At 42.1% G+C, this 68,893-nt stretch overlaps 3 protein-coding genes across 9 annotated transcripts in view; 1 reads left to right on the top strand and 2 right to left on the bottom strand.

Annotated features, from left to right (window-relative positions):
• Positions 1 to 3,043, top strand: part of LOC144892946 (lysosomal amino acid transporter 1 homolog) — a 3,958-nt gene extending 915 nt beyond the window's left edge. The window contains exons 5-6 of the mRNA XM_078781747.1: positions 2,013 to 2,195; positions 2,391 to 3,043. Of these exons, the coding sequence (XP_078637873.1) occupies positions 2,013 to 2,195; positions 2,391 to 2,453 (246 nt within the window). The 3' untranslated portion in view covers positions 2,454 to 3,043. The remainder of the gene's footprint in view (positions 1 to 2,012; positions 2,196 to 2,390) is intronic.
• Positions 1 to 13,174, bottom strand: part of APTX (aprataxin) — a 152,312-nt gene extending 139,138 nt beyond the window's left edge. For 2 of the 5 annotated variants that reach the window (XM_078781744.1, XM_078781740.1), the window contains exon 1: positions 13,086 to 13,174. The gene's annotated coding sequence lies outside the window, so the exon portion shown is untranslated. Of the gene's footprint in view, positions 1 to 3,760; positions 3,776 to 8,580; positions 8,727 to 12,044; positions 12,059 to 13,085 lie in introns of those variants that run through there. The other 3 variants (XM_078781743.1, XM_078781742.1, XM_078781741.1) reach the window with 3 other exon arrangements.
• Positions 13,175 to 24,372: 11,198 nt separating this feature from the next.
• Positions 24,373 to 60,180, bottom strand: LOC137431250 (hydroxylysine kinase-like). 3 transcript variants are annotated; one of them, XM_078781749.1, is made up of 5 exons: positions 60,084 to 60,180; positions 53,949 to 54,259; positions 47,472 to 47,611; positions 36,473 to 36,653; positions 24,373 to 26,001 (listed from the first exon to the last, which is right to left on the bottom strand). In XM_078781749.1, exons 2-5 carry the CDS (start codon positions 54,250 to 54,252, stop codon positions 25,445 to 25,447), a joined length of 1,182 nt encoding a protein of 393 aa, XP_078637875.1. In that variant the 5' UTR covers positions 54,253 to 54,259; positions 60,084 to 60,180; the 3' UTR covers positions 24,373 to 25,444. The 3 variants fall into 3 exon arrangements, with proteins under 3 accessions (XP_078637875.1, XP_067978456.2, XP_078637874.1); XM_068122355.2 differs by lacking the exon at positions 60,084 to 60,180 and adding an exon at positions 58,920 to 58,987; XM_078781748.1 differs by lacking the exon at positions 60,084 to 60,180 and adding an exon at positions 58,935 to 58,977.
• Between the last annotated feature and the right edge of the window lie 8,713 nt (positions 60,181 to 68,893).

Raw genomic sequence — 68,893 nt, forward strand, 5'->3', positions numbered from 1 at the left:
ATCTCCACCATACCTACCTCTTCCATCACCACCATACCTGTCTCTTCCATGTCCACCATACCTGTCTCTTCCATGTCCACCATACCTGCCTCTTCCATGTTCACCATACCTGCCTCTTCCATGTCCACCATTCCTGCCTCTTCCATCTCTGCCACACTTACCTCTAAATCCCCACCATTCCTGCCTCTACCATGTCCACCATTCCTGCCTCTTCCAAGTCCACCATTCCTGTCTCTTCCATGTCCACCATTCCTGCCTCTTCCATATCCACCATTCCTACCTCTTCTACAAATGATCAACACACTAAGGTCTTGTCTGCATTCTGATTGGTTGGTCAGTGGTGTTCAGCATGGTTAGCTTGCATCACCATCACATCATTCATTCCAAGTCAAACTCGATGGTATTCATAGAATACTTACCATGCGCAGTCATCTTGGTGAGAGCCAAATCTTCTGTTTTTGAACGTTTCTTTTTTTTTGATCCAATATGGCTGCCAGACCACGTGAGCAATGACATCATAAATTTATATTCTCTAAATAATTGTTGCATAGATCATGCTCAATAAATTTCAAACTGATCAGACTAAGCATTGTCCCTGTCGAATTATGACGTCATAAATATGGCACCAATGACGTCATCGTTAACAACACCTATTTCCCATATGGAGTTATTTATAATGAGCCACGTTTCAATTTTTTTCCATAGAGCGGTTTTGGAGATATAGAGGTGCAACGTTTTTCGGTTTTTCTAAGATGGCGCGTGTAACACATGACATATGACGATGATTAGCATTAAAATATTCTAAAGGAGGCGCTCCTATGGTGAAAATTTCGTGTCTATCAGACCAACAGTTGCTGAAATTTTTTTAAATAATGATCGGATGGCTAAGTGTTGTATTTGTCGAATTATGACGTCATAACAAAGGCACCGATGACATCATCATTAACATATATTATTCCCCATGGGGAGTCGGTGACAATGAGCAAGGTCTCAATTTTTTTCCATGGAGTGGTTTCAGAGATAGAGGTGCGAAGTTTTTCCAAGATGGCGCCTGTACCACGTGACCTATGACGTCATAATAATCATTAAAATATTCTACAGGAGGAGGCCCTCCTATGGTGAAAATTTCGTGTCAATCGGACCAAGAATTGCAGAGAAAAAAATCCATACTGATCGAATCAAGCATTGTGCTTGTCGAATTATGATGTCATAATTAAAGCACCGATGACATCAGCATTAACATATCTTATTCCCCAAGCGGAGTACTTGACAATGAGCTATGTTTCAGTTTTTTTCCCCATGGAGCGGTTTCGGAGAAATAGAGGTGCAACCTTTTTTCGAATTTTCCAAGATGGCGCCTGTACCACGTGACATATGACGTCATAATTATCATTTTAAACATTCCACAGAAGGAGCCGCTCATATTCTGAAAATTCTGTGCAAATCGGACTAACAGTTGCAGAGGAATTTGTTTTTCATACTGATCAGATCAAGCGTTGTACTTGGTGAATTATGACGTCATAATTAAGGCACCGATGACAACATCATCAATATATCTTATTCCCCACGGTGAGTAGTGAGTACTTGACAATGAGCCATGTTTCTATTTTTCCCATTGGGCGGTTTGGGAGATATGGAGGTGTAACGTTTTTCCAAGATGGCGCCTGTAACACGTGACCTATGACGTCATAATATTTATTAAAGTATTCTGCAGGAGGAGGCCCTCCTATGGTGAAAATTTCATGTCAATCGGACCAACGGTTGCCAAGAAAATGCATTTTTAAAATGCAGAAACGGCGTACGTAACTCAATGCTTAACCCCACTTTTCGCTTCGCGAGCGCAGGGTAAAAATGCACCGATATCTGATTTGAATATTCCTTGGTGTGGCTTCTGCTCTTGGAGTAGAGGGAGAGGTTGTGCATAAGAAATACTGTTTTTAAATCTCGTCCAAAAGAGGAGACTAAATGAACGTGATGGCCTTGTAATCCTCCATTTTGTTTTTCTGTTTCAGTTCGATAGAAAGTCCACGGAGGGAGTATCCCTGATATTGTTCGTCTGCCTTATCCTGGGGAATCTCACTTACACTCTTCATATCTTGTTTAAAGAACCAGCGAATGAAAGCAACGGATGTCACATTCTACGTCACTTCCCTTGGCTCCTGTGGAACCTCGGAGCAATTTGCCTGGACTTCGGTGTATCCATCTTGTTCCGCTTGTGTGATCAGTTTCCGATCCCGGTCGGACGTCGTGATTCGACATGGAGTTTTTCTTTTTTTATTTGTTTAAATGTTTCTTGTGTCTTCCGTTGGAATTTGGAAAAGTTTTTCGTCCGTGCCTTTTTCTCTCCAACTTCCCAGAATTTATTCCTTATCTGATGATAAAACCTACAGATGATTATCCAGTTCTTCCTGTACAAGAAGCCAGGCCAACATTACCTGCATATGGAGATATGAGCCACGTGATGAAGACGGGACCCCTCCACGAACCAGGGTCTTCCTCGTTCTTTACCCTCACCAAGCACAGCTCGTGCACGTACACACACAAATTGTGCACACGCACCCACACACACACACACACACACTGTGACGTCATACCATCGGGTTATAAATAAGGTCAGCACCATCACAAATTCCCCACTTGCACAAGGAAGCACAGGTGTCTCGTTGTGGAGTGTTCTGGGAACCTCATTCGGAGTCCATTATGATCAGTGGTGAAGCTTATTGGGTGAATATGAAGCAAATAAAGGAAATTATTGATCATTTTGCCTTTTGCACTTCTTGATTTGGGTGTTCTTGATGTTGTTATTGGTGTCCATGTGAACGCGGGCTTGTTTTCACATCTGGCTTAATAATTTATGTCAGTGGGTCCACGATATTTTTCCACGGCGTCAGTCAGTCAGTGAGTACACACTATTTTTTAGTCAGAACACAAGAAGAAGAAGAAAAAAGGGAAAAAAAAGAAGAAGAAGAGCACATAAGCAGATTGTTTCTCTGTTTCTCTGTAATGTTTTCCGAGTTTGAATAAAAAGTTTATCTTTGAGTTTGAAATTCACTGCTCGAACCAACATGCTGGAACTCCAACACGAGGTTATTAGCCCCTATTGAACTTGGTCTGAAACGTGGGCTTTTGGATTGGATCTCGTCCATCCGTCTGTCCGCAACCATATCTCGGAGATGTGTGGACCGATTTTGTTCATACTTGGCAGAAAGACAATGTATTAGAAATAGAAAGACTATATTTTGTTATGTCGTTATGTGGAAGTGAAGGGTCGTATATTATGAAAGCAGATCGCACAAAAAGTGAGAAAATAAATAGCACAACAAAGGTGAGGCACCGCCTGAGACACCGTGGGTGGGGGAAGGGAGCTGCCTCCGTTTATCGATGTATGTCCTTTTTACTTTTTTAAGGTAGGAAATAAATAAAATACTCAATCTGAGGAGGGAGCAAAGGTGTTCCATCTAACGGGGAGTTACATTACCAAGCTGCTTGTAGAGCTTCGCCGAGCAGCTTAAGCACTCCAACGATACTGTGGAGATGCCTGGAGCGTCCCACAATGTCCGAATTAGACAAATGAACACTTTTTTTAATAGTCAGACCTGCTGCTGTCAATTCCGGGGTTAACAAATTTCTAACTCTGTTCGGGTGAAGAGATTGTCGATGTTTGCGGGACTTAAATAAAGGCATGAACATTGGCGTTTATCAGCATTGTGATGTACACAGGAATACAGCGATCCGTAGATATGAAGATGAGCTATATTACCTTTCGTAGATATGATGCTTTCTTTTACAGAAACCGCCCTGTTCTGAGGCAAGGCATACTTGAGTTGAGCGGACAAAATTGTGGAATTACGATCCCTAAGCAGAGCGACCCGAATGCAGGATAACCAAAGGTAAGGCTGTGAGCTTAAATGATCTTCAAAAAACACGCCCAAACACCCATTTAAATTCATGCAAAACTATGGAGGTCGAGATGTGCGCATGCAAAGTTTGGGGTCACTGGGTTTCATGGTTTGGGGATTACGGAGGAGACACACACACACAAACATACACACATACTGCCCTTTATTATTATAGATTATCATCATTACCCTCGCCTGAGGAGAGGGTATTGCATTTGAGTCTGTTTATTACTTGGCCAAAAAAAAAATATATTTTTTGCAAGTATGATGCAAGTATGCAAGTTTTTGCAAAGTTGATCACTGGTTTGTGTGTTTGTGTGTGTGTTTGTCTGTCCGCTCACTTATACTTGCCTACAGGTCACAATTTTAAACCGATCTTCACGAAACGTTACCAAATGTTACAGTTTATGTTCCGACAAAAACCTATATATTTTTGAGGTCAAAAGGTCAACATAGGCCAAAGGTCAACCACTTTTTTCTAATTTCTAAAATCCTCAATTTAAATCCGATTGACTTGAAATTTGAATGGGATTTTCATATCAGCTAACTGAATTCAACCATAAACGATTTTTAAGATCAGCATAGGCCATAGGTCAACAACCATTTCAAATTTCTAAAATCCTCAATTTAAATCCGATTGACTTGAAAATTGAATGGGATTTACAAATCATGTAACTGAATTCAACCAATTATTTATTTTTGAGGTCAACGTAAGTCACAAGGTCAACATAGGCCAAAGGTCAACTACTTTTTTCAAATTTCTAAAATCCTCAATTTTTATCCGATTTACTTGAAATTTGAAGGGAATTTACATATCAGTTAACTGAATTCAACCAACAACTATTTTTGAGGTCAGCATAGGTCACAAGGTCAACATATGCCAAAGGTCAACCACTTTTTTCAAATTTCTAAAATCCTCAATTTTCATAAGATTTGCTTGAAATTTGAAAAGTATTTTCATATCAGCTAACTGAAACCAGCCACCAATTATTTTTGAGGTCAACATAGGCCAGATTTAAAAAATTGTCAATTTTCATCCGATTGACTTAAACTTTGAAGACGATTTGCATGTCAGGTCACTGAATTCAACCACAAATTATTTTTGAGGTCAAAAGGATGCTCTACTTTGTTCTGTTTTGCCAAGTGTTGCCAAAATCTGATTGATTTTTTTATTTGTCTGTGCTCTACTTTTCTGTTTGTCTGTTTGTCTGTGCTTGTTGCCAAGTGCTCTACTTTGTTTGCCAAGTGTTCTGTTTTGCCAAGTTTTGCCAAAATCTGATTGATTTTTTTATTTGTCTGTGCTCTACTTTTCTGTTTGTCTGTTTGTCTGTGCTTGTTGCCAAGTGCTCTACTTTGTTTGCCAAGTGTTCTGTTTTGCCAAGTTTTGCCAAGTTTTGCCAAAATCTGATTGATTTTTTTATTTGTCTGTCTGGCTGTTTGTTCGTTTGTCCGCACAGAATAAATATGATTTTCTCTGCAACCGTTGGTCCGATCGACAGGAAATTTTCACCACAGGTGCACCTCCACCTGTAAAAAAATTTTAATGATAATTATGACGTTATAGGTCACGTGGTACGGGCGCCATATTGGGCAAACCGAAAAAATTGCACCTCTATATCTCCGAAAGCGTTGCATATAAAAAATTGAGACATGGCTCATTGTAAAGAACTCTCCATGTGGATTAACATATGTTACTGAAGATGTCATAGGAGCCTTCATTATGACGTCATAATTCGACAAGTACAAAACTAAATCCGATCAAGATGAAATTTCTTGAACATCATCTAGGGAGAAATTGGTGGATAAAAAGATGACGTCATCGGTCACGTGTTCGGCCGCCATATTTGTTTTGCTTCAAAAGCCTTAAAAACCACTGAAAACACGTCCTGGCGAGGGTCTGCAATCTCTGATTGCTCTGTCTTGTTTTAACTGTCGCCGCCCCTTTCAAGATATTGCTGTTGAACCATCTTACCGACGCGATTGATCATTTGGCCTTTGTAAAAGGTTCCCTTGGACCCAATGGCGATTGGTGCAGCTGTGATGGTGCCTTAGTCATGTTGGCGACCCAACCCTTCCAGTAGGCCTTCAAATAATCCAGTATGCCTTCAAAAGATTCCAGATTGTCTGTCACTATGTTGTGATTCTGCCCATATACGTTCAAAACAATGTTTTTTCTCCACCGACGACCTATTTTTTGACTTCCGCAATCTGTCGCTTCAGAGAAGGATACCTCAACTGGTGAGTAATAGAGCTAGGATTCTGTACCATAATAGGCCTACTGAAATAACATGAGAGCTTGCGGTGTGCCAATTCTCCCGGTTCATTGTGCAAGATTATATAGATTTTCATTGAAGTTTTCAGGAATAACAGGATAGCCGAGAGGTATTCACACTCGACTCCATGTTGTCTAACCCGGTTTTGAATTCCGACTCCGCTATAAACGATCATCCCGGTGTTTCACAGATAATGTGATTCATCAATGCGTGTGCCATCCTTCAGACGTCTTCAGATGTTAAATGGGCGTCTGCCAACATTTGTTGGTGGACATTAAAGATCCATGGTGTCCTTTGCAAAGAGTAGGCGAGCTATTGCCGGCACCATGGCCAAACTCCAAATTCCTGCCATAACCAGCAGAGGTCGTTGCATCAGCAACACAGCCGCATCCTCAGCCAATGATGCTACTCCACAGCCTTGTGCTGCGTAAGAACGAAGAAGATTGTACCCTTAATGGTGCTAACCAGGGGTCCATGAGACTGTTGATGAGCACATCCATCTCATCTACTTGTTCAGGTTGGACTTCAATGAGAAAAACAGTGCATGGCCTGAATTTCGGCAGACCCCTTACACGCATAGTTACCTCTCCCACCGAAGGGAGATGGAGGTTATAGTTTCACCTTTGTCTGTCTGTGAGCAAGATTTCTCAAAAAGGTATGGATGCGCATTTGGATGAAATTTGGCAGAGATGTAGCGTATGTGACAAGGATGAAATGTTTCGATTTTGGTGAAGATCCGGATTCGGATCCGGCTAGTAGAATTTTTAAAGTGATTCTTCACCATTGCGAGATAGGGCCAAAAACGATACATAGCAGGATATCTAAAGTTGTGGACGGACTTGGACGAAACTTGGTGGACCGGTTGAATGTGTCACAACGACACGTAGATTCTATTTTGGTGAAGATCTGAATATGGATTCGGATATGAGAATTATTAAATTTATTAATTGATTCTTCACCATTGGGAGATGGGGCCAAAAACGATACACAGCATGATGTCTAAAAAAGTTGGTGACAAGAACATGCCGATTTGATTTTGTCTCAGGTCTAGATGTAGATTTGGCCGATAATCGTTGGATATAAAATGTAAAACTGTTCAGCCTGATGGAGGTGTGGAATTGAATTTTATTCAAATACTTTATGCCCCCCTCCCCCCATAATGGCATTGCAGGTTGTATATCAGAATGGACTGGAATCACCTAATAAATCTAACAGTCTTTCGAAATCCATCCATACAGAATGCCTGAACCATGCTCCTAAAAATCCCTACATTCCTCCTTTTCGTATCGGTATTCTCGCTTGGATTAGATATGTAAGCTCAGTTAAATACTTATCATCAATTATATGCATTTAAATAACTATCAAATATTAACAAAGCAATGGTATCAAATATATACTCTCGGCGGGCAAGCTTCAATGCCACGTAGTGAGCTGGCTTTGAAAATGAATTAACTAATGCTCTTTACCCCAGTAAGGAGAAAAACAACAAGCTGACTTGCCTTGCTTACATACTGTAATCTGGGAACTGGCTTGTTACTACCTGCGCCAGCAAAGGTGGATGGAGGTTATGTTTTCACCCTTGTCTGTCCGTTTGTCTGTCTGTTTGTTTGTCTGTTTGTTTGTGAACAAAATATCTCAAAAAGTTGTGGACGGATTCGGACGAAATTTGGCAGAAATGTAGCGTATGTGACGAGGACGAAATGATTAGATTTTGGTGAAGATCCCGATCCGGCTAGTAGAATTTTTAAGTGATTGGGAGATAGGGCCAAAAACGACACAGCAGGATATCTCAAAAAGTTGTGGACGGAACTTGGTAGACCGGTTGGGTGTCTGATAAGGGCGATTCGAATTTGGTGAAGATCTGAGTCTTGTCTTCTTCTTCTTCACATCCGTGTCGCCTTTGTCTTTTCCCTATTGACTAGCTGCGGTGCGATCCGGCCAACGTCTGGGTGAATCGGGTGAGTCGGGGATCCTGTTAGGTCGCGGTAATACACCACCGCTCGGTCGATATAACATCTGTCCGCGACCCGTAACAATTGGGGGGTGGTGGATGTTATTGTTATTGTTACAGACGCGGCTTAGAGATGTTATTTTACCGAGCGGTTGGTATTACCGCGTCCGCACAGTTACTCCCCAATTAGAACCCGATCCCGCCCAAACGTTGGCCGGATCGCACCGCAGCTGCTCAATGAGGGAAAAGACGAAAACGACGCAATGCAAAGAGGAAAAGGAATAAAACGGGAAGACGTACAGACGAGTAATGGGATTTATTATTTACACAAGCAAAAAGGAGCAATCAAGGTTTATTTACAACACATAAGACGCAGGTGACACAGTGCAAATACTAGCTTATAGTTATACAGACTTAACTTATTCCCAGGACAGAACAAACAAAGACACTGACTCACGCGGGGAATTGCAGAGTGGATTGCTGGAAGGAGGTGTGTGGCTGGAGGGGGGGGGGGGGGGGGACGGCACGGAGCTGGCTGGAGCTTGATCCCGCACGGGACGTCGGGCTGGACCTCGACGGCCGCTGATGCCACCGGGCCTGTCGTGTGCGCGGGATCACGGGTCGGAGCTGCTTGGTGGAGCCGATGCGCTGGTGGGGGGGTCTGGCGTGACGGGTTCTCTCCTCCTTACGCGCTCTTTCTCTGATGACCCAGCTCTTTTTCGTCCCTCCTTGTCTCAACTCAAAAGCGCATCCATTCGGATATGAGAATTATTTAATTTTTAAGTGATTCTTCACCATTGGGAGATAGGGCCAAAAATGATACATAGCAGGATATCTCAAATGTTATGGGTGAATTTGGCCGAAACTTGGTGGACAGGTTGTGTGTGTGACAAGGACACATCGATTCGATTTTGGTGAAGATCCGGATTCGGATCCGGATAGTAGAATTTTAAAAGTGATTCTTCACCATTGAGTGATATGGCCAACCAGACATCGGTATGCTCTCTACTGAGTGCCGTTCTAGTTAAGAAATGTAACTAGTTCAGGACTCCTCATTGGCTAAGCATTGAGACACACTGACATCAATTCTCTATTCCCATGACCTCAATATTTTCCAAGGCTCCCTCCCACCATCAAAATCCCTCCCTCATCTCAAACCAAGAATGTATAAGAGAGCACGAACTGTACCCTTGGGCAAGAGATTTTCTGGACTGCCTGTTGTGTTGTGTGCTGTACTGTATAATCTCTTCCATGTGCATGTTTGATTCAATGATTTAAGCTCACGAACCTGAAAAACTGATTTCTTTCTTCTCCAGAGGTCTTTACCATTACCGTCCATTGAACAAATCTCGAACTCGAATGGCAATCGGTAGAGGTATGCACTCTACCGATTGCCATTCTAGTTCTACATTTGTTCAATGGACGGTAATGGTAAAGACGATCAATTTGAAAGACGTTCTCAGTTCTAGAACTTCACAAAATCCGTGAACATTCATCAGTCTCTTTCGTCTTCAAAATGGCCGCCAAATATCTCAGACATGGTTGGTGCGGCGGAGGCACCAATTAGGCACGCAGGGAACTAAAAACAACAAAAAAACAGCCTGTTCCCGATTGATAACGGTAAAGACATAGATAGCAGTCACCAAACTCGGTACCTGACTATTATCAGGTATCAAGAGTGAACTATTCGTCGTGGATGATTATTCCATAAACAATCCATTGATTCAAGGGGAAATGAACATATCTCGGGAGTCCGAGGCTACAGAACCGCAAAAGAACATAACCTTTCCCCAGCTTCAAAGAACGACTTGGTTTTTGTCCGGGAATGGACATTTCGGACATAAAGATTATTTTTTATTGTCTCAGCAATTACACTGTAGACTCCAAACAATTTTCCCAGCCATGACACACAGGCAGGCTAAAGGTTTCTGGCAACAAACATCTAGCAGCAGAATTCTAAACGAGGTAAATAAGGTCAGATAATCTTTACAATTATTTGTGCCCCGATCATGAAAATGTCGCATTCAAATAAACATACCTGGCATCATCACGCCGGTTTGTCCTCAGGCATGCCAGTCTTTAACTTAACACATTTCACTATACCATACCATATGGTACGTTTCTTTCATCTGAAATTATTTTTGTATCTATATAATAATAGCGTAAGGACTCGACTTTGTTATCCCTTTTACGCAGCACCCAGTGACCCGATGCCCACGGCACGAATGGATTTACGATCTACGAACCGCGCTCTTTGTTTATCACATACAGCCATACTCGAAAAATCTGAATTAGCCGACGGTGGGGCCCAAAAGCATCCGATTAACTGCCGATACGACGCCATCTTATTGGCGTCTGCTGGGTGAAGGCGAAGCAAGCCGTCCGCTGATTGGACAGTCGAAGGCGACAGCAAGCCGTCCACTGAGTGGACAATCCTGAGCATGCATTTGTGCCGGTGTCGTCGATCGTGGTGTACGCTAACCTCATCAGGTGGGTTTACCATAATTTCTTCCAACCACGCTCTTTGTTTATCACGTACAGCCATACTCGAAAAATCTGAATTAGTCGACTTTGGGGCCCAAAAGCATCCGATTAACTGCCGATACGACGCCATCGTATTGGCGTCTGCTGGGTGAAGGCGAAGCAAGCCATCTGGTGCTATGCCGATTCCTATTACGAATCCATTCATTTTTCAAAAGTATATCGTAGCGTTGTCATTTAAGTAGATTGCAATAAATACGTTGTTCATATATGCACTCTTCATTCTCATCTTTCTTCCTAACTCTTACTCGGACAAGCAAATCCCCTATGCCATCCATAATGGTACACTCTATCCATACACCACATCCTCCCTTCCGTGGATGTTCCACGGGTTTCGGCTAGTTTACAAATAAATAGCCCCGAGTGGGCTGGCGCCTGGCAGTCATCTCTTAAGGTTGTAGTTCAGACCTCTGCTTATCTGGGGGGATGTCCTGGGAGCCCCTCTAACCCCCAGGAGGATCCTTGATACAAAATTGAAAATGCTAAGGTTGAGCGATTCTATGGACCATCGAGTAGAAGCTGTATCGGGTTTCAGAGCAATCGGTTGGTAAAATGTCTGGGAATTTGAATTTAGCATTTGAATTGCACGAGGTACAAATGACTTTTTGAAAATGTTCTTCTTCATCCTCCTTACACGAAAGCGTCTCCCTGATGGCAGTTTTTCCAAAAGTCCGTTCAAGAAATGATTTTCATCGGTACACACCTGCACCGCCTTCCTTTTCAATGCTCGCAAGTACAGAGACTCCAGACTGGTTGAAGATCCACACACTTTAAATACCAGAGTCATGACCTTTCTCAATCGTGACTTATTCCGCACATTAAGATAACTGGACCAGGAAATCAAATTAAATGACAAAGCACTAATCAGTTAGAAATTGGTCAACATCAGCATCACACGTTGCTAACACCAAATGAATTCAACTGCCTGAGAAGATACAATCTTTGCATCGATGTATTGTACAAAAATACAGAATCAGTATTTCCATCAAAAGTTAACTTGTTGTTAATTATGGTGTCCAGGTATTTAAATTTGTTAACAATTTCCACCTTACCACCATTTATGGTTACAGGGTCATGATTGTGACGTTTCCAAAAGTCCAAAATAATCTCTTTAGTTTGACACACATTCAGAGTAAGACAAAAGTCCCCACACCACTTGTTCAATGTGTCAATCTCATCGAGGTACAATACAAAGGATGATTGATTGGAAAGACAGCCAACGATGGCGGCATCGTCTGCATACTTAATAAAGTTACAAACTTCTTTAAGAGCCACGCATCCATTGGTGTACAAACTGAACAGTGGAGGTGACAATACACAGCCTTGTGGAGCACCAGTATTCAAGATTGATAACTTTGATAAACTACCGTTCACCCTCACCTGCTGAAGACGGCCTCGTAAAAAAAGCTTTCCACCCAAAGTATGATATGGGGGTTCAAGCACAGGTCACTCAAAACTTTCAGAAGGTAAATAGTTGGATAGTGTTAAAGTCTGATGGGAAAATCAATAAATAACACACGGACATAGGTTCCATTCCGGTCAAGGTGACTTGTGATTAGATGAAGTAAACTGAGCCAGGTATCTTCAACACCTCGTCTTGCTTTGTATGCAAATTGTAAAGGATCCAGTTTAGGATTTACTGATGTTATAAACTTCACCATCAATTTCTGCATACATTTACGCAAGATGAAGGTAAGGGCAACAGGTCTATAAATCATTGAGCTGTCTTGGGTGAACCTTTTGTGGCGTGGGAATAATGATGGACTTTTTCCAACAAATTGGAACAGTATGACTTGTTAAAAGTAAATAACTACTCACATATAGCACGATATCTCAAAAAGCTGTAGACGGATACGGACAAAACTTTGTGGGCAGGTTGGGTATGTGACAGGGAAGAAGTGATGAGATGTTGGTGAAGATTTGAATACGGATCCGGACACGAGAGTGTAATAAGTGTTTCTTCACCATTGAGGGATGGGATGGTACCAAAAACGATATACAGCACGACAACTCAAAAGGTTTCGGACGAGTTATGACAAAACTTGGTGGATGAGTTGGTTGGGTGACAAGAACAAGCCGATTCGATTTTGGTTCAGGTGCGAATCCAGATCCGGCCTATCAGTGGGATGTAAACTGTTCACCAGGTGGAGGTATGCGTTCTACCGAGTGCCGGTCTAGTTAAAATCTGAAAGACTGCCATTCATAAGTCAAAAAAATGGGAAAACTTTCACAGTATTTATGAGAAAGTAGAATTAAAAGTTTCGTTTGGAAACACCAAAAATTATACAAAACACTGGCAAGAGATTGAGCTTGGAACTTGCAGAGTGTTGCAGCACTATTAATAGTGAGCGTAGTCAGAGGGTCATATAACCTGAAAGTTCACTGTATATTTACTTTCACAATAGCAAGAAGATGTCTTACCTTCCTCTGCGACCTATTGCTTGATGTTTTCAACTTCTGGGCCGAGTTTTATCATCCACTGATAACAATGGAGGGTAAAGGCTTACTGTGGGGTGGGGCAATCTAGACCAATCGAGTTCACCCTTGGTTTTACCCATCCTTTGCGAGCTATTGCTGGCACCCTGGCCAAATTCCAAAGTCCGATTCCAAACCTACGGGGTTCCTACAAGGGGGTATAAATACCAACATCCTGTTCTAACCAACAGGTGGCATTCCTTCAACAGCACATCCGTGCCACCAGCAGGTGATGCCCCCGCAGCCATTTGCTGCATACAAAAGCAGAAGAAGACGAGGAAGAAGAAATGAGTGCACATTCTTCTTCGTCTTCTTTTGGGTTTTATGGCGTTTTCAGAGCCGTGAGGCTCTATACACGCCACGTGCCTGAACATCACTGTGTTACAAAAATAAATAAATAAATAAATAATACTAGTACCCGACTGCAAAGCCGCAATGAGCCGGCGAATCCAAAGCCTCTTGCCACTATTTTACCCATCACTATGGCATCAGTAGCTTAGGTAGTTGGTAGTAGGTAGGTGTAGTAGGTACCGTACCTAGTTCAAAATGACACCATTTGCATTCTGGATGAGATTAAAATTTATAAAATGTCCTTCTTGATTAATTCGGTGAATTTCGTCTCAACTTCGGATATTTCCGGCCGTGAAAAACTATCCCCTACGGCCGCGAGATTTCTAAAAAATAATTCTTCGTCAATTTTAGAATATTTGACGCCGTTTTCAGCGTCCGAAATGTGGTAAAAAGCTTTTTTGAAATATTTTTTCAAATGCTCGAATCTCATTGGTTCCAGTGTTTGGTGACGATTTTCGCTGAAGATAACCAGGGCCTGTGCGGGCCCGGGGAACGAGGTTGGTCTTAAAGTATTTTAATTACAAATTAGGGGTGCATAAGATTGTGCATCAAACAAAGACGGGTGAAACAAACTCCTATTGAACTTTTTCGCAATTTTTTAATGCATACTTCCGCATCCGGAAGATGGCGGCCTCCATTGAGTGATTTGGTTTTTGAAATATTTTTTCAAATGCTCGAATCTCATTGGTTCCGGTGTTTGGTGACGATTTTCGTTGAAGATAACCAGGCCCGTGCGGGCTGAGGTTGGTCTTAAAGTATTTCAATTACAAATTAGAGGTGCATAAGATTGTGAATCAAAAAAAGACGGGTGAAACAAACTCATATTGAACTTTTTTCAATTTGTTATGCATACTTCCGCATCCGCAAGATGGCGGCCTCCATGGAGTGATTTGGTGCGTCAAAGCTTCGAAATTCTCAAGGGATCCAGCAAAATCTGGCTTTTCAACATAATACGTACGCGTTCATTCACAACACCGGCTTCACCGGCTAATAATAATAAAGTATTGAAAAGGAGGGCTATGGGACATCCATAGAAATATATAGGTCTCCCACACGCTTTCAAAACGTTTAGGACCGCCTTGCGCAAACGAGGATGCTTCTGGTTTAAATGACCAAAAATGATGGGCAGGTCAGACCCACCGACCCCCTCCTCTCTAACGATTTTAAATAGGAGCAACCTCGGTCCGTCGTTTTGCCAGCATCCCATAAATAAGTGGGATAAATCTTCGGGTTCCCTACAGGCGTCTCAAGTCCCGGAAGGGTGACACCCTATCACGTGAAGGTATGCATTAAGGTGACAGTGCCCAGGTCTAAGCCTGGAGAAAGCCACCTATGGGTCTCTGCGGGGCAGCTGAGGTAGCCGAACAGGGAGGGGGGGGGGGGTCACGTCTGGATTCACCCTGTCACAAAACCTCCCCTTCGTGGTGGTGTCCCACTGGGATTGCCATTTTTTGACGATCATGTCCCTGACCACATTCACAATTTCAGACGGTCCCAAAGGGATTTGGGTGACGCATTCGGATGTGATCGCACACTTGGCTGCAAGGTCACAGGCCTCGTTCCCTCCGATGCCCACATGAGCGGGGATCCAGTACAGATTGACCACAGATCCTCTCCAACTAGCTATGTTGATCAGGTGCAATACTTCGAGCACCAGGTCAAATCTGCATCCCTCCTGTAGAGACTCTAGTGCCTTCAGTGCAGAGAGGGAATCAGAAAAGATCATGGAACTGAGAGGGTTGAACTCGATTATCCATTCCAGTGCCAATACGATAGCAAAGAGTTCCGCTGCGAAGACTGAGAGATGGTCAGATAACCTCTTAGCCTTTGTCATCTTAACATCAGGGATACATATTGCTGCTGCAGTTCTCCCTAGGGAAGGGACTTTGGAACCATCCATGTAAACGTGGAGAGATTGACTCCAAACCGAATGGATGAACTCAATCGCCTGGATGCAGGAAGCAGAGGGGTTATCCTTGTCAACTCTCCCCCATAGATCCAGGTGGATTTGAGGCATAGTAAGAGTCCAGGGGGGGGCCAGATTGGAACTTTATTGACGGACTCAATGGGCAAGGAGTCCAGACCCATTTCACCTGCTACCCGCCTCCAGGCCATCCCAAAGGGAGCGGAATTTAGATTTTTGCCCCATGCCTCATACTCCCAACAGTCTGCAAAAACAGCTTGGACTGGGTGATTGGTCCCAGAGGATATAGATTTGGCCCAGAATTTTAACCTGGACACCTCCCAGCCGAGGGATAGAGGCATATCCCCGGCCTCCACCAAAAGGGCGGAGATGGGTGTACGCACTAAAGCGCCCAGACAGACACGTGGGGCTTTAGCCTGAATGACTTCAAGTTTGCTGCGGTTGGTCTTTGACATGTCTGAAAAAACCTGGCTACCATAATCCAGATGAGGGTGGATAAGGGCTTTGTACAGGAGAAAAAGACTTCCCTGGTGGGCTCCCCAGGAAGTGCCAGTGAGGCATCGAATTAGATTTAGGCCCTTGGCGCATTTAACTGCGACCTTCTTAACGTGGGAGCTCCACGTTATCCCCTTGTCGAAAACAACCCCCAGGAATGACACCTCAGAAGATGCTCTGAGGATGGTTCCACCAATTAATATTGATGTGTCCTGGACCATCCTCTTGTGGGAAAAGATTACAAACTTGGATTTGGGCCCAGAGAACTGGAACCCCCAATTTTGGGACCACAGCTCCACCAAGCCGATATCCGCCTGAAGTTTCCTTAATGCAAAAGTTAAGTTTTTACTCTGGACCCACAGGGCTATGTCGTCTGCAAACAGCAGCATCTTGCCGTGGATCCCTGAGAGGGAGGTTACATCATTGATCATAATGTTGAAAAGTGTAGGGCTTAAGCAGCTGCCCTGGGGGATTCCTTCTTTCAGATGGAAGTAGGAAGAGAGGGTTTGCTCCACTCTCACTTGAAAAGATCTTGTGGCCAGAAAATCCCGGATCCACCAAAACATTTTGCTTCTGACGCCGAGATGGTACAGCTTGAAGAGCAGGCCTTCCTGCCAGACTGTATCGTAGGCTTTGTGGATGTCCAGGAAAACACAAAGAAGTGCCCCCTGACTATTGAGGGATTTTCTTGCCTCGTTAGCCAATAACACAATGTTGTCAATAGCTGAACGCCCCCTTCGGGATCCGCTCTGGGATTCATTCAACAGGTTGTTCCGTTCAAGGAAGAAAACCAGGCGACTGTTCACCATCTTCTCCATTAACTTGCTTACCACCGAGATAAGGGAGATAGGGCAGTATGACAACAGGTTCTGAGGATTTTTCCCCGCTTTAAGGATCGGGACGACTATTGAGTGTTTCCACTCTTGAGGAAATTCTCCTAAAGTCCAAACTCTATTAAATAGGCCGAGAAACACACCCACCACCTTGTCTTCCATATTCTTGAACATATGAAAAGTCAATAGGTCAGGGCCAGGGACACTGTTCCTGGATTAATGGACTGCTTGCCTAAGTTCCCAGAGGGAGAAGTCCAGATTTAGAGGGAAATTTTTGGGACACCAGTCATTGAGGATTTCTCTGTGCTGGGTCTGGAACTGGAACCTGGACACCTTGGACTCCTTGTCGGTGTTGTTTTCTCTACTCAATTCGGAGAAATGTTTGCTCAAGGCCTCGGCCTTGTCCTTATTCGAGGAGGAGGTTCCATCAGGGGAAATGAGTACCGTGATAACCCTTCCCCCATCTTTAATACCGCTCATGGATTTCACCTTCCTCCAAACGGATTGCAGAGAGGAGTCCGGGCTAATAGATGAACAGAAGCACCGCCAATAAGCAGTCTTGGCCCGTTTTATGACCCGCTGGGCCTGGGCTCTTTTCATCTTGTACTCTATTACATCATCCACACTGAAGGATTTTCTCACTTTCTTCAGAGCCTTCCTCCTTTCCCGGATGGCATTCCCACACTCGACATTCCACCAAGGCACTTTGATTTTCCTGCCTGGTGAGCTTCTGCAGGTAGGGATTGTTCCCTGGGCGATGGCTTTCACATTCTGAACTAAAGAACAGTTGAAGTCCGCAATGGTCCCACTCGCGAGATCTTCCCGCACTCCCTCGGAGCACTGACGAGAAAAGGAAGCCCTGTCGGCCTTGGAGAAATTCCAGGGGGAAGTGCCACCGGCGGCCTCGATGTCTCTTTCAAATAAAAGATTTGTAAACACCGGAAAGTGGTCGCTCCCCAGATTATCCCCGTGCACCCACCACTTGCATCTATCTTGCTGCTGCAGACGAAGAGATGAGGTGAGATCAAGGGGGGAGGTTTTCCCCGAGGATGGATTTAAGCAGGTCCCACTACCATCATTTAACGGCACCAAGTCAAACTCCTCAATGATACCTTCGATGCACTCACCATTTTTATCCGTGATATTGGAGCCCCAAAGAGAGTTATGGCTATTGAAGTCTCCACACCAGATTATGACCCCTTCACACTTCCTGAGCACCTCCTGAAGCAGTCCGAGATTTAATGGTTTGCAGGGGTTGTGTAGGTTTATGATCGATAGACCTTCCCTTGAGCAGGAAACCCTGATTGCAATCGATTCCAGTTCAGCATCGCAATTCATTTCCTCGAAGGAAATACCGAGCTCCACAAAAACCCCACAACCTCCTCCACTCCCCCTCACTCTATCCTTGCGGATGAAGGTATAACCAGGGATCCTGAATTGCTTGGGACTTTTGAGCCAGGTTTCTTGAATACATATGATGTCAGGTCTGGGTGTTAGGTCAGTAACAAACTTTTTAAATTCGTCACCATGGGCCGCTAGACTTCTTGCATTCCACTGAATTATTCTCATTACTCCATGGATGAATCCTGCGACTGCTTAGAGTTGCTTCTTGTATCGCCGGCCTTCAATAACTTATTGATCTCCTTGGAGGAAATCCCCTCCCAACCCAGATGCTTCTGGGCTGTGGCAGAAATTATGCCTATTTTCTCTGCTCTTCTTTTGGCTTGGGCTACACAATTAACAACTTCCGTGATGAAGCCAATAAACCCCAGTCTTGAAAAGTTCATGCCCATACTGGTTCTTGGCCCCTCGGTTTGGCATCCTTGATCACTCGTCTCGGTCTGGACTCTCATCTTGTTAGAGTTGGGGCCTTGGCTGCAATTCTAGGTGCCGGGATGATGCCTTCTGCAGGGGCCGGGATGATGCCTTCTGCAGGGGCCGGGATTATGCCTTCTGCAGGGGCCTTGGGGACCTTGCGGACGGCCTCTGCGTAGGACAGCTTCCCTGATGTGTTTTTACTTGTTGGATCTGGATGGCCCTCTGGAATTCAGGGCACCCTCTATAGGCTGCGCTATGCTCTCCACCACAGTTGGCGCAGAACATCTTGGAAACAATACAATCCCTACGCTCGTGGTGTCCATAGCATCTGCTGCAATGCTGCTTACTCCTACAAGCCAGAGCAGTGTGGCCAAACTTCTGACATTTGTAGCATCTTAGTGGGGGGTGGGGGGAATATATTCCTGGACGGAAAAAGCCTGATACCCCAGGAACACTTTGGGGGGAAGAGCCGGGCTGGCGAAGGTTAAAACCACTGATGATGTTTCCACTTTCACCCCTTCCCTTATATTGCAGTGAGCCGGCAGGCATCCACAACTCCCATATCACCTAAGTGGGTCTTAATGTCATCTATCTCGACCGATGGGACAATACCATAAATCACACCACAACTTTCCCGCAGCGATTTAGGGGTGAAGCAGGAGACTCGACTGCCACCAAAAAGAGAGGCTCTCAAGGCCTTGTCGCACTGGGAAGCGGATTTACAAATAATTAGCAAATCCCCAGATCTGAGTTTTTTTAGCACTGATGACGTCACCCAATTCACTCTTGATCAGGGAAGCTATTTGGATTGGATTCTCGGAGCACAGGGGTCTAGACCCCTCTAAAGTCGAAATTATAATGGGAAATCCCCCATTCGGATCATCCTGACCAACTACGGCCTTGCCCGCAGCAGGAGCCTCGGACTCCTCACTGCTATCCTGCCGGGACCTTAACCTCTTCACCTCAAAGGCGTCTCGCATTCAACAACGATCAATAATAATTATCAACCTCCAAAGTGACATGGAATGTTTAGTATGTTAAGAATGTAATATGGTAAACGGCCTGAAACAGTTGAAAACAGATGAGATGTGGCCAAACAATCTTCTGCGCGCGTAAACACACGTCATGTCAAGATGCACAGAGCTGGCCAAATTGGTCTCTCCCCGGAATGGCATTCAAATTACAACATAAACTGGAATGGCACTCAGTCTAGCACAAGCCTCCGCCAAGGTGAACAGTTTCTGTTTTTTTGTATATCACTGAAGGGTCTGATCTGGATTCGGACCTGAACCAAAATCGAATTGGCTTGTTCTTGTCGCCTAACAAACTCATCCAGCAAGTTTTGTCATAATCCGCCCATAACTTTTTTAGATATTGTGCTATATGTCATTTTGGGCCCCACCTCTCAATGGTGCAGAATCTTTAAAAAAATATTCTCTGAGCGGATTTGAATCTTCAAAAAATAATCAATTTGTCCTTGTTGCCCCACTCACCCCCCCAGATTTTCATGCAGATTGATTCATAAACGTGTGTGCCGTCCCTTGCTTGGATGGACGTCAAACTGCGTGTCCCGTTTGCCGACATTAAGGATTCCATCATCTTCTTCACGAAGAGTAGGAGAGCATTCTCTGGCACCATGAGCAAATTACAAATTCCTGCTTAACTCCTGCTGGGAGAGCGATGGCAAACCACCCAGCACGATCCCTCGCCAAGGAACTGCTTCGGCAGCACTGACGCTCTCTGGTACATCAGAATGGTGAGAGTGTCTACCCTGAGTCTGGGAGATCGGTCGTTTAAACTCCAGTCGAGTCATACCAAAGACTTGCCGCTTCCTCACTTGATGCTTATGTCGGGGTTCACCCCCCCCGCCCCCCCCCCCCCCCAATCGGAATGACCACCTGACGAAACTCGGACAATTACAGGAGAATTTATTAAAAACAGGACATGTACATGGAAGATAAGCAGGTGCATAAGCCAGTAACATGCAGCTTGTCCAACACAGCCCTCTCTTAATGTACACACAACCAGTCACAGTTTATATAGTATGCTCAAAGATTTATGACAGGAATCAGATAAGGCACCTGGCTTTTAGCTCATGAGAAAACGATGTCCCTCACCTACGCAGGTGCTCTTTGTTTTCACACTTTTCCCAAATGGGCCAACAGTTTCCATAGCAATGGACCAGTGCTGCCTGGTATCATAACTTTTCTCAGGATATATGAAATCCCTCACACTTAAACAACCATAGGTTGGCAACTATTGCACAGGTTTGATGGGCCTAATGGCTTCTTTTTTATTGGAGGTATCTGGGTCAAATATGCAACAGCTTGGTCCATCAAAAAAGAGGACTTTGCTGTGAGGAACTGCCATCCGATCCTCTCGAAGCAATGAGTATTGTCATATATAATTATGGTTTTCAGATGTTGATCCAGAACCAGAGTACATTGCACAATCACTTTTATTTGATGTGAGAGAGAGAGAGAGAGAGAGAGAGAGAGAGAGAGAGAGAGAGAGAGAGAGAGAGAGAGAGAGAGAGAGAGAGAGAGAGAAAGAGAAAGAGAAAGAGAAAGAAAGAGTATGAGTATATCCATTGGTCTGCACCAATCTGTACAGCAGTTTCATTCCGGTCCCCAACTTTTTCTTAGCAAGTTCAAGGGACTCAAAAAGTGACAACAAGTGTCATCATGCAACACACTGGGGAGATTATTCAGAACAACGAATCAAAGAAGAGCTTACCACATCAACAGGAAACACTATCCAATCACAAGGGAGGGAAGGTAAGGGGTCTCCATTTTCTTAGTTTGCAGTACTTCAGTTTTCCATAGGAGGGTGCTGTCATCTCAGCCTCGATGCATCAAAAACAATCAAATGGGGAAATAGAAATACTGTGCATAGTTTATATTTCTTGCATATACATGTATAAACATAGTTCATAGTTTTCATTCAAAATAGACAACACTTGATAATTCTCCGTGGTCTTCCTACGATATTTAACAATTTGCTTTGGTTTACCTGCAGTAATGGCAAGGTATTTCACTGGCACCAACTTCCAAAGGAATGAACGTTGTCTCTCTATCCTTTGTCATCATTGTTTTCAATCAATCCAGGAAAAGAAATATCATCCACATATTTTACCATAAAACATGATGATAAGCCAGTACTTATACATCCAAAATCACTTACAGTATGTATAGGGTAAACAAGGTCCACGATAAAACACATCCTTGCGGCGTACCAATATTGCATGTGATAAAAACAAAAACCACCGTTTAGAGGCCATTTTTCCCCGCAAAGCGGGGGTTGGCCTTTTCGGGGACCGTGGTTGTTGTTGTTTTTTGGTCCCCTTTTTGAAGCAATGTTTATACGGCCGGATGCCCTTCCTGCCGCCAACCCTGTTTGTTGCCTTTTACGACAAGCAGGGAATTACCAGTGAACTGGTACTCAATTAGCCGACCTCGGAAGGATGAACAGGCTGAGTCAACCCCCCTAGCGTTAATTCAGCCGGGATTCGACCGGGATTCGAACCCAGGATCCTTGGTTATGTTTTTGATTTTTATGTTATCCTAAGCTGGCACCCTAGCCGCTAGCCCAACACCAGGGATCATTGCACGTGATAGTCAGCAAATGTATTACCGAAACGAACTTTTTGTTGTCTATCTGTCAAAACATTATCCATCACATACTAAAATATGCAATTTGGTGTTTGTCTGTCTGTGTATTTTTGACCACGATAAATTTGTTCGTTACTAATCAAATCTCAACCAAACTTAAGAGGAGGACGAAGGGTCACACGATGGAGGTTGTGGGGAATTAATTTGCCCACCTCCCCAAGTAGGTTTTCTTTCTGTCTTTGGCGAAGTCCATGTTAAGATGTGTATCCGTGTTAAGATAGATAGTTGTGGCATTTTTCGAGGCTACTTCTAATTACAAAAGTAACAAGAAAGAGCAATCAGAGAATGCAAACCCTCGTCAGGATGTATTTTCAGTAGTTTTTTTAAAGGCTTTTGTGTTAAAACAAATATGGCGGCCGAACCACGTGACCGATGACGTCATCATTATTTTTTTTCTAAACTAATTTATTCCGAGATTATGCTCAAGAAATTTCATCTTGATCAGATGAAGTTTTGTACTTGTCGAATTATCACGTCATAATGGAGGCACCTATGACATCATCATTAACAAATTTTATTCCCCATGGAGAGTTCTTTACAATGAGCCATTTCTGAATTTTTTCTATTCAGCGCTTTCGGAGATATAGAGGTGCAACGTTTTTTGGCTTTTCCAAGATGGCGGCCGAACCACGTGACCTATGACGTCATAATTATCATTAGAAAATTATACAGGTGGAGTTGCACCTATGGTGAAAATTTCCTGTCAATCGGACCAACGGTTGCAGAGAAAATCATATTTATTCTGTGCGGACAAACAAACAAACAGACAGACAGACAAACAAACAGACAAACAAACAGTCAAACAAATAAACAGACAAACAGACAGACAAACAAACAAACAGACGGACAGACAAACAAACAGACAGACAAACAAACAAACAAATAGACAGACAGACAAACAAACAAAAACAAATAGACAGACAAAAAAAAAAAAACAGACAGACAAACAAACAAAGACAGACAGACAAACAAATAGACAGACAAATAAACAAATAGACAGACAAACAAACAGACAAACAGACAGACAGACAGACAGACAGACAAACAAACAAATAGACAGACAAACAAACAAACAAACAGACAGACAGATGAAAAATCACTCATCGAGCGACACTTGTCAAAACAGAACAAAGTAGAATGGCACTCGGGAGAGCATCCTTTTGACCTCAAAAATAATTAGTGGTTGAATTCAGTGACCTGATGTGCAAATCATCTTCAATGTTTAAGTTAATCGGATGAAAATTGACAATTTTAGAAATTTGGTCTATGTTGACCTCAAAAATAGTTGGTGGTTGGATTCAGTTCGCTGATATGACAATCCTTTTCAAATTTCAAGTCAATCGGATGAAACTTGAGGATTTTAGAAATTTGAAAAAGTGGTTGACCTTTGGCCTATGTTGACCTTATGACCGACGTTGATCTCAAAAATAGTTGATGGTTGGATTCAGTTAGCTGATATGACAATCCTTTTCAAATTTCAAGTCAATCGGATCAAACTTGAGGATTTTAGAAATTTGAAAAAGTGGTTGACCTTTGGCCTATGTTGACCTTATGACCGACGTTGATCTCAAAAATAGTTGGTGGTTGGATTCAGTTAGCTGATATGACAATCCTTTTCAAATTTCAAGTCAATCGGATGAAACTTGAGGATTTTAGAAATTTGAAAAAGTGGTTGACCTTTGGCCTATGTTGACCTTATGACCGACGTTGATCTCAAAAATAGTTGGTGGTTGGATTCAGTTAGCTGATATGACAATCCTTTTCAAATTTCAAGTAAATCGGATGAAAATTGAGGATTTTAAAAATTTGAAAAAGGTGGTTGACCTTTGGCCTATGTTGACCTTTTGGCCTATGCTGATCTCAAAAATAGTTGGTGGTTGAATTCAGTTTGCCGATATGTAAATCCTTTTCAAATTTCAAGTCAATCAGATTAAAATTGAGGATTTTAGAAATTTGAAAAAAGTGGTTGACCTTTAGACCTCAAAAATATATAGGATTTTGTCGGACCACGAACTCTACCATTTGGTGAAGTTTCGTGAAGTTCGGTTTATAATTGTGACCTGTGGGCAAGTATAAGTGAGCGGACAGACAAACACACACAAACACAAACAAACACACAAACCGGAGTGATGAACATACTCGCAAAAAATTTTTTTAATTTACAAAGTAACAAACAAACAAACGGACTCAAATGCAATACCCTCTCCTCCGGCGAGGGTAACGAGAACGGCACTCAGTGGAGAGCAAACCTCCGCCAGCTTGAACAGTTTACGTTTTGTATCCCACTGATACGTCATATCTGGATTCAGACCTGAAACAAAATCTAATCGACTTGTTATCATCATCTAACCAACTTATCCAACAAGTTTCGTCAAAATCCGTCCACAACTTTTTGAGATATCCTGTTCACAAACAAACAGACAGATAGGGGTTGAAAATATAACCTCCCTCCATCTTTGGTGGTGGAGGTAACTCGATGGTATTCATAGAGTACTTATCCTGCGCAGTCGACTTCGTGCGAACCAACTCTTCTGTTTTTTTCCCTTTGTTCCAACATGGCTGCCAGACGACATGACTGATGATGTCATTAATTTACATTCTCCAATTTAATTGTTGCGTCGATCACGCTCATGAAATTTCAAACTGATCCGACTAAGCGTTGTGCTTGTCGAATAATTACGTCATAATGAAGGCACCAATGATGTCATCGTAAACAGCACTTATTCCCCCACGCCACGTTTCAATTTCTTCCATGGAGCAGTTTCGGTGATATCGAGGTCCAAAGTTTTTCGGTTTTTCCAAGATGACGCCCGCACCACATGACCTATGACCTCATCTTACTAAAATTCACCAAATGTCTGTCTGTTCCCAGGTACCGCCTAAACGGCTCATCCGATCGCAACGAAATTTTGGGTGGGTAATCCTGGGAGCCCATGGAGTAAAATAGGCTATATTGTTTTTTCAATTTTTTCCCCAATTTTCCAATTTCCAATATTTCCAATTTTCCATTTTTCCAAACACGATGGAATAATATTTACCGATATGAACAGTGATGTGGCTTTGATTGAAATTCTACAAATACTGTTTAGATTTTGATGATTTTCGTGTGATATGATTTAACGGATGTTTATATGAATCGTTTAAAAAAAAAAGAAGCCTTCAATTTCTGATATTTTGCCTTTTCATTTGGGCCTCCCAATTGAAGCCCCGCCCTTAGGGCAGGTACCGTTGCTCGTGGTTATAATTGTACAACCTAGTTGAACTGGCCTGACGTGTTGTAGAGTACAAATCAGCCACATCAAACCACAGTTTTTCTACTTTTTCTTTTCCAGCTTCCCAGAGCTCCTTAAGAATGCTCGAAAGGGCCCCATCGTGTCTGAGCAGAAACTTTGCATTCTCTGGTGACATTTTTGCTTCGTGTTGGCATAATACAATAGATATCACTATTCTTGAGATAACAGCGAAGAAGAGGGAATCTTTCTCCTCACCTGTTAGGGGCATCACGCTCTCATAGCCTGCCATAACATGTCCACCCACCACAATCTTCTCTGGATGATTCAACATCATGTAAACCATAAGTATGGCTAACTCTGACACGTAAAAGCCAGGGAAGATGTCAGCAAAATCGATGATGCCTGAGATGTTGTAATTCTTGCTTGTGGGACAAATCTTGGGACTGTGAACGAGGCTCATATGTGTTGTTTGGTTTACGTCTTCTGTACATTCTTCCACTAGAATGTTGTCATCATTGAGGTCGCCATGAATAGGTCCTGCAAAAAAAAAAATTGATAGATTGTAGCCTTCCTTTTCTTTGCGTCTGCATAATGCTTACAACAAAATTATATCACCCTATTTAATTGCATTTGAGGCCATCTATACATTATGGAGCCATTGGAGGCCATATATTTATTATGGACGCCATCTATTTATTATGGAGGCCATCCAGTTTATTATGGAGCCATTGGAGGCCATCTATTTATTATGGAGGCCATCTATTTATGATAGAGGTCATCCAGTTTATTATGGAGCCATTGGAGGCCATCTATTTATTATAGAGGCCATCCAGTTTATTATGGAGCCATTGGAGGCCATCTATTTATTATGGAGGCCATCTATTTATGATAGAGGTCATCCAGTTTATTATGGAGCCATTGGAGGCCATCTATTTATTATAGAGGCCATCCAGTTTATTATTGAGCCATTGGAGGCCATCTATTTATTATGGAGGCCATCTATTTATTACAGAGGCCATCTATTTATTATGGAGGCCATCTATTTATTATGGAGGCCATCTATTTATTATGGAGGCCATCTATTTATTACAGAGGCCATCCAGTTTATTATGGAGCCATTGGAGGCCATCTATTTATTATGGAGGCCATCTATTTATTATAGAGGCCATCCAGTTTATTATGGAGCCATTGGAGGCCATCTATTTATTATGGAGGCCATCTATTTATTACAGAGGCCATCTATTTATTATGGAGGCCATCTATTTATTATGGAGGCCATCTATTTATTATGGAGGCCATCTACAAATTATGGAGGCCATCTACAAATTATGGAGGCCATCTACAACTCGCGAGGGAGTTGTAGATCTCTCGTTATGGGAGATCTCGCGAGATCTTGGAGACGGTGGCAGGGGTTTTCGACGGTCCACACGGTCTCCACGTTTTTCAAAGTAAAGTCTGTTCACAATTGTATTTTGTCGAAACTGTATTTATCGTTCGGTGTGTGAACTTATAGTGTGCCCCTTGGAAGTTCCTCGGTGTTTATCTTTCATAAATCAATCGTTTGTTTGCCGTGTCGCGAGCAAGGCCTTGCAGCCTCAGGCTTCCCCCGTCGAAGGTTGTTCCTTCCTTCGCTGTTTTGCTAGGTTTTTTGATTTCCCCTTCTCCACCAAGCTTCACCAAACATCACCCCCCCCCCCCCCCAAAACAAACAAAAAAAACAAACAAAAAAAACTTTTATTTCCCTTTCTCCTCGTGTGCTTTTGCTTCTGCCCACGTGCGCTGTCTCGCCCCGCCCCCATTTTCCCCTTGCCTTCCACCTTTTGCCCTGTTCAAGTGACTCGTGGTCGTCGCTCTAGGCTTCCTCTCCCCATTGGTATTTTTGTGAATATAAGATTGTTCTTCACAGTTCTGTTTAAATATGTTTCAACTATCCCCTTCAGTGTTTTGTTCAGTGGTTTATTACAACACGCTGTTTTTCTTCTTATTTAAAAGGCTCCTTTCAATTTCCTCTTCAACTCATTCCATTTCAAAAAAATATTCAATCTCTTATGATTCCAAATCACTCCATGCTCTAAATTCTCATTCATTCCATCCCTCCATCGTTCTTAAACGAATCGCTAACTTGAAAATCACAACAAACCAAATTTGTTATATATGTTCATCTTTCATTAATCATCCACTTTCTAAACTCCCCCCTTGCCCCTCCCCTTCAAATCTCCCCCCCAACCATCCCTCCCAAATTCTCCCTCCTCCCATCTCCTTCTCAAAGCTTCCTCCTCCCCACTTCCTCTCCCTCCTATGTCATACCTCCACCTCCCCCAACCTTCTAATTTCCTCTGCCCCCCCCTCAAACAAACTCTCACTGTGCCTCATTCCATCACCATCAAACCTTTCGTCCTCCTCATCCTTCCCTTTCTTGTAACTCTTCTGTAATCTCTGACACACTATCAACTGCTCTTCCTACATCCCCCTCTCACCCTTCATCTGACCCTACCCCTCCCCTCCCCTGTCCTGCACCCGATGCTCCCCATCTCTCCTCACTAACGGTATGGACCTCAAACATCCGGGGCCTTCGCTCAAACCTGATTGATCTCTCCATTCAGGTTGCTTCTGAAAATCCAGACTTGATCTGCTTAACAGAAACTTTCCTCCTTCAAGATGTCTCTGATTCCTTAATATCTCTTCCTGGTTACTCCCTCCTCCGGTATGATAGACCTGATCCTCGTCCTGGTGGTGGGGTGGCTATCTTTATCAAAAACTCTCTTCCTCACTCTCCCTGCACTGCCCTCTCTCCACCCCACCCACAGGAGTACCTCTGGCTACGGCTTCCTCTCCGCTTCCACCTTTTGTTCATATGTGTTCTGTACCGTCCTCCAAACAGTGATGTCTCCATTTACATTTCTCTGTCGGACAACATGGACCAACTTCTATCAACTCATCCAAACTCTCTCTTTCTCATATGCGGCGACTTCAACTGTCATCATGCCAGCTGGCTGGGTGTGGGTTCATCTTTCACCAGCCATGGCACCTCAGCAAAGGACTTCTGCGACTCATTGGGACTGACACAATCTGTAAATTTCCCGACCCGGGTCTCGGTCAATGGAGTATCTTCTCTTCTGGACTTGGTTATGATGAACTTCCCAGCAAATGTCTGCTGCTCTTCTTCTGCTCCAATCGGTTCTTTTGATCATGTGCTTGTTAAAGTGGACATCTCACTGGCCATTCTCAGAGAGCCTCCTCAGCGCCGACGAGTCTGGCATTTCACTCAGGCCGACTGGCACGGTCTGCAAGCAGCCATCAATCAACTGGACTGGTCTCCCATCTCTAATGCCTCTGACATCAATTCTTCCTGGGAATTCTTCCAAAGCAAACTGTTCTCTCTCATGCACAGATTTATCCCATCTTGTCTTCAGTTGTCTTACCCTTCCTCCCATCCATGGTACACTGAATCTTGTGGTGAGGCAGTTGCCCTGAAACAACTTGCCTTTGCGTCTTGGAAGGCAAATCCAACTGAAGGCAATCTCAGTTCCTTCCACCAAGCTCGAAACAAGTGTGTTTCTACCCTCAGGAGTGCCAGGAAGCACTATCTCTCCACACTCAAGATTGAACTCTCAAACCTGTCTCCTTCCTCCAAATCCTGGTGGCGTCTGGTCAAATCCGTTTCTGGTGTTTGTTCCCCCTCCATCCCCTCCCTTACCTCAAATGGCTACACAGTTGACACCGCACGTGACAAAGCCGAATGCCTCAACTCTGTGTTTGCCTCAAAATCTTGTGTCCCAAACCCATCTCTCTCTGTTCCCACCTTTCCCAGTCGAACCCAACTGCTCCTGGACTCTGTGTCCTTCTCTCCTGACAAGGTCGAGAAGTTTTTATCAAACCTCGACTCTGATTCTGCAACTGGACCAGATGGCATCAGCCCTCGGGTCCTAAAATCCTGCTCTGCCGCTCTATCTCACCCTCTCTCTGTTCTTTTCACCCTCTCTTTTGCTCAAGGTCATCTGCCAGCATCTTGGAAATCAGCAAACATTACCGCTTTACACAAAAAAGGTGCAAAAACAGATCCTTGCAACTACAGACCAATCAGCCTGCTCCCAATTATCAGCAAAGTCATGGAATCCATCATTGCTTCAGATATCAAATCCTTCCTCTTCTCCAATGGCTTGATCTCTGATCATCAATTTGGATTCAGACCAGGTCATTCTACTCTGGACATGTTGCTTCTGCTGTCTCAACAATGGATGGAGGTCCTCAATGCCAAACAGGAAATCAGAGCTGTCTCTGACATATCACGTGCCTTCGATACGGTCTGGCACCCAGCTCTGCTCACCAAACTCACCTCCTATGGTATTCAGGGAAATCTCCACTCATGGCTTGCGGATTTCCTCTCTGGTCGTAGGCAACGTGTGGCCCTGAATGGATTTCTCTCATCTTCCCTTCCTGTTCTGGCTGGAGTTCCCCAAGGTAGTGTTCTGGGCCCTGTGCTATTTCTGGTCTTCATCAATGACCTCTCCGACTCTCTGGAAAATCCTCTCTATCTCTTTGCTGATGACTCCACTATCTGCCGCTCCATTCCTCATCCCTCAGATCGACAGTCTGCAGCCTCCTCACTCTCTGCAGACCTGGACAAAATCACAGACTGGTCAAACAAGTGGAACATGTCTTTCAATCCTGACAAATCTCACACTCTTACAATGTCTCTCCGAAAGGACCGACTGGACAACGCTCCCATCTACTTTCTCAACAATCCTCTCCAAGAAGTTCTGTCGCTCAAGCTTTTGGGTCTCACTATCTGCCATGATCTTTCTTGGGAAAACCACATTTCCAAGCTGGCCTCCAAAGCCAGTCGCCGACTGGGCATCCTCCGTCGTGTGAAGTCCTTCCTTGGCACACCTGAGCTCCTCACCACATACAAGGCTTTCATCCGCAGCTCAATGGAATACTGTTCCCCCCTCTGGGCTGGTGCTCCTGCCTCACACCTTGCTCGGCTTCACGCTGTTGAGGCCAAAGCTTTCAGAATCATTGGAATCTCCTGCGATGTAGTCAACTCCAAGGGCCTTTCACTCACTCACCGCAGGCAGGTTGGTGGTCTTTCTGTCTTCTACCGACTCCTCTCCGGCCTTGCTCCCCCAGCTCTCTCTGTGCTCTGTCCCCCCAATATTCCTTCAGGTCGCACAAGATCTGCCTGCAACCCTCTTATGGTTAAACTGCCAAAGTCTAGGCTCTCTGCTCACCTTCACTCTTTCATTCCCCTTTTCTCCCGCCTCTGGAACAAACTTCCCCACTCCCTTCAATCCCACTCCTCCCTCCAGGTCTTTAAAACAGCTGTTCACCACCATCTCTTATCTTCCCCCATCGAAAACCTTGATCTTTTCTACCCCCGGTAATTCACCCCAGAGTCCTTGCAGTGTTCATATGTTTTATTCCTCTCCCACCTCCCCCCAAGTCCTCCCGATGTCCCTGCTCTCAAATGTTGTGTTTGTGTCCTTCGCCCTCTCTCCCCATCTTGTCTGCCGCTCCCCTTGTTTTTTGTGTTTTGTGTGTCGGTTTGTCTTTTTGTGTGATTAATGTTAGCTCTTTCACGAGCCTCGATCTTGTATACAAAAAAAAAAAAAAATCTATTTATTACAGAGGCCATCCAGTTTATTATGGAGCCATTGGAGGCCATCGAGAGCAAAGATTTGTTGTTCAAATAAAAACATTTCATTGCGGCCAGGTGGATTGACAGGATGGCCGAGAGGTACGCATACTCGCCGCTAAGCTGTCTAGCCTGAGTTTTAATCTCGACCCAGCTGTAAACTGTCATCCTGGTGTTTCACAGGCCTGATGATTCATCAATATGTGTGCCATCCCTCAGATGGACAATAAATAGACATTCCATCTGCCTGTATTAGTTGGTGGATGTTAGAGATGTCATGCTGTCCTTCGTGAAGATTAGACGAGCTATCGCCGACACCATGGTCAAATTCCAAATTCCAGCCCTAACCAGTAAGAGGGCACTGCATGAGCTGCACAGCCATGCCCTCAGCCAATGATGCTTTCCGGCAGCCTTGTGCTGCATATTAATGAATAAGAGGAATTGTGGCCAGGTGGTAGTTCACAAACTAGATGACGTCACAGAAAGGAGTGGTGTTGGACCATGTGTTTGTATTTAAATGGTTCCTCATCTGGTCCCTAATTAATGTCTCCAACAACTGAAGTCACAACTTCCTCAAACATGTGCCTCAATTCTTCTGTCGATCCTTTCTTAAATAACGGAGTGACATTTTCTGCTCTCCAATCCTCCAGGTACCTATCCTGACTCCAGTAAGCTATTACATATATACATTTAAATCTCACTTACCTGCTCAGCCACCTCCCTCAATACTCTCAGGTGTATATTATCTGGTCCTGCAGCTTTATCTGCTCTTAGATTTCCTAGTTGTTTCTTTACTTCCTCCACTGTGACCTGGATCTTCTTCAAAAGTCCTTCCTCATCTCCGTCATAGATACTCTCAACTATTGGCAATTTTCCTGACTGTTCTTGTGTAAATGTTGAAGCAAAATACCTGTTTAATACCCTGCAATCTCGCTTTCCTCATAAACGCTCTCGCTATGCTATTCCTTAATGGACCCACACTTGTCCTAAACTGTTCTTTATCCTATTGTATACGTAAATAATGCCTTGCTATTATGATTAATATTCTTAGCCATGTCCTTCTCATACTCTCTCTTTTGGCTTAACAAGTTATTTTAGTAACTTGCCTCTGCTTACACCTGTACTGATATAAAATCTACCTCTAGTCCTGTTACTTTATACCGAATAAATTCCTTCTGATTCTCCTAAATATCATTCCTTATCTCACTATTCAACCACCATGGTCTCTTCCTTATCTCACTATTCAACCACCATGGTCTCTTCCTTATCTCACTATTCAACCACCATGGTCTCTTCCTTATCTCACTATTCAACCACCATGGTCTCTTCCTTATCTCACCACTCAACAACCCTGGTCCCTTCCTTATCTCACTATTCAACCACCATGGTCTCTTCCTTATCTCACTATTCAACCACCATGGTCTCTTCCTTATCTCACTATTCAACCACCATGGTCTCTTCCTTATCTCACCACTCAACAACCCTGGTCCCTTCCTTATCTCACTATTCAACTACCATGGTCTCTTCCTTATCTCACTATTCAACCACCATGGTCTCTTCCTTATCTCACTATTCAACCACCATGGTCTCTTCCTTATCTCACTATTCAACCACCATGGTCTCTTCCTTATCTCACCACTCAACAACCCTGGTCCCTTCCTTATCTCACTATTCAACCACCATGGTCTCTTCCTTATCTCACTATTCAACCACCATGGTCTCTTCCTTATCTCACTATACAACCACCATGGTCTCTTCCTTATCTCACTATTCAACCACCATGGTCTCTTCCTTATCTCACCACTCAACAACCCTGGTCCCTTCCTTATCTCACTATTCAACCACCATGGTCTCTTCCTTATCTCACTATTCAACCACCATGGTCTCTTCCTTATCTCACCACTCAATAACCCTGGTCCCTTCCTTATCTCACTATTCAACCACCATGGTTTCTTCCTTATCTCACTATTCAACTACCATGGTCTCTTCCTTATCTCACTATTCAACCACCATGGTCTCTTCCTTATCTCACCACTCAACAACCCTGGTCCCTTCCTTATCTCACTATTCAACCACCATGGTCTCTTCCTTATCTCACTATTCAACTACCATGGTCTCTTCCTTATCTCACTATTCAACTGCTATAGTCTCTTCCTTATCTCACTATTCAACCACCATGGTCTCTTCCTTATCTCACTATTCAACTACTAGAGTCTCTTCCTTATCTCACTATTCAACCACCATGGTCTCTTCCTTATCTCACTATTCAACTACCATAGTCTCTTCCTTATCTCACTATTCAACCACCATGGTCTCTTCCTTATCTCACTATTCAACGACCATAGTCACTTCCTTATCTCACTATTCAACCACCATGGTCTCTTCCTTATCTCACTATTCAACTACCATGGTCCCTTCCTTATCTCACTATTCAACTACTACAGTCTCTTCCTTATCTCACTATTCAACCACCATGGTCTCTTCCTTATCTCACGATTCAACTACTATAGTCTCTTCCTTATCTCACTATTCAACCACCATGGTCTCTTCCTTATCTCACTATTAAACTACCATAGTCTCTTCCTTATCTCACTATTCAACCACCATGGTCTCTTCCTTATCTCACCACTCAACAACCCTGGTCCCTTCCTTATCTCACTACTCAACTACTATAGTCTCTTGCTTATCTCACTATTCAACCACCATGGTCTCTTCCTTATCTCACCACTCAACGACCCTGGTCTCTTCCTTATCTCACCACTCAACAACCCTGGTCCCTTCTTTATCTCACTACTCAACTACTATAGTCTCTTCCTTATCTCACTACTCAACAACCCTGGTCTCTTCCTTATCTCCCTATTCAACTACCATAGTCTCTTCCTTATCTCACTATTCAACCACCATGGTCTCTTCCTTATCTCCCTATTCAACTACCATAGTCTCTTCCTTATCTCACTATTCAACCACCATGGTCTCTTCCTTATCTCACCACTCAACAACCCTGGTCCCTTCCTTATCTCACTACTCAACCACAATGGTCTCTTCCTTATCTCACTACTCAACCACCATGGTCTCTTCCTTATCTCACTATTCAACCACCATGGTCTCTTCCTTATCTCCCAATTCAACTACCATAGTCTCTTCCTTATCTCACGATTCAACCACCATGGTCTCTTCCTTATCTCACCACTGAACAACCCTGGTCCCTTCCTTAACTCACTACTCAACTAATATAGTCTCTTCCTTATCTCACTACTCAACCACCATGGTCTCTTCCTTATCTCACCACTCAACAACCCTGGTCCCTTCCTTATCTCACCACTCAACTACTGTAGTCTCTTCCTTATCTCACTACTCAACGACTATAGTCTCTTCCTTATCTCACTATTCAACCACCATGGTCTCTTCCTTATCTCACTGCTCAACTACTATAGTCTCTTCCTTATCTGACCACTCAACTACCGTAGTCTCTCCTTATCTCACGACTCAACTACTATAGTCTCTTCCTTATCTTACCACTCAACTACCATAGTCACTTCCTTATCTCACTACTCAACTACTATAGTCTCTTCCTTATCTCACTATTCAACCACCATGGTCCCTTCCTTATCTCACTATTCAACCACCATGGTCTCTCCCTTATCTCACTACTCAACTACTATAGTCTCTTCCTTATCTCACTATTCAACCACCATCGTCTCTTCCTTATCTCACCACTCAACTACCGAAGTCTCTTCCTTTTCTCACTATTCAACCACCATAGTCTCTTCCTTATCTCACCACTCAACTACCGTAGTCTCTTCCTTATCTCACTACTCAACTACTATAGTCTCTTCCTTATCTCACTATTCAACCACCATGGTCCCTTCCTTATCTCACTATTCAACTACCACAGTCTCTTCCTTATCTCACTATTCAACCACCATGGTCTCTTCCTTATCTCACTGTTCAACCACCATGGTCTCTTCCTTATCTCACTACTCAACTACTATCGTCTCTTCCTTATCTCACGACTCAACTACTATCGTCGCTTCCTTATCTCATGACTCATCTACTATAGTCTCTTCCTTATCTCACTATTCAACTACTATAGTCTCTTCCTTATCTCACGACTCAACTGCTATAGTCTCTTCCTTATCTCACTATTCAACCACCATGGTCTCTTCCTTATATCACTACTCAACCACTATAGTCTCTTCCTTATCTCACGACTCAACTACTATAGTCTCTTTCTTATCTCACTATTCAACCACCATGGTCTCTTCCTTATATCACTACTCAACTACTATAGTCTCTTCCTTATCTCACGACTCAACTACTATAGTCTCTTCCTTATCTCACTATTCAACCACCATGGTCTCTTCCTTATCTCACTATTAAACTACCATAGTCTCTTCCTTATCTCACTATTCAACCACCATGGTCTCTTCCTTATCTCACCACTCAACAACCCTGGTCCCTTCCTTATCTCACTACTCAACTACTATAGTCTCTTCCTTATCTCACTATTCAACCACCATGGTCGCTTCCTTATATCACTACTCAACTACTATAGTCTCTTCCTTATCTCACTATTCAACTACCGTAGTCTCTTCCTTATCTCACTATTCAATCACCATGGTCTCTTCCTTATCTCACTATTCAACCACCATGGTCTCTTCCTTATCTCACTACTCAACTACTAGAGTCTCTTCCTTATCTCACCACTCAACTACCATAGTCGCTTCCTTATCTCACTACTCAACTACAATAGTCCCTTCCTTATCTCACTATTTAACCACCATGGTCTCTTCCTTATCTCACCACTCAACAACCCTGTTCCCTTCCTTATCTCACTACTCAACTACCATAGTCTCTTCCTTATCTCACCACTCAACGACCATAGTCCCTTCCTTATCTCACCACTCAACAACCCCAGTCTCTTCCTTATCTCACTACTCAATGACCCTGGTCTCTTCCTTATCTCACCATTCCACAACCCTGGTCTCTTTCTTATCTCACCACTCAACAAGCCCGGTCCCTTCCTTATCTCACTACTCAACTACCATAGTCACTTCCTTATCTCACTACTCAACTAGCATAGTCTCCTCCTTATCTCACTACTCAACTACCGTAGTCTCTTCCTTATCTCACTACTCAACTACCATAGTCACTTCCCTATCTCACCACTCAACTACCATAGTCTCTTCCTTATCTCACCACTCAACAACCCTGGTCTCTTCCACATCCCATTTTACTCCTTTGAATTTTGCAATTATACTCAGTATCAATGTTAAGCACTTGCTTGAATGTTGTATATTCATACGAGCTTGGGATTCACAAGGACAAATTGTGTAATTATAGGATTGGCTTAACACTACAGGAAGCTTATACCTGAACGGAAGTATGGAAGCTGGGGCAGCATGCTGGACGCACAAACCTGTAGCACATCATGCACCAGTTTCTGTATTGAATTCCCATCTAGAGACTTCACGAGTGGTATTAGCTTGAGTAGGTTAGACATGTTCCACAAGGAATTGGGATCAAAATAGTTTTCAGAGGATGGCTTGAAGTCCTGTGCACCAGAAGGAAAGGGAATTAACCTGCGAATCTAAATGTGCAGTGACATCTCAAAGCAATCTGCAATCTATTAAATTAAAGTTATGAGTCGTGTGTGTGTGTGTGTGTGTGTGTGTGTGTGTGTGTGTGTGTGTGTGTGTGTGTGTGTGTTTGTTTTATGAGGAAGACAGCACATTATTTTCACACACCAAAGGTCAATGTCACAATAAAAACTTTCAATTTTTAAACAAATCAAGGTTAAACAAGAATGACAGCACTGTGGTCACAATCTGAGACAAAATCCGGTAACATTCCAAATGGGAAACACACATTTAAAGCACCATTAAAAGATGAACAGCATGATTGGGAAATACACAATTAATGCACTATTAAAAGTGAACATCATGATTGGGAAATAAACAATTAAAGCACTGATGAAAGATGAACAGTGAGATTGGGAAACACACAATTAAAGCACTATTAAAAGTGAACATCGTGATTGGGAAATAAACAATTAAAGCACTGATGAAAGATGAACAGTGAGATTGGGAAACACACAATTAAAGCACTATTAAAAGATGAACAGCGTGATTGGGAAACACACAATTAAAACACTATTAAAAGATTAACAGCGTGATTGGGAAATACAGAATTAGAGCACTATTAAAAGATGAACAGCGTGATTGGGAAACACACAATTAAAGCACTATTAAAAGATGAACAGCGTGATTGGGAAGCACACAATTAAAGCACAATTAAAAGATGAACAGCGAGATTGGGAAATACACAATCAAAGCACTATTAAAAGATGAACAGCGTGATTGGGAAGCACACAATTAAAGAACTATTAAAAGATGAACAGCGAGATTGGAAAACACACAATCAAAGCACTATTAAAAGATGAACAGCGAGATTGGGAAACACACAATTAAAGCACTATTAAAAGATGAACATCGTGATTGGGAAACACACAATCAAAGCACTATTAAAAGATGAACAGCGTGATTGGGAAACACACAATTAAAGAACTATTAAAAGATGAACAGCGAGATTGGGAAACACACAATCAAAGCACTATTAAAAGATGAACAGCGAGATTGGGAAACACACAATTAAAGCACAATTAAAAGATGAACAGCGAGATTGGGAAGCACACAATTAAAGCACAATTAAAAGATGAACAGCAAGATTGGGAAACACACAATCAAAGCACTATTAAAAGATGAACAGCGACATTGGGAAACACACAATTAAAGCACAATTAAAAGATGAACATCATGATTGGGAAATACACAATTAAAGCACAATTAAAAGATGAACAACGAGATTGGGAAACACACAATCAAAGCACTATTAAAAGATGAACAGCGAGATTGGGAAGCACACAATTAAAGCACAATTAAAAGATGAACAGCGAGATTGGGAAACACACAATCAAAGCACTATTAAAAGATGAACAGTGTGATTGGGAAACACACAATTAAAGAACTATTAAAAGATGAACAGCGAGATTGGGAAACACACAATCAAAGCACTATTAAAAGATGAACAGTGAGATTGGGAAACACACAATTAAAGCACTATTAAAAGATGAACATCGTGATTGGGGAAAACACAATTAAAGCACTATTAAAAGATGAACAGTAAGATTGGGAAACACACAATTAAAGCACTATTTAAAGATGAACAGCGTGATTGGGAAGCACACAATTAAAGCACTATTTAAAGATGAACAGTGAGATTGGGAAACACACAATTAAAGCACTATTAAAAGATGAACAGCGAGATTGGGAAACACACAATCAAAGCACTATTAAAAGATGAACAGCGAGATTGGGAAGCACACAATTAAAGCACAATTAAAAGATGAACAGCGAGATTGGGAAATACACAATCAAAGCACTATTAAAAGATGAACAGTGTGATTGGGAAACACACAATTAAAGAACTATTAAAAGATGAACAGCGAGATTGGGAAACACACAATCAAAGCACTATTAAAAGATGAATAGTGAGATTGGGAAACACACAATTAAAGCACTATTAAAAGATGAACAGCGTGATTGGGAAACACACAATTAAAGCACTACTAAAAGATGAACAGCGTGATTGGGAAACACACAATTAAAGCACTATTAAAAGATGAACAGCGAGATTGGGAAACAGACAATCAAAGCACTATTAAAAGATGAACATCATGATTGGGAAATACAGAATTAAAGCACTAATAAAAATGACAGTGAGATTGGGAAACACACAATTAAAGCACTATTAAAAGAAGAACAGCGCCTTTGGGAAGCACACAATTAAAGCACCATTAAAAGAAGAACAGCAAGATTGGCAAACATATTTAATGTGCTATTTAAAGATGAACAGCAAGATTGGCAAACATATTTAATGTGCTATTTAAAGATGAACAGCGAGATTGGGAAACATATTTAATGTGCTATTAAAAGATGAACAGCGAGATTGGGAAACATATTTAATGTGCTATTAAAAGATGAACAGCGAGATTGGGAAACATATTTAATGTGCTATTAAAAGACGAACAGCGTGATTGCAATCGCCGGCAAAAGCCAAGCCACCGGCAAAAGATAATAACATGGTAACAACCACCGGCAAAAGCCAAGGAGGAGTCGGCTGAACTAAGCCTGCCCCCATGGACCTAATAAGGCAAAAGACCCGCCCAGAGGAGGCGGAGAATCAATGGGCAGAGAAGAAGGTCAGCAGGCCACGCCCTGAGGGACGCGATTGGCTCTCGCGGGGGAGGAAACTTGTGCATTTTCTGCTTGCTTGGACATTTTCCAAGTTTGGAGGAAGTGTGCATTTTCTGCTTGCTTGGACAGGAAGCTGGCCATTTTGTGTGCTGAGATTTTTTTGTGCATGCTTTTGGGGAGCGAGGAGCTTTTGTTGCGTCGGCAGCATTTTGAAAGAGGTCTTGGCTGTGGTGCTCTTCGGGGGAGCTGGAGGCCGCGTTGTGCTTCCCCACAGAGTGGTGGAAGCTAAAAGAAGGCCAGTCTTCACTACTCACCCCACGACTCTGGACGCCTTCGAAGCGCAGGCTTTCGTCGTCCGTCGTCACTTTGTGCGTCGAGTGTTGCATTGCCACACTCTCTAAAAAGGACCCATTTTGGGCTGCAGATAAGTGCCGGCAAAAAGGGAACATTTTATTTTATTTTAATTTCCCCTGTGTGTGTGTTTGAGTCAGTAGGTGTAGGGTCCCTCAAAATAGGATTTAGTTTTACCTCAGTCTTTTTTCGACATTTCTGTCTGTGCTTTATTTTTGCATCATAATTGTTTTGTATTTTATTTGTCGCCCGCCCACCCCACCTCCTGCCCCCTTCATCCCCCCCCCCCCCTCCTGAGTTAGACCAAGTGGTTTGGCCCATGGGTATAAAGCCTATGATTGGCTGTGGGGCAGGGGAGGGACCAGGAAGTTGATTCAGGTGAGAGAGAGAGAGAGAGAGAGAGTGGCCATTTTGGAGGAGGCAGAGTGACTCATGGCAGAGTGACTTTTCGTGTGTTTGTAGAGTTTCCAGCTGCAATCTCTCCACCTGAAAGTTGTGCCTGATAAACCCCTGCGGCCACCTCTCTACCTGAATAGTCAGGTTCACTATGTCAATAAATTATATTTCGTTCAAAATCATGGTAGATTAGCAAACCTATACATTTTTGGAAAGGTTATAACATAAGGAAACTAAAAATCAATGTTTACATTTGGAGAGATACCTGTATGGCGGCCATTTTGGATTTTCAAAATGGCCACTGTAAAATACATATTTTGTTCTATTTCTGCCTCTAATTACCCTAAAAACTTTTTAAAATATACTAAACCTATATTTTCAGGGACAAGGAATCCAATGAAAGTATCAAATTAGTGCTATGGGGAATGGTAAGACACGAATCAAAGGTTTTGAATTGCAAAATACTGTCTTTATATTCGCGATAAGTTGCATAATCAAATACATGTTATCATTTTGTACAGGCAGTTAATAACATCAAAATGTGTCACAATAATTCATATCACCAAACATACACAGGCAGTCAGCAAAATCATACATACACATGCAGTCAGTATAACTTCACATCTACACAGGCAGTCAATGACAAAATATACACAGGCAGTCAATGGCATCAAACATACACGATTACAGAATATGCCATTTAGAGTTCGTCATCACTGTCCTGTGTGTCGTATCCGACAATATAGTCCGCATCGTTTTCACAGTCCGTTCCACACAAGCAAAGGTCGGTCAAATTGATTGGCAAATCGAATTGGTCGAATGGTCGATCGAATCGAATTCGATGAATCGAATCGAATCGAATCGATCGAATTGGTCGAATGGTCGAATGGTCGATCGAAGCGATTGGTCGAATGGTCGAATTGGTCGAATGGAATTGGTCGATTGGTCGAATTAGTCGAATTGGTCGAATCGAATTGGTCGGAATTGGCAAATGTAAACATTGATTTTCAGATTTTCCATGTGATAACGTTTCCAAAAATGTATAGGTTTGCTAATCTACCATGATTTTGAACGAAAAAACATAGTGAACCTGACTAGAAGGTTGACTTTGATTAAACTCTTGCTACCGCTGGGCCTGCATTGGGGCCTACCGCTGTGCCTGCATTGGGGCCTACGGCTGTGTCTGCATTGGGGCCTATGGCTGTGCCTGCATTGGGGCCTACGGCTGTGCCTGCATTGGGGCCTACGGCTGTGCCTGCATTGGGGCCTACCGCTGTGCCTGCATTGGGGCCTACGGCTGTGCCTGCATTGGGGCCTATGGCTGTGCCTGCAATGGGGCCTCCGGCTGTGCCTGCATTGGGGCCTATGGCTGTGCCTGCATTGGGGCCTACGGCTGTGCCTGCATTGGGGCCTACGGCTGTGCCTACATTGGGGCCTACGGCTGTGCCTGCATTGGGGCCTATGGCTGTGCCTGCATTGGGGCCTATGGCTGTGCCTGCATTGGGGCCTACCGCTGGGCCTGCATTGGGGCCTACCACTGGGCCTGCATTGGGGCCTACTCCTGGGCCTGCCTGGGGCCAATTGTGGGGCCTGCCTTGAATGCAGTGCTTATTAGAACTCTCGCGTGCAGCTCCTCCAGTTCGGATCCCCAACCTGGCCATAAGTTGATACGGGAGGATACAGTACCGCTCACATCCGCATCGTCTGGGTCTCTCCTCTTCTGACATCTTCAGGACCACTGGACTGTAGGTCCTCCCTTGGGGACTGACTGGAGTCCGAGGGGTTCCCTCAGGTCACCCCGGTCCTTTACACGAGCAGCACCCTCCAGCCCTGGCTGCCTACTCCTTCCCTCTCGTGCTGGCCTAATCTGTTTTTTCCCTCTCTTCTTCCTTCTTTGTTTGCTCTTTCTTTATGTGTAGGAATAGATTTTGATTGTTATAACCTATAAATAAAGCCGGTTTGATTGAATGATTGGCCTGGTGTGCTTCAGGCCGTAACAAAACATATTACGTAAGAACTCTGCCATAAATAGAAAATACAAGACTTTGATTGGGATGATGATGATGGCTGTTGGATCATCGTTGGCATGACAATGCCGCCTGCTGCATTGCCATATAAAAAAGGGTAAAACGATCGTTAGCCACCTTGAACTCCAGAGCAGATCTTTCCTCCTTCGACAGGAAGGTACGACATGGCATTCTCTTCCAGAATAATCCAGTCTCTTTGGCATTAAAAACCTGCTCTGGCATAAATACCTTCGCCTTGATTCGTTTGTTGAGCTGAGGTGGGTAGTTTTGCTCAGCGTCATGGTTGAATTGCCGAAATGGCCATGGTTGAACTCGAGCCTTCAGCCCTGGGTACCTCGTGGAAACGTTGGTAAATCCGCAATGGTTTCTCCCATACCACTGGTTCACTCAACCTCAAAGGTGGGTAACTTCGCAATGGTTTCTCCCACATCACTGGTCCATTCAAGCTCAAAGGGGGTAAATTCGTAATGGTTTCTCCCACATCACTGGTCCATTCAAGCTCAAAGGGGCTAAATCCACAATGGTTTCTCCCACATCACTGGTCCATTCAAGCTCAAAGGGGGTAAATCCACAATGGTTTCTCCCGTATCACTGGTTCACTTTACCTCAAAGTTGGGTAAATTCGCAATGGTTTCTCCCATATCACTGGTTCGCTTTACCTCAAAGGGGGTAAATCCGCAATGGTTTCTCCCGTATCACTGGTCCACTCAGACACTTTTTCTGTGTTTGGTCCTCGATCCAAACATTAAGTGCCTTTTTTCATCCTTTCAATAACCCTGGTGTTGGGCTAGCGGCTAGGGTGCCGGCTTAGGATCCTAGGATCCTGGGTTCGAATCCTGGTCGATCGCTGAATTAACGCCAGGGGCCAATTAACGAATTAACGCCAATTAACGCCAGTTGACTCAGCCTGTCATCCTTCCGAGGTCGGCTAATTGAGTACCAGCTCACTGGTAATTCCCTGTTTGTCGTTAAAGGTGGCAAAAAGGGTTGGCGTCAGGAAGGGCATCCGGCCGTAAAACATTGCTTCAAAAAGGGGACCGAAAAACAACAACAACCACGGCTCCCGAAAAAGGCCAACCCCCGCTTTGCGGGGAAAAATGGCCTCTAAAGGTGGTTTTTTTTTTGGTTTTTTTTCATCCTTTCAATATGGGAATCACGGGACTGGAACGAGACTTTTTCTGGTGAGCTGGCATGTTGGGAATGAGTTCTGACGGGAACACTTGCTGTAAGAATTGATCCCGTAATGGCGGCCCACAGATGCCGTTCTTTGACCTCTTGTCAACGTATCTAACAACTCCATTTTTATTTTTTTTGCACAATATCATAACCTTTCTCTGCTTTTTGGCACAACTAATTTTGTCCATTGTTTTACGTTTGGGCGCCATTATTAACTGTTGTGTGACTACTACATCTTGGAGATCTAGTAATACAAGATATCCGTATGTCATTCCCTGTTCAATGACGATTCATTATTTCCCTCGCCAGAAAAGAGGATATTGCATTTGAGTCCATTTGTTTGTTTGTTTGTTTGTCAGCACAGAATAAATATGATTTTCTCTGCAATCGTTGGTCCGGTTGACAGGAAACTTTCACCATAGGTGCACATCCTCCTGTAGAATTTTTTTAAATGATAATTATGCCGTCATAGGTCACGAGGAATGGGCGCCATCTTGGAAAAACAGAAAAACGTTGCACCTCTATATCTCCAAAAGTGCTGCATAGAAAGAATTGAGACATGGCTCATTGTAAAGAACTCTCCATGGGGAATAACATGTTAATGATGATGACATAGGTGCCTCCATTATGACGTCATAATTCGACAAGTACAAAACTTCATCCGGTCAAGATGAAATTTTTTGAGCGTCATCTAGGGATAAATTGGTGGAGAAAAAAATGACGTCATCGGTCACGTGGTTCGGTCGCCATATTTGTTTTAACACAAAAGCCTTAAAAACCACCAAAAACACGTCCTGGCGAGGACCTGCAATCTCTGATTACTCTTTCTTGTTGAACTTGCCTTCGTTACCGTATGTTGGTCAGATTACTACAATCAGCGGTGTGCAAGAAACAACGAAAGGCTTGTAATGTAAGGTAATCATACACACAGATGGACGCAAACAATTCCTCATCTCAGCTCAAAAACCTTTCATTTCTCCCCACATGTTGGCCTTTCGGAAAGACTGTTTCAAATTTGCTCCGAATACCTCATGTCACCTCTGAAGACTTAAAGGTGCATCAGTTGCACGTTCAGAACGTTATTGCATCACCCCTGCATATCATGTACCATGGATGGCCTATGGATAGGTACGGTATGTGACCTAATTTTTCAATAGAGATCAATATAACTGCAATAGTTATCATTGAAAAGGGCTTCAAAAATACATTAAAATTATATATAAATCATTGTTGTAGAGTTAGTTAGTATTAAGGAAATTATCAATATTTTTTTTTTTAAAGGGAAAACAGCTGATTTTAGGGTTTAGGCCTTTGTGTAACATGGAGTTAAATGGGAAGGCTTGTGACCCAAATTCAGGTGTTTAGTCTTTCAGTGTAATAACTTCCTCCATACTTGACATATTTAATATAATATTTTAATAATATCTAACCCTAACCCTAACAACTTTAATTAATTAAATTAATTTTAATTATGAGCTTTAATTAATTAACTTTAATTAATTAACATGAATTAATTAATTCAATTTATTTTATTTTTATTTATTTTATTTTTCTTTAAAATAAAAATTATAATTTTTATTTTAATAATTTATTTTATTTTAGTTATTTAATATTAAAATTAATTTTACTTATTTATTTAATTAATAAATAAATAAAACTTTTAGTGAACAAAGCCCATGGGATATACTTTTTAATGACTTAATTTATACTTCATAATCATGCAATTAACATATTAATTAGTGTTACTAATTACTTTAATTTGTGATATTAATTACTTTAATAAATCAACCTTATGAACTCATAAAAGCATCTCCTATGCAAAACTTAGTTCACATATTTTGTACTGAAGGAAGAAAGCCCATCTAGACGAATTAAATCATGTTTAATTATTATATGATTTATGTAAGAGCTTGCAATGGTCGAGTGGATAAAACATGCAAATAAAATCCTCCATCCACATAATAAATGCATCACTTTAATAAAATACCAATGAATAACAATTAAAACTTTTTAAACTTACATTCTAATGCCATACTTCAGAAAAAGTGATTATTATGGTGTTTTTAGAAGGCAGATTGTAACACGTAATATGGGGTGCAATTTTAAATTAATCAGATGCGCTATTACCAGATGTGATTTTTACGGCGTAGCCCGTAGGGCAATGCCATCGAGAACAGCGTTTGTCTGTTCGTTTGTCCCCACAAACGTACACCAATCAGAGCTGAGGATCTGGTCACATGACAGGGGGACACGTTTAATAACCATTACAGTTGCATATTTTCGTGAAAGGAAATATTCCACCCTCTGTGGAACGTTTTGGGGTCCCAGCGGGTGTTGTAATGTTGGTAGGAGGTTTCAGAAATTCCTCAATACAATTATGATTTTGAAATGCGATCGACACGGACCTTGCTCCCGAATCCGGAAGTGAACAGTTGACAACGGTCCACTGGTTTGATAAATCTCAATACAATCATGATTTAACATTGTATTTTGATATATGAACAATATAGTATTAATTAGTGATTGGAATGATGAATGATGGATGCTGTTTGGAATGAAAATATAGAGATATTGAGTTTAAAACAGAATTAGGAAATGACGTAAGGTTTTCCATCTGTGACATTTGCGGATTCTCCATTTGCAGTTTTGCCATTGACTGGATGTAGTAACATTCAGACTGGGTACGTTTTTGTCTAAGTCTTCACAAATGTGCTGTCAATGCCTGACATTCGACTAAAGGTGGCACAGGAATGTGGAATTTATTGGTTTATCGTTTGCCATTCGCTGTTTTTTTTTACCCAAGTCATTCTCGAACGGGCTGTCTATGCCTGAAGTCAAAAAATATTCATACTTACATGATTTGGTAACTGCTAATGGGTATCCACACCCAGGTTATACTATCCTATTCAACTAAAGTATCATCAAACCCGACTACACCGTTGTTAGACTATCGGTCTCCTTTTTTCATTACTGGCTGCAACTTTCCATTTTGTGGATCATATAAAAAATATGCAAATCAATCAATTATCACCAGATTCGACAGAGATGGAGAAAAATATATAAATTTCAATTTCTATAAGTTTTAAAACAACTTAGTCACCTTTGTGTAAATTGATGTTGACTTTGACAACACCAAACTTTAAACGAATTTTTTTCAACTTCCTGCTATCGTTTGTGTTTTTATTGTTTGTTACAACTTCCTTGTGTTTTATACTTCTCCCACCCCCCCCCCTTCCCACGCCTCCTCCCCCCTCCCACGCCTCCTCCCCCAAGCCCTCTCCCTCCCACACATCTCCCGATGTCCCTGCTCTCAAATGTTGTGTTTGTGTGCTTCCCCACCGCTCCCTCTTTTTATATATATTTTGTTTGTCTGTTTGATTTGTTTGTGTCATAATTGGTAGCTCTTTCACGAGCCTCGATTCTTTATACAAAAAAAAAAAAATCGTGCAGATATTTATTAAAACGCGGATGAAGGGGTGAATGTCCTCTTCATAATTGATAGTGCTTTCCCTAGATTACGCAATTATCACAAGCTTAGGGGGGCTCAAAGCCGGATTATTGAAAATGACCGAAGCAGGTGCATGTAATTTACATTGACTACTATAGTACGTCACATACGTACTATGGAGATCGTTGGTGCAGCCAAAGCAGTTACTTGGCTACAATCCTGGTCTGGTCGCCATTTTGGCTCAGGAAGAATTATTGCATGAGGCAATTACGTTATGTGGAAGCTTGCAATCAGGTGTTCTGCACATCCCTCGTACCAAAAAGGCATTTGGAATGAATATGAGAACAGTCCCTCAACAATTATATTGCCATTTATACATGTTCGGTTTTTCTTATGGTGGGGGTATAGCTTTTGGACATTAAACCAACAAAAGGTTAACGGAATTTATTGAGAGAGAGAGAGAGAGAGAGAGAGAGAGAGAGAGAGAGACAGAGAGAGAGAGAGAGAGAGAGAGAGAGAGAGAGAGAGAGAGAGAGAGAGAGAGAGAAAGAGAAAGAGAAAGAGAAAAGGAGGAGAAGGAGAAGGAGAAGATTTATGCCCTAATGTACTTGGAGAAAAGCATTCATACCTTGGAAATCCTTAAAGCAAGAGTTATTGCACGACTCATTGCACTCTCGATGTGAAAATGTATTTGTAGCTGCAGTAATTCAGAATGGTACCTGCAAGGTGAGGTTCATGAATGCTATCAGACTTCCCAGCTTGTAGAACATGTCCAATTCAACAGCAACCCTTGCTAAGGGTACTCCAGGCATGTATTCCAGAAGCCGAACGATGTACCTTTTAGGCCCATTCTCGCTTTCTAGGAAAACACAATGTTAATCCAGTATGAGTAGTGAAATAAACATTTTGCTCCAAATCATGGCTCCGCATGCACTTGCGCTTTCCTAACTAGCGTTTCACATTTTTACTCACCCAGCTACATAATAATGTTCATGCAATTTGTTTTTTGTTTTATTGTGCTCTATAAACATAAATAGCATGCACCTTAAAGTATTATCGGTACACTGTATTATTTTAGTGATATTGTGACGTAATGAAAGCAAGGGGAAATGAACAAAAACATTAATAGCTTCAAATCAATTGTTAGAACGACCCTTTAGTCACATTACAAAATGAAACTTCAAATGGTTTCCACAGTGGAAGTTACAATTCTGTTCTTTAAGGCGTAGCCCGTAGGGCAATGCCATCGAGACAGCGTTTGTCTGTCTGTATGTCCTCACAAACGTCCACCAATCAGAGCTGAGGATCTGGTCACATGACAGGGGGGTTTGTTTTGTAACCATTACAGTTGCATATTATACTTAAAGGAAATATAATAACCTTCTGTGGAACGCTTAGGGGTCCCAGCTGGTGTCGTATGATAGGTAGGTGGTTTCATAAATTCCTCAATACAATTATGATTTTGAAATGTGATCGACACGGACCCTGCTCCCGAATCCGGAAGTGAACAGCTGATGACGGTTCAGTGGTTTGATATCTTGATTTAACATTTATGAAAAGTGTATGATGGAACATACAATCGTGATTTAACACATTAATACCAAACTATTAATTTGTTATTGGAATCATGAATGATGCTGTTTGGAATGAAAATATAGAGAATGTGCTGTCAATGCCTGACGTTTGACTGGGGGTGGCACAGAAATGTGGAATCTATTGGTTTATCGTTTGCCATTCAACGTTTTTTTTACCCAACTCATTCACGAACCAGCTGTCCATGCCTGAAGTCAAAAACATTTAATACTTATATTTTTGGTAACTGGTATCCCCACCCAGGTCATACTATCCGCTTCAACTGAAGTATCAAACTAGAACGGCCCCTAAGAAGAGAGCATACCTCCGCCAGGTGAACAATCTACGTTTTGTATCCCAGATTAGACCAGAAAATCACAATACAGAATCACATTTAATCAAAATCATCCGTCCACAACTTTTTGAGATATGCTTTATATCGTTTTTGGCCCCATCTCCCAATTGTGAAGAATCGCTTAAAAAATTCTACTATCCGGATCCGGAATTTCACCAACATTGAATCGATTCTTCCTTGTACCACACACAACCTGTCCACAACGTTTCGTCCAAATCCGTCCATAACTTTTTGAGATATCCTGTTATATGTTGGTTTTAGCCCTATTCATTCAATCATTCATTCACTCAATGGATGAAGAATCGCTTAAAAATTAAATAATTCTAGTATCCGAATCCATATTCAGATCTTCACCAAAATCGAATCGATTCTTCCTTGTCACACACACAACCTGTCCACCAAGTTTCGTCCAAATCCGTCCATAACTTTTTGAGATATCCCGCAATGTATAGTTTTTGGCCCTATCTCGCAATGGTGAAGAATCACTTAATAAATTCTCGTAGCCGGATCCGGATCTTCACCAAAATATCATCATTTCGTCCTTGTCACATACGCTAGCTCTCTGCCAAATTTTGTCCGAATCCGTCCACAACCTTTTGAGATATTTTGTTCACAAACAAACGATGAAACAAAGAGACAGAAACAAACAGAAATAGACCATCGGTCTAGTTTTTAAATGCCAGCACAAGAAGATCGAAGAGATCGTGTATTCTTTCCTGCTGGTTGTATGTAATTTCCATTTGCTGGTTTCAGGAGGTGAAATGGAATTCTCCTAAGAGTCGCATGTTTCAAGGATTAAGTTGTGGCACATTGCTGTTCTCACATCAGGAACCCCAGATAGCTGCAATACGGGATCTTCAAAATGACCTAATCTGCCTCCAGAATGCTCGACATGCATGCTAAGATCCCCTGAGCAGCAATGTTGATCGGGTCATGTTAACGTATATTGTGTGTGCGAGATATGGATTGTTACCCAAAATGACTCAAAAAACCTTTTAAAAGAAGCTGAAAATACTTGGAAAAGTACCTGAGATAAAGCAGTGTGCCATTGGATAACTTTCTCAGCCTGCCGAAAGGGCTGAGATCTTGCAGCTGCGCCTATTGCAAAAACTCCCAGCCATGTGGGCCAGTGCAAGGCCCGAAGCATCATAGACAGGCGCGTTCTACCCAAACCTCCAATCATCCCTGCTTGCAGTGAGTCGACTTTGAACCTTGCGGCACTGCCTCGTGTAAACATGGCAGGCTTCCTTATTTATTTAATGGACGTCTGCAATTGGGAAGACGATGCCGTGCATCGTTACCAATGCGATAATCACTACCAGAGCCGGCAGGAAGGCCGAAAGTTATGCATACTTTTTTTTAGTCAGGTCGGTCTCTTGACTGCCACTGGTAACATGTAACTCAGTGCTACCTGCTGCATGGTCGGGTAGTCGGCGACTAAACCGACTACCCTCACCTGCTTGCTATTGGGGAGGGTGACTGCGGCACCCTGCAGGACTAAAAACAATACCTGTTAAAAGGTGGATGAGCTCCCTTCGTGAGCCAACGGCCATCCAGTAAGAATATGGTTTCTCCTAATAAAAAAACACCCATTCGGTTGGACCGGTTTTTTAGGTAGTAGGTTGTACACAGCAACCGCTCAGGGTGGTACTACCGTTCGGACTTAGGAACGTTAAAGTGGTGGTCAGAACCATCTTACACTCTCCATGTCAGGATTGCTGGTTTTACTTTCTTGTCTAACTCAAACTATATTTACCGGCCTAGCTTTAATCTCTCTTTCAAGCAAACAAATATCATACACCTTTCATCATACACCTTTCATCATACACCTTTCATCATACACCATGTACTTTTCATCATGTACTTTTCATCATACACTTTTCATCATACACTTTTCATCATGTACTTTTCATCATACACCTTTCATCATGCACCTTTCATCATACACCTTTCATCATGTACTTTTCATCATACACCTTTAATCATACACCTTTCATCATACACCTTTCATCATGTACTTTTCATTATACACCTTTCATCATACACCTTTCATCATACACCTTTCATCATACACCTTTCATCATGTACTTTTCATCATGTACTTTTCATCATACACCTTTCATCATACACCTTTCATCATACACCTTTCATCATACACCTTTCATCATGTACTTTTCATCATGTACTTTTCATCATACACCTTTCATCATACACCTTTCATCATGTACTTTTCATCATACACCTTTCATCATACACCTTTCATCATACAGCTTTCATCATACACCTTTCATCATACACCTTTCATCATACACCTTTCATCATACACCTTTCATCATACACCTTTCATCATACACCTTTCTTCATACACCTTTCATTATACACCTTTCATTATACACCTTTCATCATACACCTTTCATCATACACCTTTCATCATACACCTTTCATCATACACCTTTCTTCATACACCTTTCATTATACACCTTTCATCATACACCTTTAATCATACACCTTTCATCATACACCTTTCATCATGTACTTTTCATTATACACCTTTCATCATACACCTTTCATCATACACCTTTCATCATACACCTTTCATCATGTACTTTTCATCATGTACTTTTCATCATACACCTTTCATCATACACCTTTCATCATGTACTTTTCATCATGTACTTTTCATCATACACCTTTCATCATACACCTTTCATCATGTACTTTTCATCATACACCTTTCATCATACACCTTTCATCATACACCTTTCATCATACACCTTTCATCATACACCTTTCATCATGTACTTTTCATCATACACCTTTCATCATACACCTTTCATCATACACCTTTCATCATACACCTTTCATCATACACCTTTCATCATACACCTTTCTTCATACACCTTTCATTATACACCTTTCATCATACACCTTTCATCATACACCTTTCATCATACACCTTTCATCATACACCTTTCATCATACACCTTTCATCATACACCTTTCATTATACACCTTTCATCATACACCTTTCATCATACACCTTTCATCATACACCTTTCATCATACACCTTTCATCATACACCTTTCATCATACACCTTTCATCATACACCTTTCATCATACACCTTTCATCATACACCTTTCATCATGTACTTTTCATCATACACTTTCTTACTCATTTTCCACTCCTCACCTTGACAATCTTTTTCTTTTATTTCTCTTTATGCATTTATTATATGTAAGGTCTGGCCTCGATGAGGACTATACTGGAGCCTTCAACATAAAAAAAAATTACTCTAGCCTGAATTCAATTCCCAACAGAACATTCATTTCTGTACTAAATCTTGTTAATAGAGAACCAACCATCCTGGTTCTTGTTGTCTTTTGTGAATAATCTTCTGTAAATCAACGTATATTTCACCTTTCATCTGTCTTCATTCATCGTGACCTGCAAAATCCCCGCAGTCACAGCAGCTGCTGTCGCAGTGAAACACTTTCCGTGCTGTGATTGTCTGCCGTCCTCTCCACTGTCTACTTACTTTGGAGTCTGTCATATTCTAAGTGTAAAAGGAATTGGGTCTGAAGGAATTTGTGCAGCACAAGTTTTGGTGCAATTCTGGCAAGGGACTCTCGACTGGGCACAAGCATCTCGCATCTCGCATCTCGCAGCTCCCACCAGTGAAGTGAAACACCGGTGAATTTCCCCTCGTCGGATGAACTGCTTTATTGCGTACAAGGACCTGCATGGGCCCTGTACTTGAGCTGGTGATTAGATGTGTATAACGCTTTTTATGCCTGGTTAAAATGACTATGCTAAGACGTTCACATTTGTTGATTACAGAGACGATTCACCAATTTGGTTTGTGATTATAAGGAAGTTACTTTATCAGTGATTTATCTGATTGTTCTCAAAGTGTAGACAGCTTGATTTTGGTTGCCTTGCCTGGCATCGCCGGGTACCTTTGATGGTAGTGTATATAATACTGTTACGTTTTTGGGGGTAGGGAAGAAATGCCATAGTGGAGTTAAGATCGTATAGGTTTTAGCATGGACCCTGGACGCGAAGAAGAAAAACCCTCGATGTAATAAGTAGGGAATCTGTTAGGTTAAGAGTGTTTGCATGTCACCACATGAAGGGTGGTTTTTGTGTTAAGTTAGATAGGTCTTAAGAATAACCCCCAGTATGTAATTGCCTCCTGTGATTTCCCCTTCTGTTTTTATAAGTAAAAAGGCTGGCCATAAAAGCCCTTATTTGCCAACAACAACAATAACAACAACAGCCATGAAACCGACATTGCCGACAGAAAGCCGCCGAACGAATGCTAGACTCCACCTCCAAGGGATCGTGACCGATAGGCCACGCCCCGAAGTTGGTCATTGGTTGAAAGCATATGGAATGATGTAATAGGCATGGGAATTGGTTGGGGAGTGACGTCAGCGAGGGAAAAATGAGGATGCCTCCCTCCCTCTCGCTCTCTCTGGTGCTGGCTTCGTGGCGGGCGGTCGCATTTTCTTGTGGGAGCTTGAGGAGAACTGTTCAGAGCCAAGAAAACCTTGCAGCGTTGGAGCCAGGGGTGTTGTATTGACTCAGTGCTCTTTGAGTTAGCTAAGCACCGATGGTGCTGGCTGGGCCGGAATCGAGCGGGTGGACGTTTGGCTGCCTGCTGCACAGCTCGGTATGCTGGCACGATTGACTGGCGCCATTGTTCGGGCGCTTCGACACGCTGTCCTCTCGGCGACCGACCCCACCGAAGTGCTCATCAAGACCAGAGCTGAGTGCCAAATAAAAGGGGGTGGGGGTTCTTTTTATTTTCTTTAATCATTCCCTTGCCTGCTTTGTGTGTCTGAGTGGAGACGCCTCAAGTTAGGATTATAGATTTACCTCACCATCCATTTTATTTCCGTGCTTTATTTTCATTAAATCCTTTATTGTTGCATTTCTTTTCTTGTATTGTGAATTTTCCTTGTCTCGTATTTGTGTTTGTGGGTTCGAGGAATAAACCCCATGGCGGTCATCCATAAAGGTAAGAACTCAGCCCCTTCCCGTCCAGCGCGCGCCTAAAAGATTCCACCAAGTCTAAGACTGCTGCCTCGGTGTTAACCGATCGGCTATCCATCTGAGGCCGGTGTTTATTGGCCACGGACGCGACAATACTGTATTTAGATGAAGTAGCAGAACCTGTTAGATGATACTCAAATACTTATTTTTTCCATAAACTAAAAAATCGATAATACATGCTCTGTGTCCTTCAAGACAACCTCCTGCTTACCGATTGAGAAGAAGCTAAGCATTTCCCCTCCAATTGTATGGAACGTCATCGGAGTGGGAAATCCACATTCTCGCAGGAAGGTCATTGCATGAGACTGCACAGAACATATATCTGGATTCTGGCTCTTTACATTGTTCATGATCTTCAGGACGTAATCGTGTTGTACGTCGTCAGCATCTTTGGCTGTCACATGAAAGTTTTGATCTTCATAGCTGGGAAGGGGTTTTAAAGCAATGATGTCGTTTATACCGTACTTCTCCAGAACATCTCTGGCCTCCTCCTGGGTCAAGTGTGGCTGATTCATTCTGATCCTGAAATGCACATTGATAAAACATACTTCATAGATGTACTCGGTTGAAAAAAAGAGCATGTACGAGTATATAAAGAATGTGTACACAAAACACTATCACAACACTAGAGACACGAAAATTAAGTCTATATCATTATTTCGAGCCGAGATATTAAGAATACTATAAATGTTAATGTAGAATGGTGGCCATATTGGAAAACAAAATGGCTGACACAAGATAATTTGAAAATTTTGTCATATTTTGATACCTTCGCCCTGAAAACATACGTAGGTACAGACACCAAAATTAAGTTCCTAAATATTGTTATGTTTATGGGGGTAGGTGAAAGGACACCGTAGGAAAGGTAGCACTGTATAATTAATAACATGGACTGTGTGACGCATAGGAGAAATTTCGATGTAATAAGTAGGGAGACTGTAGCTTAAGGTTGTTGAAATGTTCACCATGCGAGGGGTGGTATCATGCTAATTATCGCTAGGGTCTAAGGCTAATTTTCCCCAGTGCATGCTCACCCTCTGTAATTTTTCCCTTACGTTTGTCACAACCTTTAAATTCCAATTACCATGCCGGCAGAAAGCCAAGCAGCAGCCGGTCTGACTAAGCTCCGGCCCCATGGACCTAAGAAGAGAAAGGCCCGCCCACGGGAGGTGGAGAATCAGTGGGGGGGGGGGGGGCGGGGGAGGGTTGGAGAAAGCTGTCAGGCCACGCCCCGAGGGACGTGATTGGACCGTGGACGTAGGCAGAGCATGAGGCGATTTTGAAGGAGCGTCACGATTGGCTCTCAGGAGTGAAGAAGATGAGTGCGCGGACATATTTTTGCTTGAACAAGACGCTTGCCATTTTGTTCTGTTGGTGTCGTGGAATTTGTGCGCTGTGGAGGAAAGCGATCAGAGAGAGTGTCGATTGCAGCTCTTTTCTTTGGGGGCCGGCGACTACGCTGAACATCCCTAAGCGGTGGAGGAACCGAAAAGAGAATGTCTTGACTTCTCACCTCACGTTTGTGGCGCCGTCGAGCACGGCTCTGCCACCATCTTGTGCCAGGTTCCCGCCGGAGGGACGTCGAACTCTGAGCCTCGTCCCCAGCTGCCAAACTCGCAGAAGGACCCATTGGGGAAGATAAGTGGCGGCCGGCAAGAAGGAGATTTTGTTTTATTTTATCTTTCCCCCTGTGTGTTTTTGTAACTGAGTGAAGACGTCTCAAAACATAGAATTTAGTTTACCTCAGTAGGAATTTCAATGAGTTTACCTCACCATTTATTTCATTCTGTGCCTTATTTTCATTAAATTATTTGATTGTTGAATTTATTGTCGTGTTTCTTTGTTCGTGGTTTCGAAAAAGACCCGTGTGTTTCGTCCACAGATAAACGCCTCACAGCTTTCCATCTCCCGCATGATAACCGCCATAGTTGGCTGCCACCTCAGGAGTTAAAGCTGGTTTGGTTATCCATCATCAGGCGGACTTAATCGCCGGTGACGCGACAATATATTATTAGCCGATATAAGAGATATTGAAAATTTGAATGTTGGCCATTTTTAAGAATGGCTGCTACAGCCGCCACAGGTCAAATCCAGTTGGGGTCCAGTTTTGAAATAAACTGTAATAGGCCTTTAATAATTGTGTGCCAAATTTCAGACTTGTATCACAAAGTGCATAGTTCGGCTCTATATGGGGCTTAAGCCTCCGGACTATTATCGTTTGTTCATATACATCAGTATTATCAGTATTATGAGTACATCATCATCATCAGTATTATGTATTACACATCATTATACATCAGTATTAATATTAATCATCAGTATTATATCATCAGTATTAATCATCATCAGTATTATACATCATCATCAGTATTATGTATTATCATATACAGTGCATTCAGAAAGTACTCCAATACATTCAGAACTCCGCTGCCCGTCTACTCACTCATTCCCGGACCCGTGACCACATCACCCCCGTCCTTTACAAGCTTCACTGGCTCCCCATCCCCCAGAGAATCCAGTACAAAATCCTCCTCTTGACATACAAAGCCCTCCATAACCTGGCCCCATCCTACCTGGCTGACCTCCTCTCCAGACACACTCCCACCCGCAACCTCCGCTCTGCTGGTACCAACCTCCTGACCCCCTCCATCCGGACCAAATTCAGATCCTGGGGGGACAGGGCCTTCTCCATCGCTGCTCCCACCCTCTGGAACTCACTACCTCACACCATCAGAGACTCCTCCTCACTCACCACATTCAAAACATCACTAAAGACCCACCTGTTCAACGCTGCATTCAACATTCAACCCACAGCATTTAACCCCTGACTATCTCTTCTCCTTCTCCCTCCTTTTGCTTTAAATATTTCCCTATTGATTCTTGTCTTTTTGCAATTGTTGTTTTCATGTATTGTTATGCATTATGTTTTCCACTCTGTCAAAGCGCCTTTGGGCTTCTGGAAAAGCGCTATACAAAATAAATGAATTATTATTATTATTATTATTCAGACCCCTTCACTTTTTTCACATTTTGTTATGTTGCAGCCTTTTGCTGAAATCGTTTAAATTCATTTTTTCCCTCATCAATCTACACTCAATACCCCATAATGACAAAGAGAAAACAGGATTTTAGAAAGTTTTGCAAATTTATTTTAAAAAAAAAACTGAAACATCACATTTACATAAGTATTCAGACCCTTTGCTATGACACTTGAAATTTAGCTCAGGTGCCTCCCATTTCTCTTGATCGTCTTTGAGATGTTTCTACACCTTGATTGGAGTCCACCTGTGGTAAATTCAATTGATTGGACATGATTTGGAAAGGCACACACCTGTCTATATAAGGTCTCACAGCTGACAATGCATATCAGAGCAAAACCAAGCCATGAGGTCAAAGGAATTGCAGAGCTCAGAGTCAGGATTGTGTCGAGGCACAGATCTGGGGAAGCCTACAAAAAAAATTCTGCTGCATTGAAGGTTCCCAAGAGCACAGTGGCCTCCATAATTCTTAAATGGAAGAAGGTTGGAACAACCAGGACTCTTCCTAGAGCTGACCGCCCGGCCAAACTGAGCAATCGGGGGAGAAGGGCCTTGGTAGTTGAGGTGACCAAGAACCCGATGGTCACCCTGGCTGAGCTGCAGAGATCCTGTGTGGAGATGGGAGAAACTTCCAGAAGGACAACCATCACTCCAACACTCCACCGATCTGGCCTTTATGGCAGAGTGACCGGACGGAAGCCTCTCCTCAGTGAAAGACACATGAAAGCCCACTTGGAGTTTGCAAAAAAGCACCTAAAGGACTCTCAGACTGTGAGAAACAAGATTCTGTGGTCTGATGAAACCAAGATTGAACTGTTTGGCTTCCGTCTGGCCACTCTGCCATAAATCCCATGACTCCCCCCCCCCCCACCCCCCAATTCCGCCGGTGCTGCCAACGCAACCTCACGAGAAGGATTACACTAGGTTGTTTGCCATAGCATTCTCAACGGTAGTCAGGGCAGGAATATGGAATTTGGCCTGGGATCCGGCGACAGGTCGCTCATTCATCGACAAAGATGCAATGAGATCTTTACATTCTACCAATGGCGGCAGACGGATTGCCCAACTAGATGTCCATCCGAGGGACGGCACACACAAAGAGGAATCACTGTTTTGTTAACTAATTGCGCTAAAAAGTCCCCCACAGTCTACCTCGCATAAAAAGGTGAATAGTTGTGGCTGTTAGAGAACGTTTTCATCGACATCAAAAGTTACACAAAAGATTGAACTTTAATTCCTTGCTCTGTGTTGCAGCATTATTTCACTGATATTACTTGGGGCTCACGTCACCTAAAAACTTTTCTGCACAACGTTTTGCTTTTTGTTCACTGTGTTTGATATTAGACCAAAAAAATCACTGTGTTTGATATTAGACCAAAAAATCAGTTTGATATTCGACAAAAAAATCAGTGTTTGATATTAGACAAAAAAAATCACTGTTTGATATTAGACAAAAAAATCACTGTTTGATATTAGACAAAAAAAATCACTGTGTTTGATATTCGACAAAAAAAATCACTGTGTTTGATATTAGACCAAAAAAATCATTGTGTTTGATATTAGACAAAAAAAATCAGTTTGATATTAGACCAAAAAATCACTGTGTTTGATATTAGACAAAAAAAAATCACTGTGTTTGATATTAGACAAAAAAAAAACTGTGATATTAGACCAAAAAAATCACTGTTTGATATTAGACAAAAAAATCACTGTGTTTGATATTAGACAAAAAAAAATCACTGTGTTTGATATTAGACAAAAAAAAAACTGTGATATTAGACCAAAAAAATCACTGTGTTTGATATTAGACAAAAAAATCACTGTGTTTGATATTAGACAAAAAAAATAACTGTGTTTGATATTAGACAAAAAAAAAACTGTGATATTAGACCAAAAAAATCACTGTGTTTGATATTAGACAAAAAAATCACTGTGTTTGATATTAGACAAAAAAAATAACTGTGTTTGATATTAGACAAAAAAAATGACTGTGTTTGACATTAGACAAAAAAAATCACTGTTTGATATTAGACAAAAAAATCACTGTGTTTGATATTAGACAAAAACAATCACTGTGTTTGATATTAGACCAAAAAATCAGTGTTTGATATTAGTATATCACAGACAGTACAACATTTACTGACGTTTCACTCTCCTACCTTCCTCTGCCACTTGTCAATTGAGGCTTCCGACTTCTGGTCTGTGTCTAAACATCTAAAATGTTGTGAAACTGGTGTTTGCACACTTGCTGTGGGTGTGGTCTCTGGACGAATTGAATTCATGGTTGGTTTTCCAGTACATGCATGGCCTCTTACATTCCATTTAAGCAAAACAGAGGCACTTTTTTCACGTTTCTTCTCACTTACAAAAAGTCGTTTGGTATTTTAAATATGAAATAGGCAAAGCCTAGAAAAATAACAAAGCCTAGAAATGTCTGTCTGTTTGTCCGTTTGTCTGTCTGTCTGTCCGCTTGTGAACAAGATATCTCCAAAAGTTGTGCACCGATTCGGACAAAATTTGGCAGAGATGTAGCGTATGTGACAAGGACGAAATGATTAGATTTTGGTGAAGATCCGGATCCGGCTCGTATAATTTATTAAGTGATTCTTCACCATTGGGAGATAGGGCCAAAAACTATACATTGCGGGATATCTCAAAAAGTTATGGACGGATGATTTTGATTAAATGTGATTCTGTATTGTGATTTTCTGGTCTACTCTGGGATACAAAACGTAGACTGTTCACCTGGCGGAGGTATGCTCTCCACGGAGTGTCGTTCTAGTTTAAACTTGTTCCACCAGCACGTAATAAACGCATCATGACTGTCCCCCGGCCAAGGTGCGCCTGCTTGAAGCACCGTACAAAGAGTTCAGATGCAAAAACAGATAAATCCAAATGTCACTTTCAGTTTCAGACAAGTAAAAGTGGTATGAAATGACCAGAATGTCATTCTTATGGCAAGTATGATGTGGCATAATAATAATATTAATACCAAAAATCAACGCCCCCAAAACCAGTTTTGTCAGTTTTCTGTTGCTGATAAATTTACGGGTAAGAATCAATCTTTTGCAGACGACCACAGCCACCGAGGACACTCTCATGGCACTATCCAAAGTCACCATCACAAGTCAGCAGTATCCCAAGTAACATCACAAATCAGCAGTATCCTAATCCACCAACACAAATCAGCAGTATGTATGTCAGCATCACAAGTTGCCAGTACAACACCCCAAAATCAGAATCATAAACCTGGCAGTAAGCAATGTTGGTAGTATCACAAGTTGAGGGGCTGTCCACTGAGTACGTACGCGGAGTCACCTCACCCGGTACACCAAATTTGCAAAAGTAGAACTGACAAAATGATAGTATCATTCAAGCCTTAACAGGGGTTTGCCATCCTGAAACATTCCAGTCTGTGTGTGTGTGTACTTGATGGAGCAGCCTCCCTACCCCCCCCCCCCCCCCCAAATGCACAAACATGAATAACGAACAACATGACGTCACAGATGATGTCAGAGAGCAGATCCTACAACAGCTGAGCATGTAATGGAATATCACAAAAATCAGTTTTCAAGCCTATACTAGCACTGAAAGGGTACATCACTGACCGACTGAAAAGGTGTGTTCGCCTCCTGATGATCAGGAGGCGAACACACCATTTCAGTCACAATAACCTTTCAAAAAATTTCCCAATCGGAGTCCATCTCGGAAAATGATTTCTGCAACATTCCACTAATACTGATAAGCGGAAATCGGATAACCCTGCCACACTTGGCACTAGGTTCATGGAATCACACAAACTCTATTCTTCATCACTGCTCTCATCTAAGTCCTGTCTCCCAACATTCTGTCCAACATCAGCCAAGGCATTCTCATAAAATTCTCTGACTCCTTCACCAGCACCAAGTTCATCGATCAGCTTCAGGACATCCGTTTTCTTAGCTTCCTTCACGCAGTTGACCATTGGACTCAGAACAGGCTTGAATGATTCCCATTTTTTTCCTCTTTTCAAAACATTGTGATAGCAAAAGTCAAGACTGTAGACTTGTTTGAATCCAAGTTTGTCCCCATCTATCTCGAGCACCCTGGCCTGACTGATTTTGAATGAACGGGATGAGGAGCAGTGACCTGTCGCTGCGGACTTGAAATCATAGCAAGCCCAATCAGTGCCATAAGCATGAACATTTCCATGCTTTCGTAAAATATCGAGGTACTCAGATGGAAGCAGAATGGTGTCCTTCTTCCGAATGTCCTGTTCAATCCGGCCAAAAGCACGGTCAGCAGGGAGGAAGCTATGGCCACGTATCGGAAAGTTCTACTCGATTTTCAGATCCCTAAATTTCTGCTTCCTTAATGCAAAGAGCATGGACAAAACATTGATATTTTTGTTTTGCCCATAGCAGGAATCAGAAAATAGCCACAGTGTTTTAAACTGAGACAGTTCTTCATGGACTACAGTTCCGAAGTAATGCTGAAGGGCAGATGCCACCATGTTGCTGTCCGTTCTGTTATGATTTTCCAGCCAGACGAACAGATGAATGTCCTCCTTCCCTTGTGGCTGGCCTCGCCCACAATGACAATTTAATGACTGGCCACTCTCATCATGAAAATAAATAACTACTGTGCCTTGCCCTGGCCCCTGCAGTGGTTGTGGTCAGAAGGGAGGGGGGGGGGTCAAGAAGTGACCCATCCTGACATGACCAGAAACGCTGAAAAAAAGAGCATTAATTATTTTTATAGATCTGGAAAAATACTCACAAAAGATGCTGAGGAATGATGCCTTGCACACTGGCACTTTCTGTCTATCTTCCGTCAGCACAAAGTATTTCACATCGATGTCCCTGCTCTTCTGCCTTGCTGGGTCATCCACCTTGGGCCTACGGCGTTGAGCTGCCTTAATGTTCATGTACGATAGGAGTATGGCATCCTGCTTCACTTTCTCAGCCGTCGTAAACAGGAGCCCATGCATATAACCCACATCATCGTCAGTCAGTGTAGATGCCATGCACGAATCAGAGTTATGTACACAAGCTACACACGGAATTTTTCCGATCGAACTGTGCCGGCCTTTCTTCGCCACAGAACGAACAGATTCCTCTGGACGGCGCTTCTTCTTACGCCCAGATGGCGAGAGCATCACTGGCTCTTCGATTTCATCAAATTCCTGCATTATTCCTTGCAAATTACAGCAGTTTTTAACGATAAATCGGACAGAATTTCACTCGATTCGACGATGCACAGGGCGCAGACATGTTGGATGCAGTAAACAAGCAGCGTGCGCCGATTGGCTGAATGGATGTATTGGGGTTTGGGAAAGTACGGCCTCGGCGCTTATCGTTTTCTCAAACACGTTTATTGTTTATCCCCCCCCCCCCCCTTCCCACGCCTCCTCCCCCCAGGCCCTCTCCCTCCCGCGCTTCTCCCTGCTCTCAGGTGTTGTGTTTGTGTGCTTTGCCTCCTCTCCCCATCTTGTCTTCATCTCCCTCTTTTTGTATGTTTTGTTTGTCTGGTTGATTTGTTTGTGGAATAAATGTTAGCTCTTTCATGAGCCTCGATTCAGTGTACAAAAAAAAACAAAAAAAAAAAACGAAATGCGATCTTGAATGGGAAAACACGTGGACGCTATCGGGTTTTGGGAGAAAATGATTTGACTACTGAAACGGAGGTATTGAAACATATACTTGGGTAAACATAGTTCAGTTTCGTCAAAAATGGCGTTTATCGGTTTTTGTGCCTGAACTCTTCTTTATTTTCCCTTTCCTTAATATTGCGTTTTATGGCATGGACAAAGACTAATGGGAGTAGTGTAACCCTTGGGGGTTTGACCCTTTTGCACTTCGTTCCCTTGGGATCGGGCAGGAATTTGGGAATTTTCGTTCATGATCCTGCAGATGATAGTTGGCCTACTCTTCACGAAAAACACCATGTGATCTTCAACGTCCACCAACTAATACCGACAATGGGACGCCTAGTTTTACGTCCATAAAAGTGACGGCTTGCACACTGATGAATCCACCCTACTTGTGAAACTGGGCCATATATGACTTCCATATTCGAACCCAGGTTAGAAAATGTTATATAGGCCAAGGGACAACCGAGTTTTTCTTTACATTTCATTCACTATCAACACGCTATTATGTAAATCTCACATCAAAAGATGTATTAATTTGGATAATTAGAATGTCAAATATAATTGTTGTTTTTGTCAAGAGTTGCACATTTTTGAGAAATTATCAAAAAAACGGATCAATCAAAGATGTAAAACGTGACGATTTATTTAACTGCATACTTGATTGGTCAAAAAAACAGCACATGAAAAGCTATTGGCTAATCAAATACAATGATAAACGATGCGCACAACGGAAACAGCACAATCAGCACGACGTGTTTACTTTGTGTAAACGGAATGCAGCACGGAGTTCGCATCATGGAGTGTTGTATGCAGCACGGCGTTTGCATCATGGAGTGTTGTATGCAGCACGGCGTTTGCATCATGGAGTGTTGTGTGCAGAACGGCGTTCGCATCATGGAGTGTTGTATGCAGCACGGCGTTTGCGCAACATGGATTGTTGCATGTAGCATGGAGTTCGCATCATGGAGTGTTGCATGCAGCACGGCGTTTGCACAACATGGAGTGTTGCATGTAGCACGGAGTTAGCATAATGGAGTGTTGCATGTAGCACAGTGTTTGCATAATGGAGTGCTGTATGCAGCACGGCGTTCACATCATGGAGTGTTGCATGTAGCACGGAGTTCGCATCATGGAGTGTTGTATGCAGCACGGCGTTCGCATCATGGAGTGTTGCATGCAGCACGGCATTCGCATCATGGAGTGTTGTATGCAGCACGGCGTTTGCGCAACATGGATTGTTACATGCAGTACGGCGTTTGCACAACATGGCGTGTTGTATGCAGTACGGAGTTCACAACATGGAGTGTTGAATGCAGCACGGCGTTTGCGTCATGAAGTGTTACCTGCAGCACGGCGTTTGCACAACATGGCGTGTTGTATGCAGCACGGAGTTCACAACATGGAGTGTTGCATGTACGTCTGACAGTCAACAAAATCAAAAATTTCATCATTTTCGCTGAGCACTTGGATGTAATTTAGAGTGTGCTGAGCGATGGAACGGTGTGTTAGTGGTGTTTAGGCAGTGAAAGCAGCCATTGGCCAAAGAAGGAATTTATCAATTTCATGTTCACTGAATGTAAAGATGGAGCTGCACCATTCCTGGGGGAATCCAATTTTTTTCTTGCTGATGGAAATGAATGCCACTATGTCAGGGATGGTGATGTTCTGGTGGAATAAATCAAGGACTCCCCTCAGAGGGCTTTTCCAAAGTTTTTTATTTATTTTTGCCATTGTTCTGTGTACTTGCATTGCAGCTATGAGCAACATCTACTTTCAGACAGGGCAGAAAGTGAACAGGATTCTACATGTGAATGAGGTTGAAGAGAAGCTGGCTCCTTTGCAGAGAAAGTTGCAGAGAAGCTGGTACATATGTATTGAAGAATCCCTAATCTTACGACAAAGAAAAACTCCTCCTTTGTTTCTCACACAATGTTTATTAAACTGTAACGGGTTGTTACATGAACATACCAATTCAGGATATTGACTAACTAATGAACTGACTAATATTTAACGAAGCCTCGTTCTGCCGGTCGTGGCACCCCAGAGCTTCTTCTGAGCGCAGATCTTCTCTGTTCCTTGGCCAGCACTGCGTTTTCCTCGTAGTCCCTTTCTTATATAATAAATGCTTATTTCCTTATATGAGCATGGATTTCAGGACTCCGCACAGGGCCCTCCGGCCCAGACAGTGAGACACTCTGGTTTCTATCTTGGAGAGTTCTAAGAGCTTTTAAACAGCTGTTATCAGTTAAAATGGTAAAGCACTTTTTATCTGTTCTCTGTAGGTCACTCCCTCTTGACCCATCCGAACAGGAATGCAAGCTCCTTCTCCTCCAGATTCCATTTCTACAGAGTTACACAGAAAACACATTCTGGAAAAGAATGATATGAGTACAAATAATATAGTATATATTTGTATACTTCTACAATCCCTCATTTTTTTCTTTTTGTTTATATTAATCATTAATCTAAACATCAACCGATTTAATATTCGAACCATAAATTTGGTAATCCAATTTTCCCATACATAAGGCATACACCGTCATTCTGGAAGAATATGATCACAAAACATTTCGCTTTCCATATTGATAATGCAATTCACTTCATTTGCATAAAGCATACAACACTTCACCTTTACCAAAACACAATAATTTCAGTTCACCATTAAAATAATAAAGCATCTGCAACATTTGGCAATACGTGTTGCTTCGACACAAATGTTGACTTTTTATTGAAAAGAAGGGGCTGATCACTCGCGTTTGAAATTCAAGTATGAAACATTTTCTTCTGATGTCTTCATGGCACCTACACTATTTTGCGTAGGATTTTCTGCTGTTGTGATAGCTGGGCGGGGTCACAAACTGACCCTGCTCTGCATGAAACATTCTTGCCACTTTTGCTGTGAGCCATAGCAGATTTGAACAAGGCCTTCATCCAATTGTCGTCGACTTGCCTCCTCACTCATCATGAGTATGGAGCAAGTGTTAATGTGATGTTGATTGGCCAGCAAGATGTGGAACAGGGATGCCGGATGCATCCACAATGATGTTGGGACCATGGTACTCAAGTTGTCCATGGTCCATACCAGGAGCAACCTCCAGAATCGTGCACAGCTGTTGTGGAGGAAAAAGCACAGCCATTCGCTTGCAACTCCATGCTGGCTCCCCGGAAGTTGGTGAAGTAATAACACACGTCACCGCATCCCGTGGAAGTTGCAGGTAAAATGTCATCGTCCTGCAATTGCTGACGTGATGAATGTTTGAGGCATTCAAACAAAAGTAAGTGATCGCCCTTCTTCCATATGTTGCAGTGTGATCCAGGCAAATGGTCACATAAATTTCCCTTGGTGAAGGTAAGCATCCATCTCCAAGTTACAAAGGAGTATGTCTTCATCATTCTTTGAGGAGGAGGGTGTATGCCAAGATTAACTTCATTTTAGCCACAAATTTTTTCGAACTTCTTTCCAGATGTAGTTATCCCTCCATTTGAGATGTGATCTGGTCTTTCCTTTACTCTGCCACATTTATATCTGCTCGCCACACAGATTGAATCAGATGGGGTACATTGTAACATAAAATCACCATATTTTAACTAATCATTTATTTCTTATAACAGTTTCCTATTTCCATTTTTTGTTTCCCTTAAAACATTCAAAAGTTATATTCATTTATATGCGTCACACAAATAATATTCAAATCAGGTATATTTTTACTACGAAACTAAGAATAACATTTAAAATTGCTTTCAAATCAGTATTGTTTGAAAATTAAACTCATGCAGTTATTTTAAAACTACTGCAAGGAAATAAATGCATTAATAATTATGAGTGTATATAATTAAAATCACAAACAGGAATATCTAATTCCCAACAAATCTTGCAAACAAGCAAACTATGCATAATGTATTATTATCATAGTCCTCCCCACTTTTTTTTTTCTTTAACAGTGTAACTTATGGTGATATGAGTTCACTGATCTGATAAACGGACGCATTTCATAACATTTTCATTATGCCATCATCTTAACTCTACTGTACTCATTTGCAACATTACTTGATTCAATCATTTAATCTCGGTATTATTCATATCATCGTAAAATCTTTCTATTTTGGGTCCATATTTGTTTCTATTCTTATCGATCTCCTTTTTTATTGGTTTATTGGTTTATCAATTCGTTCCAAAATACCGCAACCAAAGGTTTTAACCAAAACTCCACCAAACTATTTCCAATGTGAACTCAAAATGCCAGTGAAACAATGATTCGAAGAATTAACTTCAAGGGGTCAATAAATTTATTCTATAACCAGATCTAATTTTCCCATCCAATAGTTTGCCTTGCCAAATGTCATATTATAACACTTTAATAAACCTTCAAAAAATGTTTCCCATCTCAACAAATTCCCTTTTACAAATAGCCATGTGTAAATTACATATGTAAACTACAATTTTCTCTCAATGTGTTTGGCCTAAATGGCCACAAAAGTGGCTGCCAACATGCAGTACCTTTTTTTATTCCATTTTGTGTACCTACCAATCAAGTGCTCATCCACATAAGACCTCTTCCAAAATGTTGTTTTTTAAAACAAATCTGGGATTTCTGATTACATGGATGTACACTCTCAGGACCTTTCAGGCGGCTGTTAACTACGATAAATTAATTCCTTTACCCACAATCAAATAAGTAACACAAATTGAGGATATTATCCCTATCACATTCATTTATAGATTCATTATGTTGGATCTAATTTTTTTTCTTTCCCACTGCTATAAGGAAGAACAATAGCTCTTATAAGTCTTTGTAATATCTCACTTAATTTACCCAGCATCGAAGAATTTATTTACTATCCATTCCCCTTCTGTTTACCAGTAACTTTGTTTAAACTCCATAACTTAATTTGGTGAATCCCATGTGTACAGCTACCACTTATTGAAACCCCTACTTTCGTAGAAAAAATCCAAATAAGTGGTTTTACGCCCCCTAACTGTTGCTCATCCATTTCTATGCAACTAGTGAATACTACTGACACCAATATGCCAATATAGGTGTGCCAGATTAACAAATATGTTGCAGGTACACGTAACATCGCGTTCTGAGGTTAAATAACGTAACAGCGCGTTCATGTCTGCCCCTTGGTTTTAAGATTCACAATGCATTCCGTCTTAAAACTCACAATAGTTCAATTCAGCAAAATTTTCTTTACTAAATACCATAATCATCTATGCCTAAGACACATCCATACATACAGCACAATTTATATGCTGATAAAAGTCAAGTTTATATATGTCAAAAATCCATGAGTAGAGTACTCTGGGAAGTCAGTATAAGACCTCTTCCAAATTTGGCTAATTTCGTACTCCCTCATTTTTTTTTTTATGAAGCTCATATCCATAAATAGCTTTTATTCTCATATAAATTCTATCAAAAATGGAATCCCAAAACTACTCACAATTTACTATTAATTAATGGCTGCTCATAACCCAGCACATCAAATCTGTATATTCCATCTCCCTTGACAAAAGAGATAATGTTCATAATCAAATTATATTTCTATTTTATTTTACGAATTCTCTGGATATTTGATCCCATCCACATGAAACTATCTATTTCCAGACAAGCACATTGTCGATTTCAACAATCTTGTAAGATTGACACACACAAAAAAACAAAAAAAACACAAACATTGACACACAAAATACACAAACCCATGCATTATGTATATTTGTTTGCGTGGGAACCATTATTAACAGATCAAGATAGGTGTCAATTTTATTTCAATTTCGTAAAATTTGTCCTTTAATTTTAGAAACGCTAATACACAAATAGACAAAAAGTTAATTTTTTTAGAAAAACCCCTTCTTTCACATTGAAATTACCCTTTTTGGTTCCCACAATAATGTATCCAAATTTGACAACACATCCATTTACCTGTCAGTCGACCACTGACCTTTCAATCATGCAAAAGAATAGTCCAAAATTCCCACCTAATGATCAAGTGACGCTTGTCACTTGGTTTCCAAAAAATTTGCAAAGCAATGTTCCACACTTTTATGAATTTAAAAAAATTGTTTTGCCCAAAATGCTCCCTAAAACCACATATATGATTGGCAAATATGAAGCTTCCAGAATGAACTCTAATTCTGGATCTTTTAATTCATGTTCCAAAAATATCCAATTTTGGCATTTGATCAATTAATTATTAATTCGCTAACAAGCAAAAAAGTAAAAGTCATTCTTGCTCCGAAAACTTTTCAGACACAAGAAGCGTCAACAGTTATTCATATTGGTCTAATGATTTAATCTGTTGAGGCTAGTCGTCATTTGGGATCTGCAGCAATGAAGGCCTATTCGTTATCTGAGGTACCGGTAAACACTGGTACCCTTGATCTTGGTTTTCCCTTGCGAAATTGTCTTTTATTGACATACGGACATCTTCTTTTCCAATGTCCCATTTCTCCACAATTGAAACACCGGGTTCTGCAATTGCCTGGTC

Source organism: Myxine glutinosa, chromosome 7 (assembly GCF_964187855.1).
Source record: "Myxine glutinosa chromosome 7, kmMyxGlut1.1, whole genome shotgun sequence".
Classification (NCBI taxonomy): domain Eukaryota; kingdom Metazoa; phylum Chordata; class Myxini; order Myxiniformes; family Myxinidae; genus Myxine; species Myxine glutinosa.

What these genes read in the sequence shown, in the direction of transcription:
- LOC137431250 (XM_078781749.1), bottom strand. Translation starts at nt 54,252, where the DNA reads ATGAATCAGCCACACTTGACCCAGGAGGAGGCCAGAGATGTTCTGGAG. An exon ending in TCATGAACCTCACCTTGCAG is followed by an intron (nt 36,654 to 47,471) that starts GTACCATTCTGA and finishes TCTGGTGCACAG; the next exon opens with GACTTCAAGCCATCCTCTGA. An exon ending in GCTTCCATACTTCCGTTCAG is followed by an intron (nt 26,002 to 36,472) that starts GTATAAGCTTCC and finishes TTTTTTTTGCAG; the next exon opens with GACCTATTCATGGCGACCTC.